This window comes from Sapajus apella, unplaced genomic scaffold (assembly GCF_009761245.1).
Source record: "Sapajus apella isolate SASKATOON/1434 unplaced genomic scaffold, GSC_monkey_1.0 scaffold11, whole genome shotgun sequence".
In the NCBI taxonomy this organism is placed as follows: Eukaryota; Metazoa; Chordata; class Mammalia; order Primates; family Cebidae; genus Sapajus; species Sapajus apella.
Genome location: NW_022436951.1, coordinates 27356697 through 27426073, shown reverse-complemented (window position 1 = coordinate 27426073; position 69377 = coordinate 27356697). Strand labels below are relative to the sequence as shown.

At 41.7% G+C, this 69377-nt stretch overlaps 1 protein-coding gene and 1 pseudogene across 3 annotated transcripts; one reads left to right on the top strand and one right to left on the bottom strand.

Annotated features, from left to right (window-relative positions):
- Positions 1-8894: 8894 nt before the first annotated feature.
- OTULINL (OTU deubiquitinase with linear linkage specificity like) lies at positions 8895-42691 on the top strand. 3 transcript variants are annotated; one of them, XM_032279082.1, is made up of 8 exons: positions 8895-9073; positions 27844-28003; positions 28091-28122; positions 28228-28319; positions 29076-29225; positions 35161-35289; positions 36598-36867; positions 37653-42691. In XM_032279082.1, the coding sequence occupies exons 1-8, from the start codon at positions 9010-9012 to the stop codon at positions 37824-37826; spliced, it is 1071 nt and encodes a 356-aa protein (XP_032134973.1). In that variant the 5' UTR covers positions 8895-9009; the 3' UTR covers positions 37827-42691. The 3 variants fall into 3 exon arrangements, with proteins under 3 accessions (XP_032134973.1, XP_032134975.1, XP_032134974.1); XM_032279084.1 differs by lacking the exon at positions 8895-9073 and adding an exon at positions 13162-13269; XM_032279083.1 differs by lacking the exon at positions 8895-9073 and adding an exon at positions 24475-25535.
- A 22908-nt stretch (positions 42692-65599) lies between these two features.
- LOC116552178 lies at positions 65600-66929 on the bottom strand (annotated as a pseudogene).
- Positions 66930-69377: the final 2448 nt, after the last annotated feature.

Genomic DNA, 69377 nt, shown 5'->3' with positions numbered 1-69377 from the left:
AGAAAAAAAAAAAAAAAGAAAAGTAACCACAAGAAGAATAATATCTGATGACATGTGAACATTATATCAAATTAGATGTAAGCTGAGCACAGTGTCTTATGCCTGTAATCCCAGCTACACAGAGGCTGAGGCATGAAGATTGCTTGAGCCCAGGAGTTCAAGGGTGCAGTGAGCTGTGATCGCACCACTGCACTCCAGCCTGGGCAACAAAGTGAGACTTCGTCTCAAAAATAAATAAATAAATTTCAGCATTCCTAAATGAAGATTTATTTGAGCACAGCCATGTTCATTCATTCACAAATTATCTACAACTACTTTGTGCCACAAAAACAGCAAAGTTGATTGGTTGTCATAGAGAGCATATGGCCTGCAAAGCCTCAAATATTTACAATCTGGCCCTTTACAGAAAGTTTGCCAACACCATTATAGAATTTAGGGGCTGAACAAAGACCCATTTTATAAGACACAATAGTGTATCAAATCTCAACTATTATTCAGTGAAAAGGGTCAAACCAGAGGAGGCAGGATTCTCTGTAACACAGCGAAGTTCCCACAGTTTCTTAGGGGACAGTGCATTAAAATAACATTTAAAAATTAGGCCAGTAGTAAATAATTTGAAAAAGTTTGGAGAAGGCTGAAAAGTATGCAGAAGAAAGTAAAAATAGCCTTTTACCCTATCATCCATAGATACTAATAATTAATATTTAGGGGCTTATTCTTCCAAGTTTTTATACAGAAATATTTTTGTATGAAATTTGTCTGCTCACACTATACTAATATTATGTCAGTTGCAACTGAGCAAGTGATACTGCTTCAGGTATGGCTAACTCCAGGAGCTCAAACGATGTACCAGGGCCTTTCCCCCATCTCTTGGTTCCGCTTCCTCCATGAACATTTCCTCATCAGACAGACTCTTTCCTCATAGTGACCAAAGTTTGCAGAAGTCCCTGTTGTTTACACAGCAGCAATCCTAATGGAAGAAAAGAGCATTTCTTCTTAAAAGGAAACAAATAAAACAGATTTCCAATGTATCTCAGTCTGTTCAGGCTGCTATAACAAAATACCTCAGATGGGGCAGTTTATAAATCATAAAAAAATATCTCTGACAGTTCTGGAGGCTGGGAAGTCCAAGATCAAGGGGCTAGTAGATTTGGTGTCCGTGAAGGCCCTCTCTCTGCTTCTTAGATAGTGCCTTGTTGCTGTGTCCTCCCATGGCAAAAAGGACAGAAGGGACTCTTCAACCTCTTAAAGGTTGAGGCCCACTCATGAGGGCAGAGTGCTTATGACTTAATCACTTCCCAAAGACCCCACTCTTTAACACTATTGCATTGAAGATGAAGTTTCAGCATATGAATTACAGCAGAGAGGACCCCAAAATTCAGACCACAGCACCATGTCATTCCATAATTTTGAGACTGTGAGTTTTCATTGCTGCCTGGTACTTATTCATTTAAATGCACCACAAGTTTTTAAACCAACCTGTTTGAGAAAATGTTCATTTCAGAATCATAATCGTTGAATTAGATGGAGTCTGAGAAATCATCCAGTACGTTCTATTCTATTCTTTTTTTTTTTTTTTTTTTTTTTTTTTTTGTGAGACAGAGTCTGCCTCTGCCACCCAGGCTGGAATGCAGTGGTGTAATCTCGGCTCACTACAACCTTCGCCTCAAGCAATTCTCCTGCCTCAGCCTCCTGAGTGGCTGAGATCACAGGGGCGTGCTACCATACCCAGCTAATTTTTGTAATTTTGGTAAAGATGGGGTTTCACCATGTTGGTCAGGCTAGTCTCGAACTCCTGGCCTCATGATCCTCCCGCATTGGCCTCCCAAAGTGTTGGGATTATAGGCATGAGCAACTGCGTGGGCCCATCTATTCTTTTTACAGATAAAGAAATGGAGGCTCCCATAGGATAAGTGATTTCTCATTGTCATTCAAGTAGTTGATGGTGGAGAGCCAGAACTAAAAGTTTCCAAGATTTACTCCCCTCAGCCAGCTGTCTTTCACAGATCAAACCTGAAGCAAAATTTTAGACCAGAAAAGCAGTCAACTGGAAGTTCAAGACCAGTCTGGGTAACATAGTGAGACTCTGTCACTACAAAAAATAAGCAAACCAATAGACACTCAGAGAAAAAAGAGCAATCTGGTTTTCTTTCCCACTCTTGGCTTTACTTTTAAAAATGGGTGGAGTGGGGGTGGCAAAGCCGGAAAGACTGCTGTTTGTTCTGCTTTGACAAAAGCATTAAATTATTGTTTGTTGGTTAATTGGAGCTGCAAGCCTAGTAAAGTATCCAGAAGTTTTTAGAGATTGTACCTCTCCATACATTTTTATTTAATTGCCAGATTATTTGGCAAAATTGTCTTTTCATTTGTATATTTTATTTGGCAAGGGTCCTGCTGTCCCTGCAATCTTAACAAGCTTACCAAGCATGAAAGAGGAAGTGTCATCCTTCAGAAGGCGAATTTGTTGACCAGGCTGTATGCGAACCGAGACCACTTGTAGAGGAAGCCAAGGAATGTATTTGCAGACTCATGATCATGGTGAGGTGGAGGAAAGTGAGCAGTGCGCCCTTGAAGAGACCTCATTTCTATACTCAGCAAGCTCTCACTAAATGGCTACCAAATGTTGCCCAGGACACCCAGGGGAGCCTGAGATATTTGTCCTTGGCCTCTAGGAGCTCACAGTCAAGGATGGAGAGAATACATTTTTATTTTTTATTTTAATTTTTTTTTTGAGACAGAGTCTTACTCTGTCACCCAGGTTGAAGTGCAGTGGCACAGTCTCCATTCACTGCGACATCCACTTCCGAGGTTCAAGCAATTCTCCCACTTCAGCCTCCTAAGTGGCTGGGATTACAGGTGCCTGCCACCATGCCCAGCTAATTTTTGTATTTTTAGTAAAGATGGGATTTTACCATGTTGGCCAGGCTGATCTCAAACTCCTGACCTCAAGTGATCCGCCAGCCTCAGCCTCCCAAAGTGCTGGAATTACAGGCATGAGCCACCACACCCAGCTAAGAATTTGGACAAATATCTCTCAGAGGACTAGGTGCAGGGTACTAGGTGCAGTGAGAATAGTGGGCAGAGGTGGGAGGGTGAAGAAGCCAGCTTGTGAACTCCAGCTTGTCTTGGGTGGTCCAGAATCGCTTCCCCAAGGTCTCTGCAAACTGTAGGCAGGACTGGTGTCAAGAATGCGAGAAGGAGCAAAGACATCTAATTTGCTAAAATTCTGTTTGAAAAATTAAGGAAATGCTAAGTTCTGGTCTGGACCTATACAAAATCATGAAGTTCTTTTCCACACACACAACCCCCACATCTTTCAGTTCCCTTTATGGCTCTAAGCTGACCTTCTCAATCTCTCTGGCAGCTCGTAAGCCCTCTTGGCACTCCTCCTATCAACATCTGCTCTTAGAAAGTGCCAAGGTCGGGTGGCACTGAGGTATGAATGAGAGGATAGCGTTGTAATTTGGTTGACTGATTATGGTACACATTCAAAACATGTTTTACAGTTATTTTACTATTGATAAAATTCAAAACATTTATTAATTGATTGATTTGTTTGAGACAGTGTCTCCCTCTGTGGCCCAGACTGGAGTACCAGATCATATGGTCACTGTACATTTAACTTTTTGAGGAGTCACTATACTGTTTTTCACAGTGGAAAGCATTCCCAATGTATAAGTGAGGTTCTAATTTGTCCACAATCTCTCTGACACTTGCCATTTTCTGTTTTTGTTTTTATAATAGCTGTCCTAATGGGTGTGAAGTGAAGTGGTATCTCATTGTGGTTTTAATCAGCATTTCTCTAATGATTAGCAGTGTTAAACATCTTTTATGTGCTCATTATCCATTCATATAATTTCTTTAGAAAAATGTCTATTCAGGTTCTTTTTAATTTTGTTTTAAGAGACAAGGTCTCACTCTATTGCTCAGACCAGAGTTCAGTGATATGATCATAGCTCACTGTAGCCTCAAACTCCTGGGCTCGAGTAATCCTCCTGCCTCAGCTTTCTGAGTAGCTAATAGTAAAGGCATCCGCCATCATGCCTAGTTAAAGTTTTTCAGTTTCCATAGAGATAGGGTCTTGCTATGTTGACCAGGCTGTTGGCTAGTTTTTAAATTTTGGTTTAGGGCTAGGGTCTGGCTGTACTACCCAAGCTGGTCTGAAACTCTTGGCCTCAAGTGATCCTATCTGAGCTTTCCAAGTAGCTAGGACTACAGATGCATGCCATCATGCCTGGCTAATTTTAATTATTATTATTTTTAGAGATAGAGTCTGACTGTATCACCCCAGCTGGCTTCGAACTCCTAGACTCAAGTGATCCTCGTGTCAGACTCCTGAGCAGCTGAGATTATAGGTTTGACCATCCATTGTCTTAAAACATTATGCCATCATTGTTGATATCCAGAAAAGTTAGAATTTGAGAAATCCTTATCTTTCCACTTCCTCTCTGCATTGTATCTGAGCTTATGTTGCTTCTTATTCACCTGAAGTCCCTGAATAACTACAAAAACTTTAATACCAAAATCAGTCAGTATCAGCTTTCTAACAGAGGACAGTATATAGAGGTCAATAGGTGCCAATGGCAGAACTTAACTGAGCACTTACAAAGGACCAGCTTCTTCATGTAGTCAATGATTCGACGCTACGAGCCCCATTTTAGATAAGTACTATTATTATTCCTAATATGTATGTAAGGAAATGGAGGAAAAAAGGTTTAAAGTATCTTGCGCCAGGTCATCCAGCTAATAAATGACATTCTAGGATTTGAACTCAGCTTCCAGGGCCATATGGAAACCATCCCCTAATAAAAATCACCTCCCAGGAACTCATTGATTTTTTTTTTTTTTTTCCTGAGACAGGGTCTCACTCTGTTGTCCAGGCTAGAGTGCAATGGCACAATCTTGGCTCACTGCAACCTCTGCCTCCCAGGTTCAAGTGATTCTCATGCTTCAGCCTCTGGAGTAGCTGGGATTATAGGCATGTGCCACCACACTTGGCTAATTTTTGTATTTTTAGTAAGAAATGGGGTTTTGCCATGTTGGCCAGGCTGGTCTTGAACTCCTGACCTCAGGTAATCCACCCACCTTGGCCTCCCAAAATGTTGGGATTGCAGGCGTGGGCTACCCTGCCCAGCTGGAACTCAGCAATTTTTTTAAAGGCCATGTATGATCTTTTCCTGGATGAGCAGAGGCTAGAAGTGTGGACCACACTGCCACATGCAGGTCCAGGGCATGGGTGAGATACCACATGCCCAGCATCCCAGTGTGAAGGTGAACAGAGGCTGCAAGTGGTGTGAGGCCAAGATCCAAACTGGCATTTCACAGGCAATGCTAAGAAATCAAGTGGACAAGGCTGGAATCACGGGAGGCGAGGTGTGAAGCCTAAACAGAGAGAGAGAAACAAGAGAACCCTCAAGAAGGGGCCAGCACAGCAGGCACAGACGTAGCACAAGGAGCCCTGAAGCTTCCAGTGGGCACTGGGAGGGGCTTCTGTCTATCCCTGCACTGGGACATTCAGGCTGCCACTAAAGTGTTCTTTAAAAAATGATTAAAATGGGCAGGGCGAGGTGTCTCACGCCTGTAATTCCAGTACTTTGGGAAGCTAGGTGGGCGGATCACTTGAGGTCAGGAACTAGAGACCAGCCTGGCCAACATGATGAAACCCCACCTCTACTAAAAATACAAAAATTAGCCAGGCGTGGTGGCAGACTGTGATCCCAGCTACTTGGGAGGCTGAGGCAGGAGAATTGCTTGAACCTGGGGCGGAGGCTGCTGTAAGCTGAGATCACGCCACTCCACTCCAGCCTGGGCAACAGAGCAGGACTCCGCCACAAAAAAAAAAAAAAAAAAAGAAAAAAAGAAAAGAAAAGAAGAGAAAATATATTTTGCAATGTGAACCTTGAAAGGTTCTGAATGTTCACATTCCATTTTCAGAGTTCAAATGGTCAAGAAAACCTCATAAAAACAAAAACTCCAATTAAACATTTGCTGGTCAGTTTTTCTTTTTTTCTTCTGATTTGGGTCATATCACAACACTCATGTAACTAGCTGGAGTAACCATTGTCCCTGGCCTAACTCATTCTGATTTTTCCAGAGTCACAATCAGGTGACTTTTGGGCACAATGCTAGGCACTGCCTGTTTTTGGTAGTTCTAAGGTAGATGTTTTGGCGAGTATGGTGATTTGTGTCCATATTTCAGCTGAGACCGTTGCTGCAGAGGTCTTTGTCCAGCGTGATTTTCAGCTGGGCTCACACCACACTCTCAATTTACTCATTCATAAATATTCAAGCTCTGAGCTAGGTTCTAGGGATTCTAGGTCAGAGTTCCTGCCCTCAAAGAGCTCATGATCTAGGTATTTTTTAAAAATCAAGGTCAGCGCGGTGGCTCACACCTGTAATCCCAGCACTTTGGGAGGCTGAGGCGGACAGATCACGAGGTCAGCAGATCGAGACTGTCCTGGCCAACATGGTGAAACCCCGTCTCAATTACAATATAAAAACTTAGCCGGGCATGGTGGGATTTCCAACTACTCGGGAGGCTAAGGCAGGGGTACTGCTTGAGCCTGAGAGGCAGAGGTTGCAGTGAGCTGAAATTGCACCACTGCACTCCAGTCTGGCAACAGAGCAAGACTCAATCTCAAAAAAAATCAATAACTTCGTAATTGTGCAAACATGTAATAAATCACTCATGGTTAGACCAGAAAGCCAATCAGAAATCTGCATGTGTACACGTCTTTGTATTTATATGATACTTATGTGCCAAGCATTATTGTAAGGGTTTTGCACATATTTAGTAATTTAATCCTCAGAAAAAAATCTCATGGGGGGCCCGGCGTGGTGGCTCACACCTGTAATCCCAGCACTTTGGGAGGCCGAGGCGGGTGGATCACGAGGTCAAGAGATCGAGACCATCCTGGTCAACATGGTGAAACCCCGTCTCTACTAAAAATACAAAAAATTAGCTGGGCATGGTGGTGTGTGCCTGTAATCCCAGCTACTCAGGAGGCTGAGGCAGGAGAATTGCCTGAACCCAGGAGGCAGAGGTTGCGGTGAGCCGAGATGGCGCCATTGCACTCCAGCCTGGGTAACAAGAGCGAAACTCCGTCTCAAAAAAAAAAAGTCTCATGGGGTAGATACTCTTAGGTGTTCCATTTTACAGATAAGGAAACAGAGGCACAAAAAGGTGAAGTAACTTGTGTAAGACCATATGGCTTCTGCGAAGGCATGCCAGGCAGTCTGGCTCCAAGGTTTGTTCTTTAAGTACCACACTAAGAGGTCTGTCATTCAGCTTTTGAAGTAACAACGAACATTACAGGCAACCAAAATCCTAAATGTGAATTAACTGACAGGATTTTAGGCCAAGTACAAACAGCTGTGTTCATAAAGATCTTGTGGGGGGTGGGAAGGGAAACTGGCTAATTTGTTTTGTGGTTAAAGGACTGAGTAAATTTTGTTTTATCATACCACAAGAAATTAGCCCTCATATTTTCAGTTTCTAGAATAGACAATTTGTACTTGTCACTGCTAATAACCTTGTTTAGGTTAATTAGGCACAGCAATTTCAAATCATTTATTTTGTATGAGTAATGTGGCTCTATACACGCAAGCGACAGTTTATGATTGTAGAAAACTTCCCCTCAATGTTGAAAATCTGATTTGGATAAAAGGGATTATTTTCTAAACATGCAGCAGACTTTGGGAACATTTTTATTATCTTCTGTGAATCATGCATTGCAGAATTGTTGAGCAGTTGAGGGGTCAGACTTAGGTTCAGACTATGCACTAGCACTTCCTGAACCTGTGTCCTGGTCAACTGGGGATAGTAACAGTGCCCACCTCATAAGCAAGTGAGGATTAAAAGAAGCAATGTATGTAAAAGGCATATCAAAACATGTGGCCGGATGCCAGCTGTAAGTAAATGCTTGGCATTAGGTTAACTGTTGTTGCTGGGATAAAGAATCTCACTGGAGTGGCCAAAGACCTGTGTTCTGAGACTAGGGAAAGGGAGGAAAGCGATCCAATTACTTGTCGATGTTGCCCTCAGGCTGCTGAAGCCACACAGCATTCCAGGCTATGTCTCACATGTTTCTTTAGTTAAAGAACTTCCCTTTCAAAAGATGCCGAAACATTTCCCATGTAGTCAGTTTGTCTGTGGAACCGTGTATATTGGAGAAAGGGGAAGTGTTCACCAGGATTTTCATTTTCTTCCTTTTTCTTCTGAAAAAAGGGCCCATCTGACCGGCGGAGTGGGGGGAGAACCTCGTTGTGAGCGCCTTTTCATTGTTGGGCTTATTCTGTTAACTATTCCCATATTTTTTCCTTTGGATAAAGCATTCTATAAGAGGACAGTTTTGTCAATAATGCACATATTCGCGCTCCCAAAGTAAACTGAATTCTAAGTAAGCGTAACCCCGTTTTGCTGACCCGGGGGAAAGAAAGATTGGAAAATCTCCCCGGTCCAGTGAACAGGCCCTGGGCCAACAACTGCATGTGGACTCCGGGTTCGCCCACTCCGGCCGTCACGGAGCGGGATCGCGCAGCAACCTTCCCGCGGGGGAAAACGCACCGGCCCCTCTCCCTCATCAGATAGCCCTCTGGAATTGTGCTTCCCACTTAACAGGCCTACGACGTAAAGTGCCATGGAGGTCGCCAGATCCGCCCAAGTGGAATTCTCAAGATGTTTCCCCCGGAGCAGCCCCGGGAGCGCGTCTGGATTCCAGGAGTAGCTTCCCGCCCGGCTGCGAAGCCCCGGACGCCTCAGTGCACCTCGGGCTTGCGACCCCGACGGCGTGCGGAAGCTCCACCCTTCTGGGCTCTGCCCCGCCCAGCCCCGGTCTCTGATTGGCTGTCCGGCGCGTCAGTCGGCGCCCATCCCCGCCCTGCGCCTCCCCCGCCCTCCCCAGCCCGCCGCGGGGAAGACAGCCCGGGCGCCGGCGGGCGGCCGCGGCGTCTGACAGACCACTACAGACCACGGGCGGAGGCCCAGCGCCCGTCCGCAGCGCGGCCGGCATGGCGGCGCCGAGGAGCCCCCAGCGGGCAAGGGAACGGGAACGGTCTCGCGCCCCCGCTGCAGGTGGGCCTGGGGCCGGGCGGGGCGGGGGCGCTGTCAGGGATCGTCAGGGCGGGCGGGGTCGCGGGCAGCCTGGGACGCGCCCTCCTCGGCTGCAGCCAGTGCCGCCTGTGGCGCGTGGGAGTACAGGAGCCCGGGAGCCAGAGCTCGCCCCTGAGCAGGACGGGAGTGGGGCGGGGCCGCATCTCCAGGGGGTCGAGCCGCCTTTGGGGACGGGGTCGCATTTCAGTAAGAGAGGCCTAGCTGCTTGGGTCTTCTGCCGGGGCGGGAAACGCAGGTTCCTGGAAGAAAGGCGGTCTTCGGGGTGGGGGTCCCCTCAGAGTCGCGCGGGGAGCCCAGGCAGCGGCGGGGGTCGCGCCCTGCGCCTGGGAGCGGGCCCTCGGCGCATGGAACCGCTGAGCCCCGTGTCCTCCCGGGGAGCTCGACTTGCTGTCGGAGGGAGTTGCGTTTCGCGCCTTGCTGGCAGAGGATGTGGCGTACACCTTTGCGGCAGTCGAGACTTGCTAGCAATATAGAATACTATAGCTGAAAAAAATTCACCCTGACGGGGCCGATCGCGGTGGCTCACGCCTGTAATCCCAGCACTTTGGGAGGCCGAGGCGGTCGATCACGAGGTCAGGAGTTCGAGACGAGCCTGGCCAGCATGGTGAAACCCTGTCTCTAACACCACAAAAAATTAGCCGGGCGTGGTGGTGTGCGCCTGTAATCCCAGCTACTCAAGAGGCTGAGGCAGGAGAATTGCTTGAACCCGGCAGGCGGAGGTTGCAGTGAGCTGAGATCACGCCACTGCACTCTAGCCTGGGCGACAGAGCAAGACTCTGTCTAAAAAAAAAAATAAATAAAAATAAAAATAAAAAATTCACCACAGCCTGGGAGTCCAGGGGCTGGGTCTCGGTGTCTCCACTCAATGGCTTGGTAGGTAGCGGTGTCCTTTCCCGCTTTGAAGTCCACAGAGTCAATGGGTGTCTTCCTAACCAGCCCCGAGAAAGATAAGCATAGCTGCTTCTTGGTTTTGAAGGAACACATTCCCCTGCCTATATTTGTCTGGAGCCCACTAGTGAATTTGGGGAGGAGGCCGGTTCCCAAACACAGAGTTTGGGCTGCAGGAACTTCAGTGATTATGGCAAATTGACAGGTGCGGGGATTGCTTATGAATTTCTGTTATTGGTCCCAGCAGGAGTTTTTAATTCACACAGCAAACCGTTGGGTGCAGTGGAAACAGCACCTTTCTGGGAGTCCATTCTGATATGTCCCCATCCACAAAATGAGGGCCTCCGGCTAGCTGATCCAGGCGGCCCCTCCCAGTGGAGAACTCTGATTGTCCTACCTCCCACTTTCAAAAGCTTGGAGAATGAACTCATTTTTTCAACCTTTCCACACCTTGGGTTATTATAAAATCAGCCACATACTTCCTATGGGTGTATTCATTTGAACTTTTTATTATGTTATTTTATTTTCTCTTCCCTGCCTTAGTTTGGCAGTGAAACGAAAATTGGAAATGGAGGCAGGAGCACAGCTGGAAAAGGCTGGTTTGGGAGGCAGAAAAGTGCCTACTTCGGGCTTAACATCATCACCCAGAATTTTTCCTTTCTCTGCACCAAGTTTAAGGTATGCCAGCACTGTGAGCCCAGGGGGAGAATTCTTTCCTCTGCTCCAATTGTGGGGCATCTGCAGTTGGTGTGGAGCAGAGGAAGAATGTGATTCAAGGAGCAGGTTATGGAAAACTTTCTTTCTGCAAAACATAACTTTTGAAGCCTTACAAGCATAGTTTCCCTTTTTTGCTGGCGGTGTTTGGCAAAACAAACATAAAACCAGTTTTAAAATCAATTGTCAAAGCTAGGATAGGGATGACTTTTTTAGCTTTTGAAATAAAACCAGACAACAGAAGAAAACTCACAGAACAGATTTTTTAAAATTTGTTTTTACTATATCTTCTTTAAAGAGGATATCGAGAATCATGGACCAACCATCTCTGCATAATATTATCAGAAAGACTGAATCAGAATGTCAGATGCATCAAAGAAGCATTGGACGATCACTTAGTGTAGTGCCCTAAAGCCCAGAGAAGACACTGTCACCTATTAGAAAGGCAGGGAGAGGTGGTCATAGAGTGGAATAAGCTCACACTCCCCAGCACACCTTAGGCAGACCACTGTGTTTGCAGGGGGAATGTGTGCACCCCACACTTGTCCTTGCTCTTCCTACATCTGGCCAGACTCGAGCCATTAGCTGTCCTGATTGGCTCAGCTTTGCTGTGGTTCTCTTCACCACTGTCCATCTGTTCATTGATAACATTCACATTTCAACCATGATTTCAGGAACCACAGGACTTCTTGGAGGTTCTTAGGGACTGGTGTTGGGGGGATAGGAATGCCAAGTGTGGATCAGCGAACCAACTCCAGCTGTACTTGGAGTTGCTCTGCTTTTTTGTTTTGGTATACTTTTATGTTTGTTTTGTTGTTTTTGCTGTTCTAGGTGAGGTTTTGTTTGGAGGAAAGAGTCTAATACTAAATCAAAAATTTAAAAATAATGGTAATGGCTAGTATTTGTTAGTGCTTCTTGTGTCTTAGTTCATTTATTACATGTAAAATGCTTAGAACTGGTTGGTTGTGGTTCAAGTAAGCACTCAAATGCCAGCTGCTGCTGCTGTTATTAATATTACCTTCTACTGTGAAGTAGTTGTTGTTTTTTATCCTCATTTTAAGAAACCAAGTCACACACAAACTTGTACAAGGTTACCCACCTCCCATGTAGATGTGTCTGCCAAATGAAAGTTGTATTCCTTGATATCCTGGATTTTGTTAATCCAAAGCTAATCAAGTAGGCGCAACTGTACGTATGAAGCAGATGTTTCTGAGCCACCATAAGCAGCCTTTGGCTTATTCCCGTGGACAGTTGCAGGTAATCACTAGGCAGGCAGGTGAATTTACCTGGTGAGAACTTCTGTGTTCAGAAGGAGAGTAGGCAAATGGAATTGTTAATGACCCAATGATTGGGCGGGTGGCAAAAGGAGCAATGAGAAGTGTGGGTGTAAGCATTCCTTCAACATGTACTGCCAAAAGTGTGCTGAGAATTGTGAGCTTATTTTAGAACAAGTGCCTTCAAGGTCTTTACTCTCAAGGAGGAAAAGGACGAGTATAGGGGGCCCTGGTGGTGGACAGCGTGTGCCAAGGAGAAGATGCCTGAGCAGCTGTGGTCCTTCCCATGCTAGTTAACTGTCAAGAGAAATATTTCCCTTCTTTAAAAAACAGTTTGAAGGCTGTAGGGGAAAAAGAAACACTGCAGTTAAAGGCACCCACAGCAGAACGCTTAAAACCAAATGGTCCATACTTGTTTGTTTTTTCTGGCCACTTGTTTGTCCTATTATTATACTTCTACTCTTACATTTTATGAGATTAAATATCAAATGGAATGTAACTTTTGGTACCAAGTATTTTATCTCAGTAGAAAGTCTTGATTGGGTATAATTATTAACTTGAAAATGACCTTTTCTCTGGCTCAGGTCTCAAGGTAGAGTTAGCTTCATCTGGGAGGCCTTGGCTGGCTCCCTGGCCTGGAGTGGGTGCTCTCCTATGTGCCTATGGCACCCAGTGCTTGTCCCTGTCACAATAACAGTTGGCATTTGGATTTTCTTGAGGGTGCTAGACATGACCATAGATAGTCTTATATATAATCTTTACAATCACCACTCTGTGATGCTCACAATAGCTACAGAACTTGCTCATGGCTATCACTAAGTAAGTGGTGGCCAGGGTAAGCCCTGGCATGGGACTCCACTCATAACAGATTCTTTTTTTTTTTTTTGAAACAGAGTTTCACTCTTGTTACCCAGGCTGGAGTGCAATGGCGCGATCTTGGCTCACTGCAACATCCGCCTCCTGGGTTCAAGCAATTCTCCTGCCTCAGCCTCCCGAGTAGCTGGGGCTAGAGGCGCGCACCACCATGCCCAGCTAATTTTTGTATTTTTAGTAGAGACGAGGTTTCACCATATTGACCAGGATGGTCTCGATCTCTTGACCCGCCACCCGCCTCGGCCTCCCAAAGTGCTGGGATTATAAGTGTGAGCCACCGTGCCCAGCCAACAGATTCTTAACAATCTGCCTGCTTCTGTCACCTGAAACAGAGTTTCTGGCTTCTACCTGAGAGCTCTCCATAGTTTCCAAGGTTACCTCATCACATTGAAGCTGTTCTGAATTAAGGTTGGGTTAACATTTGTATACTATTGTTACTGTTTGAGACAACTCTTGCAGGTCTGGGTACAGGAGAAAGAGAGATTATGAAGAAGTTTTTGTTACTAGGCTAAAACTTCCTAGCTTAGTGGTTCCCCATACATGACTATTAAAGTCTATTTAATTTTTAGAGGAATTATTGGATTAGCATATTCAGTTAGTAAATCTTTCCATTCTGCCCTGTCCATTTGAGTCCTCTCGTACATGTTCAGTTACTTGGTAAGACAATCTGTTTTCAGAATGAGGTTGCATGCACATTTATCTGATTTGTAATTAATTTAATGGAAGAACATTTAAATGGTACTTCTAATTAAATCAATGGAAAAAAGTTTTTGTATATGTTCTCATTTTCCAATAACCTTTTATAGTAGCATTAGTCCATTTTTCTACTTTCCCATTTAATTGGAGCCAGAATAGACAGGTGGCGTGGTATTTAAGAGGATGATAAAATGTTTATGTTCATTTCTAGGAGACAAAAGCCTATTGCCTGTTAGTATTGTTGCTGGGATTCCTAGACAATAAACAAAAATCCCAGAAACTGTAGCACATAAGATGCTATGCTTGGTGAATCTCTAAATTAAGAATTTAATAGTAAATATTTTATTGTTTATTTAACCATGTTACTATGTTGTTGAGTCTGTGAAATTATTGGATAAATAGACACCAAGTTATTTAAAATACATCAGCTCTTTCTCCTCTTGCCATATTATTGGTTATTAATGAATATTAGGGTTAGTCTTCTAACAGGGAGTGATAATGTAGTTGGAAGTCATTCTCAAGAAAGTCTTCCCTCAAATTAGAAGAGAAATCTCATTAAACATCAGATGTTCACTGTTTAAAAAAAAAAAAAGCATACTTCACTGTCCTGTACCCACCATGGTAGAGATGAGCTCCCATTTCTTTCTAGCCTTGGGACAGCCTCAGTGGGTATAGACCAGTTCCCAAATGGCTCAGGAATGGAGGTGGGCAGTAGAGCTGATGGTGGAAGCTCATCGTAGGGTGTACTTTGGACAATCTGTGTCTGTCCTCTAAGCCAGGGCATAGACTTTTCTCTGTAGCATTTACTCTCTGTAGCATTTACTATTAGTTTAAGAGAAGTAAACTAAATTCCTTCTTGCCTGGTAATGAGAGAATCTGTTCCTAGGTCTTAGAATAACACCTGGTACATTGGGGTTGTATTTTTTGATCTGTGATGAGGAAGGGCTCAACTTGCTTGGGAACTCTCTAAAGTTAAAAAAAAAAGACCGTGTGCTCAGTGTCTTCTGGATCCACCACTTGGTCAGGCCAAAATGCTGTGGAGCAAGCAGAATGGCTGATAGGAAGGGGAAGTGGCAGAGATGGCAAACCAGTGCCAGCATGGGCTGAATGTAACCAGTCACCATCTAGATAGGAAGGGCTAGATGGTACTCATGTCAATGGATGAGATCAGCAATTTGTTATTTTACTTGGCATTTACAAAATGAACTTGGAGTTCGGTTTGAAGCTAAGGATTAGGTTGGCTGCTCAGCTTGAAATGGAAACATAACCAATGAAATTATTAATATACACGTTGGGTTCCACAGTTTTATACCTGAAGCAGTATAAGTGTTGGGCATATTGATTCATTCCTAGGAAATCTAAAGAAAAATCATTTGAACCGAGAGAGCTTATTAGATCAGTTTTATCCATGATATATCCCTTTATTTTTATTTGTTTTAATCTTTAATATTTGTTATACTCAATTTTGGTTAGCTAGCTGACTGTCATAATAGAGGACTTGTAGCTAGCTGACTGTCATGATAGAGCTTGCTGATCTGCCTTGTACTGTCTTGCTCTTCACACTTTACTGCATCTTCTCCCATATGTAATTGATTCATTCGTTTGAATTTTGGAGGCTATTACATGTGTAGGTACAGCTCTCTCTTTCCTTCCCAGTCTCCTTGATGTTCCTTTTTCTTCCCCCTCTTAAACTGATTACCACCATGCAGGCTCTTGAGGAAAAGGCTCTTTACTAGAACTATGATTTCAGGTCAACTGGTTTAACAGATCTGTAGAACCCAGCGTGAACTTCCAAGTGTAGGGGTATTTGCTGGCATTTGTCAAGATCTTATGTCTCTTCCATACATACTTAGGGCATCTTTCCTGTGGTGCAAGCTTTGACTAATGTTTCGAGTTTAGTTGAATGTCAGTTGTTTCACAACTATTTAAGATCCTGTGCCTTGTACCCCAACGTGACTGTTCCTCCAACATAATTCTGAAACATATTAAAATGGGGAGGCCTTTGTAGAATGAAGGGAAATGGCAGTTAATGGCCTGACTTCCTTATGTTTGCTCATAGGGGAGGAAGCTGAGGTCCAGATGGCTCAGCTATCTAGGACCAGACCCTGAGTTCCTGACTCCCTCAGTTCCCTCCTCATTTCACTACCTTGAAACCATCCTACTAGATGACCACTTCACATTCTCACTTCCTGCTTTATATTTACATGATGTAATTAAGGGAAGAGAAAGCACACTGGTGGTTCATTATTTCTACATACATATTAAAAGTCAGAAGGGACCAGCAGGATAGAGGCTCTTAGTTAGGATTAAGTGTGATGGAGTAACAGAACAGTCCCAAATAGGTGAATACATTTATTTATCTCACACCAAAGAGAGGTAGCTTTCCAGGGTCGGGATGAGCTCCACGGTGTCAGGGCCCTGGGCTCCTTCCACCTTGCTTCTCCGCTATGCCTGGCTTCCCTGCCCACTGTCACTTTTGGATACAAGATGGCTACTGGAGCATCAGCCATCACACTTACATTCCAGCTAATGGGAAAAAGGGCAAGGAACACACCCCTCTTAACAAGCCCTTTTGCAAGTTGCGCATTCCACTTCTTCTTGGCCAGAATTCATTCATCCTGCTGTACCTAGTACCCAGGGAGGATGGAATGAGCCTTTATCTGAGTAGCCATGTGCCCACCCCCAAGTCAGGGGATGATCTTGATAGGAGGAGGGGAGAATGGACCCTGGGGGAAGCTGGCAGTCTCTCTCATGGAGACACATGGACGGGATCCTGATTACATGGATTTATTTCATTCATTCAACAAATATATATTAACTGTCTAATGCGTACCTAGGCACTGAGAAAGCAGAGTGAAAACAGATTCAGTTCCACTCCTTATGGCATTTACTGTCTACACAGGGAGACAGACACTAATCAAACACAAACACAATTGTGTAAACCAAGACAAGTGCTGTGAAAAGGACAGCGTGTGCTATGAGAGGAAAACGGGGATTTACTCAAGCCTTGGGATTGGAAAAAGGACTGATGTTTGAGCTGAGAGCTGGAGAATGAGTGGAATTAACTAGGGCACAGTTGGAAGGAAGAACACAGGCAAAGCAAGGCAGGAAGACAGGAGCGAGCTCTAGGAGGAAGTGAAGGTACTCCTCATATTGGAACCAAGAGGAAGAGGTAAGAGAAGAGGGAGGGGTCAGGGTCAGACCATGAGGGAGACTGGGCGTGGGTGACCAACCATCCCATCCCTTGCCTGGACTAAGAGATGTGGGGCTTTCAGTGCTAAAACTGAGAAAGTCCCAGGCAAACCAGGAGGAGTTGGCTACCTTCCCTGGAGGCCATGGTAATGATCAGGTTCTTTTCTTCATTAATTTCAGAAAAGTTGGCCGAGCATAGTGGCTCATGCCTGTAATCCCAGCACTTTGGGAGGCTGAAGTGGGTGGATCACTTGAGGTCAGGAGTTGGAGACCAACCTGGCCAACATGATGAAACCCCCATCGCGATTGAAAATATAAAAATTAGCCAGATGTGGTGGCAGGTGCCTATAATCCCAACTATTGGGAGTCTGAGGCAGGAGACTCACTTGAACTCGGGAGGCAGAGGTTGCAGATAGTGCCACTGTACTCCAGCCTGGGCAACAGAGTGAGACTGGAAAAAAAAAAAAAAAAGACTTAGAAAAGTTCCTTTTTAGATAGGTGTAGCTTCCAGCCATAGAAAAACAACAACTATGACTAGTAAAAGTAATAGCTTACTTTGGCCAAAGGGAAAGGGGCACAGAACAGAAGCAACACTTACGTTTAGTTGGATTACTTGACCAGTAAGATTTTTCTTTATCTGGCCTGATTTCTCCCAATGATAACCTTGGAAATTAATTGGCATCTAATGATGTATTTGAGATGATAGAAGCAGCTAAGGGTAGGAGATGCCCTTACTCCCTAGCAGGATTTCTCAACACTGGCAATGTTGGAATTAGTACGGAACTTAGAAAAGATAACTGGGCCCTAGCCCAATAAATCAGACAATCCACAGGAGCCAGGGCCAGGGTCCTGGGGGTCTTGATGGAATGCAGATTCTGCTTCCATGGGGTTTGAGAATCTGTGGTTGTAAGAAGTCCCAGATGGTATTGATGTTGCTGTCCTGTGGACTTTGAGTAGCAGTGTTCTATAAAGTTTGATGAGGTTGTTTTTGAAGCCACTGGTCTCTCTTTAGGAGAGCCGATCCATAGGCCCATGTAAAGGTAGATGAGTCCATGATAGGAGACAGAGATAAAAGACTGAGGGTGGGGCGGTGGCTAAGGAGGCTTCTGGAGTGTGGTCCCATCAACAAGATCACGCTGAACCCAGGGGGGCAAATCTTGACTTCTCAGTTGGTCCCAGGGGATGGGTGGGAGGTTATGGGGTGAGTTGTGGCTTTATAAGCCTGTGACTGTCACTAGTATTCTTGGTTACAGAAGAACCAGCTCCTGAGGTCTCTGGCTAGGATGCTACCATAGGTGATGATCATTTTTACCTTTCTAACAGCTTGTTAGGGGCCTTTCTAGCTGACATCAGTGGCTAGCAGGATGTGGGTCTTTCCTACAAATAAGAAAAGCCATGGAAACAGTTTCACATAGGAGATGATACATCCATTGAATGTTTAAAAAACAAACCCACAATGGCTCCAAAGTAGAAAACAGAATTGGGAAGGGAGACCAATTAGAAGGGTTAGTAACTATTAACGACAGTACTCAAAGGATTCTGAGTAATGGAAAACTCACCACTAGGGCAAAAATGAAGAATGGCTTACCTCAGAGTATATCTTTAGTCAACATGTTTGTAAACGATTTGTATTAGGATGTGAAAGTCTAATATTAAAGGTCTGAGAATTGAACCAGATCACGTGCCCGGGTCAAAGCAGTGAGCCAAATCAGTAACGTGAAATCTAGCAGGGATAAATGTCAGGCCTTTCCTGGGTCTAAAGATCACAGAACTGGCCCACATGATCTGGATACCCCTTTGTTTCCCTTTCCCTGTTCAGAGCTGAAAGGTAGATACAGATGTCAGAGATTAAAAAAAAATTTTTTTTCTGGTTAGCTCAATGACTGATAAAATCCATGTGTCTTAGTTGTGTGGCCAGTTGGGCTTGCTAGCAGTGCCCAAGAACTCCCTCCTAAAGTTGTAGCCCTCCCTCCAAGGAGAGAGCAAGCCCAAGGATTCCTTCTCTGCGGGCAGGTCTGTGGGGCAAAAGGGGCTGAGTTAAGCATGCTATTTTTTAAAAGTCTGCTACTCAGATCAGTCTCTTAACTTTAGGAAGAAGTAAAGGAGGTAGTAGGGGAGCCAAGACCCCACCTCCGGGAAGGCCTCTCCACTGGGAAACTTGAGGAGAGTGAGTGAAACCCCTGGCCCCTCTCTTCCCTTCAAAAGATGGGGAGACACACCCCAGCACAGGTCCTCCAAAGGGCTTTAAACTGACAACAGGTTGAATGTGAATCAGTGGCTTTTGGGTGTTTGTAGCTGTGCAGTACAATCACAGGGTGCATTGACTGTGAATATATTATCTACAACAGGATTCAGCAAGCCACAGCCCATGGGTCATATCTGGGAAAAAAATAAAAAGAATACTATTTCCTGACATGTGAAAATTAGATGAAATACAGATTTCAATGTTCATATATAAAGTTTTATTGGATCAGAGCCCTGTGTGTATTGTCTGTGACTGCTTTCCCTGTGCAAGAGCAGAGCTGAGTAGTTGAGACAGAGACCACATGGCCGATGAGACCTAAAATATGTACTCTCTGACCTTATACAGGAGACTTACACCAAATGTAGAATGAAGAAGGTGGTCACCTTGGTGAATTCTGTCCTGGGGCTCACACTCAGGACATCGTGTTTGACCTGGGGTCTCACGTTAAGTGTGAAATGAGTTTAAAGAGTGACCAGGACCACGAAGAGACTCCCCAAACATGTCATGTAGGGATTGGCTGAGAAAACAGGAGCTGTCTAACCTAAAAGAGAGAGAGAGATGCAGAGTGGAAATGATGGAAATGATAGAACTTCAAAGAGAATTACTCAGAGGAAGGCAGTAATGTACAGTGGTTAGTTCAGAGGGCACTGCTCTACATCAGAACGTGGGGTTCAAGTTCAGACTTCCAGTTTTCTCTGGGCTTCAGTTTCTTCACCTCAAAAAATGAAGTATTCATGTGACAGCTCATCAGATGACCAGATCCACAGTGAATTAAGATTCAGAATTTGCCTTAGAGGTGTATGCAGGCTAGTCGGAAACAGACCTGAATGCACTGAACTGGCCTGCAGTGTGGACATATTGCTGAGGGAGTGCTCCGGGAAGCCTAAAAGAACAAGTAAAATTCTGGCACCTTTAGCCCAAAGCATTCTGCAGTTCCTTGAAAGATGTAACAGGTCATCATATGCAAGAGGAATCAGACTTGCTCTTCGTAACCCCAGGCAATAGATTCCAGGGTGGTTACATATCTGAACACCCTAGTCTCTTGCTTAAAACTCCCACAGCCTTCCCTTGCTCTTCAGTTAAACATCAGCCTCTTGAATGGGACCTTCAGGCCTCTCCAGCCTCCCCTCACTTTCCTTGTATTGCAAGCTCCTGTCCAACCTTGGATCTCAGCTCAGCCTCACATCCTAGGGAAGCATTCCCCACCCTGTCTAGGTCAGATTCCCTTGTTATAGTGCTGGTGGAAATGCACTCCTTTCCTCTGGAGTGTTGCCTCAGTGATGCTCTGTTCCCACTAGGAAACTGTGAGTCCCTGCCAGGAGAATCCAGTCTGTTGCATTCATAATTATAGCATCAGCTGTTGGCACTGTGCCGGGCCTGTAGGAAGAGTTTAATCTGTGTTCATAGACTAATGATCAAAGTTGATCAATAAAGAGAGAAACTTTCCAAAAAAGGAAAAAAGGAAATGGACTCCACAAGATGGAGCAAGTTCCCAGCTGAGAGGTATGTAAGCACTGGTTGGATGACATATGGTGGGAGATGGTAGCCAAATGGATTATATTTGGATAGTGCTTTTTTGTTTAATTTGTTCCAACCCTGTGCTATCACCACTTGTTGGCCATCGGGTTACCTTATTGGGGTCATGAAGGCTAAGTGATTAGTCCTGCAGCTAGAAAATGACACAATGAAGACAAGAGTCCATGGCTCATTTTTGCCAAATGAGTTGTCTCTCCCAGGCTGGGGAGGCCGGTGTAGCTGGAGGCAGTGCTGGAGTTCTGTGACTCCACGAGGAAGGAATTACAACTTCCTCTTCAGTAGTAGCCTATCCCATCTATAGCTTTTATGGTTTTATAGTTGGATGGATTTTTTAAATGCCACGAGTAGAAAATGAAACTTACCTTTAAAATGATGGGTTGCATTCAACACCTCTAGAAGATGTGCCCAGTCAAAAAGAAAAATGATTCTGAGCTGTGATGTTATTTAACACACACACACACATACATACATACATACATACAAACACACAATCCTCTCAGTGTTTGGCCAGGAACAGCTTTCTGTCATATTTATTGATACTTTCAGTTTAGTGGGAGCTTTGGGGGCAGCGTGTCCCATCCTGGGGGGATGGTGCTGACAGCATAAGTGGGTTGCATGACAGCCTACCGTTGAATGTCTTAGTGGTCATGACTTTCAAGATAAAATCCTCCCACTTGGTGGTTCTCTTTCTCAGTGATATTGATCTTGTAGTTGTTGGTTATGGTATTCTACCAAGTGGAAGGCTGTCATTTCTTATCGAGCAGAATTAATACCTGAAATACAAAAATTCAGAAGGTCCTTTGAGTTTACCATTTCAAGGATTTATTAAGAGGGCTTTTTTTCTGAATATTTTCCCCATAACTGGTATAAAAACAACCAACTAATCTATGATTTTGCAAGAACCAAGACAATTTAAACTTACTCTTTCACACTGCTATGCTAACTTCTAGAAATCTCTTGAATCTCCATGTGCTCCAAAGTACTTAGAAACCTTGATGACCTAACAGGATTTGTTCTGTGCATTTTTCCTTCTGTTTTTGTAGTGCTTGTTTGTTTAGACTAACGTACAATATTTTGCTTTATTCTTGAGCTGAGTTTCTCAGAATTATGCAATCAGTTCCCATACTAAAGGCTCCCAGCCTTTCCCTACAGTCACACTGAGGCCTAAGGAGAAACTAAAAGCCGCTGAGAGAAGTGCTCTACTGGGGAATGCAGGTGCTCACCTGACCAGCTGACAAGAGGATACTGTATCCCCAGGCCAGGGGCTCCCTGTGGGCAGGGAGTGTGTCTTGCACTTCACTGCCTCCCTGCCTAGCACCCAGCCCAGGTGGGAGGAAGTATGAGGAAGAGCTGAGGGGTCTGGGGAAGGGAGGAATAGGAGGCCTTCCCAGCCTGTCTTTGTCTGCCTGTTCCATTGGCTTCAGTTTATTTCTCTGTGAAGTGCTTCCTGCCCTTGATTACAAATGACCCAAAAGCCACACCTTTTCAAAGGTAGCAGGGTTCCAAGGCACATCTCAGAAAAGTGTGAAGTTTCCCCAGCACCTCAGAAGTGTCTGTGTCCTCTGCTTGCTCACCCACCCCCATCTTCCTACCTCTCTTGCCACAGAGAGTGTCCTTTTTCACCCCTCCCTTGAGCTCCTTCCTATCCATCAACCTCTCTTCACCACTGTCTTCATCTTCTGCTAACTGATCATAATAGGACATTGAAGCAGATAGAAATACTGATGTGTTTATTGAACGTAGTACTTCTACCTTAAGTTCTTTTAGCCAGGTGATTGCACTGTATGTATATTTCTTCACTTCCTCTGCTTCCTCAGACATCTAAATTAAATTGCCTTTATGTCCTCCTAGCCCTTGAAAGACCACCTCTGCTTCAGGAGAAAGTCAGTGGGCTAGATGCAGGTGGCAGAGTCTGTGTGTAGAGAGAAAGCATGGTGGTACTGATATTGTATGTACTATGAATAAGATCAGGAGAGAAAGTAGGTGAGGTTGAGGACTATGCAGCCCACCTATGAGGAAGTAGAGATCGTAAAGACTCTGGAAGTTTGAGGCAAACCAGATGCTGCTGCGTTTCCATTAGATAGAGAGGCTGTGACGTTCAGGACAGTAGGAGCCTCAGTTTCCTGGGGTAGAACTGCGCTCTGCATGATCACTTGGTTTCCGGCTCTTTAGTGTCTTTTAGTTTTGTTTTCAGGGTTTTGGGGTATGTGTGTGTGTGTGTGTGTGTATTTGGTTTCCTGTTTGAATGTTTGAATTACTTCAGCTTTGGTATATTGTAGAGAATGGAAAAAAAAAAAAAAAAAAACCTAAGTAGAATTTTATCACCAAAAATGGTGCCTTTTTTTTTTTTTTTTTTTTTTTTTGTAGTTCTGGCCAACAGTTTCATCTGCCATAGATAGTTTGAGTGATCGCAGATCAGATTTTAGTTTCAGATATACTCACTGTTGACTTTAGGAGGTTCTAGTGTAATTTCTCTAGGACATGTTCACTGCTGAAGCATTACTTCTGCTTGTGTGGGTCGGGGTCCCAGCATGCATTAATGCTGATGACTAGAGGGATATTTGAGATCTACGTAATACAGTTTGCAATATAACAGACATGAATTGTGCTATATATATGGTCTCGTTTCAGCCATCACCCAAGTGGTTCAGTCCAAAAGTATTGAAAAGAAATGTCATGTTTTTGTGTCTCTTCACACTAAAGAGAGTCAAATCCATAATTTCTGGCAACACTGCTATTTTCCACTTCCCCTTGCAACATGGACTTCCTGGAGATTCTTTTTGCCAAAACTTGCCCCCCTCCCAACACACTCCTTTTGTTCTTTTTTTTTTTTTTTTTTTTTTTTTAATGTGGAATGATTGGAGGTGGAACCTTTTCTCCCTTCCTGTTTCTCTGAGTCCCAGTCACCAAGCATCAGGACTCCCTTCCACAGGTATCCCTCTCCAGGAATGAGATGGGGAAGCTGGGCCAGGGACTCCAGAATTCTCCTTGGCAGGGTGGTGGAAGGGGGACCCCTGTGAATCTTCTGATGTCCACAATTTTATCTCATCTCAGTTGTGTTTGGGGAAATGAGATTTGATGCTGGAGGTCATCAGAACTGTCATGACACTGTTTTGTAAGATATCTCATTACATTGTTTTCTTCTGTATCATTTTTTAGTTGTAATCGTTATTGGCCCAGGAAGGAGAATTTTTAAAATTTTTCATTTTAAAGAGTCTTAATTTACTTGCTATAGCAATATTAATTTGAAGATTTCCTGGGTTCCCTAATTCAAGGCAGGACAGCCAAATGGTAAAGGAGGCAACTTCTGGCATCCTGTCTTTGTTCATTTTCTGTTATTATAACAGAATACCACCGACTGGGTGATTTATAAGGAAAACAAGTTTATTTCTTACAGTTCTGGGGTTGGGGAGTCCAAGAGCACGGCAGGCACCAGATCTGGTGAGGGCCTTCTTGCTGCGTTGTAATATGGTGGAGGGTGTCATATAGTAAGAGGGCATTAGCATGCAGGTCAACTACCAGTCCCATCATGGGGGCCCCATGCTGATGGACTTATCTAATCCTAATTAATTCCCAGAGGCCCCACCTCCAATCATCATGTGAATTTTATGATTAAGTTTGCAACACGTGAAGCTAACCTGTGGGACACACTGGAGACACATTCATACCAAAGCACGTCACATTACTCCTGGTTTTAATTCTGGCTCTTCTACTTACTGACTGAGTCCCATTGGGCAATTATTTAATTTTTTCCCCCCTCGAAGTTTTCTCTGCAAAATAAAGGTTACTAGAGTAATAATAATAAAAACAACAGTTAGTGTTTATTGAGTACTTACGGTGTGTGTCAGGTATTGTGCTAAGTGCTTTCCCAACCTTTGCTTTCAGTCTCATAGCAGTCCTGAGAGGTGGATCCTGCTGTGCTTCCTTGTGTTGTGGTGCAGCGGGATGACAGTAAGAGTGACCATGCACTGAGCACTCACTGTTCACCAGGCTCTGCTATGTGCTATCTTCATTTCTAGATTCAGAAATGGAGGCTTGGAAAGGGGAAGTCATTTGCCCCATATCACATGCTACAATGTGCAGTGCCAGCATGGGAACCATGCTTTTAGACTCTAGAGGCTTCTTACTGCCTGCTCATGACATGGTCGCAGGACTAAATGAAATAATTCCTGTAAAATACTTAAAATAGGGGCTGGCACATAATAAAAGCTTAAATTGTAGCTATTGTAGCTACTGGTGAAGTTGTACTCTTTCCTAACAAAACCCTGTACTTCCTCTCCTTTGATGCAGAAGTCCCCTTCCTACTGTTATCAGTCAATGGCTCACATAGATCCTATACATGGCTATATGGCCATGGCATGCTTCCATGTGACTTCACAAGTCCTGCAGAGTCCCTTTCCACCCACCTCCAGATGGTCTCTGGTACCTCCACCAGCACCCCCATGAATAGGCTCCCTGGCCCTTCTTGGCTGGGGTTACTTGACAAAACAACATGGACACATTGGGTAGTGGGAGACCAGGAGTGCAAGTGTGTGTTCTAGGTTTTTTCCTGACAGGTTGATCATATCACAATCTCTTGGATTGTAGGTGGGGTTGAGGTTTGAGGATAAGGGCATGTGATAGGAAGAGTATGTGTGAGTGGGGAGAGCCATTATCTGTAGTGGGTCCCCATGGAATCTGAGGAGCTACAGGAGAGACCCTGTGCTCAGGTGAGATGGTCCACCTTCAGGGTCTCACCTCAAAATTTTGCAGAAGCTAGTTGGTAACTGCCAACTGCTAGGTTCCTGGGTGGTAACTGTAGAAGGTTAGATGGAGTCTGTGACAGTTGAGAGCATGTGTCCGTGGAGGGGTCAGCAGCCATCCCCACTTCAGTGACTGCAAACCCTTCTTGTCCACCTGTACCACCCTGTGGGAAATTGGCAGATGCTTTCAAAAGGCCTTCAGAGAAGAAGAGATATGAACAGACATACGGACAGGAGAGCTTTCCTCATAAATGGAGTCTAAAGTGAGAAATCTTACCAGCATCGGGGTTTAGGGAAATAGGTGCTCTCGTATGTGTGATGGGACTCTGTGGCAGTGTCTGTCAAAACTGAAAATGTGCACACTCTGTGACCTAGAATTTTCTTTTCTTGAAATTACTCTTTTTAAAAAGCCATAAGGACTGCTAGAAAAGAATATTTGCCACAGCATTGTTTGTAAGAAAAGAATATTTGCCACAGCATTGTTTGTAAAAGTGAGAAATGGGAAATGATCCAAGTGTTTATCAAAAAGGCAGTGTTAGACTGAGGTGGGAGGATCGCTTGAATCTAAGAGTTTGAGGTTGCAGTGAGCTATGATCATGCCACTGTGCTCCATGCTCCAGCCTAGGCAATAGCACAAGACTCTCTCTCAAAAAAAGGCAATGCTTACATATAGGACAGTTTATACTAAAACATTATGCATCATTAAAAAGATTAATGGAGATTTATGTGTACTGATATGAAAAGATGTCCAATTTTTATAAGAAAAAACTAAAATCATGTTGTCCATTTTTCTAAAAAATGTTTGTGCCTACAGTAAAAGAATGTATGTATTACATGGGCAAAATTGTAGTTTTTCCATGAACTTAAAGAGTCACTAAAAATATTTGCATGTGTCAGAATTTTTAAAGTTGGAAAATCAAACTGAATTAACAAAAATCCAAATTATAGATGTAAAGGCAGCATAGCATTACCCTTTTAAGCTTTCATAAAAAACTTTACTAAATGTCTAGGTGGGAATAAATATATAATGATTTGAATAGCTAATCAACGGTTCTAAATAGATAAGCACTTATTTTTGAAAATATCCTTTTAAGTAATTATAAATGTATTTTTCAAATTGCTAGGTTTTTTTTCTCTATTTGCTGGCAAATTATTTCTTTATTGAGAGTATAAATCAAATATCCAGATGATAAAAAATGCTAAAATTTTAGATTCTACATTGATGAGTCTTTTACTATAGTTAATCACTGGAATTTTACTAAATTATATGCTGTGGAGGAAATTATTTTGCAATGAACCTCAGAGGTTTGGTCATTATTCAAAGTCCTCTTTCTCCTTTGTATTTCAGCATTTTATGTGCTCAAACATAATATAATTAGGAATCTACTGGACATAGCAAAATATTATAAGTGCACTGTTTGAACTCTCTAGGCCTGTTAGTTTTATTTCTTGTCAAATCAGGAATCATAGCATATGTCATATGCAGCCTCACTAAATCAACCTCATGACTCCTTTTAAGTGATCTACTTTCTGGCAATGATATCTGTGTGACTGCTGTCTGAGTTACTTACTCTGTGCTGCTAAAGTGATGTCATATGTTATGGCCTATAATGATTCAAAAATATATAAATGGGCAGAAATGGATGTTGGAGGCTGATATGGTTTGACTCTGTCCCCATCCAAATCTCATCTTGGATTATAGTTCCCATAATCTCCATGTGTCATGGGAGGGGCCCAGTAGGAGGTAATTGAATCATGGGGGTAGTTACCCTCATCTTGTTCTCATGATGGTGAGTTCTCAAGAGATCTGATGGTTTTATAAGGGGCTTTTCCTCCTTTTTGCTTGGCACTTCTCCTCCCTGCTGCCATGTTAAGAAGGATGTGTTTCCTTCCCTTTCTGCCATGTTTGTAAGTTTCCTGAGATCTCCTCAGCCATGCTGAACTGTGAGTCAATTAAACCTCTTTCTTTTATAAATCACCCAGAATCAGGTATGTCTTTATTGGCAGCATGAGAACGGACTAATATAGAAGTGTCACCTGTTTTGACTGCCTGCAGCGTACATGGGTCTGAATTGAATCCCTGTAATTGTACATGGGATTCAATTCAGATATTCAGCAAGAACCAAGTGTGTGGCAGGCATTATACTAGTGCTTAAAAATTTTGTTCGACCTTTCTCTAGCAGAGTCAGTGTTTTCATACTCTTGTACAATCAAGAAAACTCAGAAAAGGAGTTAGGTTGCCATAGTCACACATCTAGATAAAATAGTAGAGGCAGGTTTTGAATGCAAGTCTGAGAGATTCTGAAGCCCATACTCTTTATTTTTATTATTCTTAATTTTGCAAAAGAAAGATGTTCATATATATGATGCTGATTATGGGAGAACCAGGCATTTCTTTAATTTTTGGATTGAATTTTTGAATACTTTAAAAATATGTAAATCAGTGATAGATATTTTGCAGGTAAAATTACACAATCTCTCTCTGCATGTTTTTTTCTTTTAAAGCAAACTTGTATAATTGTGAATAATTGTGATGGGCTTTTTTTTTTTTTTTTTTTTTAATTTCCATAGGAAGTGACCAAGTTCACTCCTGGACGCTAGCTACAAGCCAAGCCTTAGACACTATCTGGAGAATGGCAAAAGGCTTTGTTATGTTGGCAGTTTCATTTCTGGTGGCTTCCGTCTGCTACTTCAGGAGGCTACATTTATATTCAGGGCACAAGCTGAAATGGTAGGTCACTGTATCATCTTTGAATTTCAAATATATCCTTGCTATTCAAAGCAGAATTCTGATATTATTGTTCCCTTTATCTTTCAGGTGGATTGGATATCTGCAGAGAAAATTCAAAAGTAAATATTTTCATTCATATATTTCTTTATTTTTAAGGTACAGAGAGGGTTCAAGAAAGGAGAAGAAAGGGAAATTGACTACTTTTTATTTTTTATTTGGTCCAGGGAACCTCAGTGTGGAGGCAGAAGTTGATTTACTCAGTTACTGTGCAAGAGAATGGAAAGGAGAGACACCCCGTACCAAGCTGATGAGGAAGGTGTGTCTGTGTTTAGAGGGTATGGGAGAAATAGAATTTGTCTGTCAAAATAAGGAAACAAACATTCACTTCTGCTTTCCTAAATCCAGAGATCTGTCAGTACCAAAGTGTGAATCAAGTAACAACTGGGGCTCTAACTCAAAAGCCAAACAGCTGCTAGACCTTGGCTTTGGGCCTTGAACCTGGAGCTCGTGTCCTCAAGGACTCAGGTTGAGGAGGTCTGTAATTCGAGGAAACTCAGGCATTGTGCTCTTTCAGCTCTCTCCTGGCCAGGTCTATTAAACATCTGCATGTGCAGTGGAGACTGTCTTTGAAAAGATCAGGCACCCTGCTGTAAAATATTTTGAGAATTTTTAGAATCTTCATTGGACCAATCTTGCTAATTAGCCCCAGCAGTGCTGCCCAATCTTGTCATTAGCAAAAGCAAAAATCGTGGAGAGAGTACATGTAAAGTACTTAGGATCATCGTAAAAGTACACAGAGTTTTTCCCTGTGATTAGGTCACATCCCTTATGTGCCCAAGGTGACCTTCCCTGGCTCTGGGCTTCCAGGATTTATCATCTAAAATAGCAAGTTGCATACCTGTACAAATGAGAGCCACTTTAAAATTACATGCAGTCATATTCATAATTTGTCATTGTTTCTGTCATCCACTTTAGTTGGGAGGAACACCTTACTGAAAATACAGTGAATTCACTTTCTTTATTCCCTTGTCCAGTGGAATTAACAAATAACTTTCTCTTTTTGTGCTAATAGGCTTATGAGGAGCTATTTTGGCGGCATCATATTAAATGTGTTCGACAAGTAAAGAGAGACAACTATGATGCTCTCAGATCAGTGTTATTTCAGATATTCAGCCAGGGCATCTCTTTTCCATCATGGATGAAAGAAAAGGACATTGTTAAGGTATGTCTTTCCACTGGAAATGTGGGAAATGTCGTGTTGACAATAGCTGCAACTCAATGGCTCCTAGTCTTTGGGAGCTTTGTGCTCAGGGGACCATGAAATTGAAGGAATTTTTTTTTTTTTAATGAGACAGGGTCTCACTGTCACCCAGGCTTGAGTGCAGTGGGGTGATCATGGCTCACTGCAGCCTTGACCCCCTGGGCTCAAGCGATTCTCCCATCTCAGCCTCCTGAGTAGCTGGGACCACAGGTGCATGCCACCATGCCTAGTTAATTTTTGCTTTTTTTTTTTTTTTTTTTTTTTTTTAGAGACAGGGTTTTGCCTTGTTGCCCAGGCTGGTCTTGAACTTCTGGGCTCAGGCAATCTATCCACCTTCTCCTCCTCCCAGAATGCTGGGATTATAGATGTGAGCCATCATGTCTGGCCAGGGGAGTCTTAAGAGGTTATGTAATCCAGTCCTCTGTCTCTTGTGTCAGTTGTAAATAAACCATCTCAGAAGACAGTCATTCTCTGTGTTTGTTTTTAATGCCACCATCTTTTCTTGAGGGGCACCTGTTCTTTTATAAGTAAGGTGATCAAGCAAAATTTGCTTTTTTACTCTACAGTTAATGTGAGTTTTAGTAAATGCATAGTTCCCCAAAGATTCTCTTGTAGGCCGGGCGCGGTGGCTCAAGCCTGTAATCCCAGCACTTTGGGAGGCCGAGGCGGGTGGATCACGAGGTCAAGAGATCAAGACCATCCTGGTCAGCATGGTGAAACCCCGTCTCTACTAAAAAACTACAAAAAATTAGCTGGGCATGGTGGCACGTGCCTGTAATCCCAGCTACTCAGGAGGCTGAGGCAGGAGAATTGCCTGAACCCGGGAGGCGGAGGTTGCGGTGAGCCGAGATTGCGCCATTGCACTCCAGCCTGGGTAACAAGAGCGAAACTCTGTCCCAAAAAAAAAAAAAAAAAAAAAAAAAAAAAGATTCTCTTGTATACTTTGGTAGTCCATCCTCCTCCTACCCCAGCCTCTGGAAACCACTGATCTATTTTCTGTCCCTATATTTTGCCATTTCCAGAATTTCATATAAATGGAATCATTCAGTATGTAGCCTTTTGAATCTGGTTTCTTTCACTTAGCATAATGCATTTCCAATTCATCCATGAATTTGTCCGTGAATTTGTAGTTCATGCTCTTTTATTGTTGAATGATATTCCTTTACATGAATGTACTACAGTTGGTTTATCCATTCACCAGTTGAAGGACATCTAGATTGTTTTTAATTTGGGGCAACTGTAAATAAAGCTGTTATAAATATTCTTATACAGGATTTTATATGAACAATAGTTTTCATATTGAGGGGGTAATTGGAGTGAGATTGCCTGCATGTATGCTAGGTGCATGTTTAACTTCATAAGAAACTGCCAACTTGCTTTCCAAAGTGGCCCAGCCATTTTACATTCCCACCAACAACATATAAGCAGTGTTTCAGTCGCTCCACATTCTCACCAGCACTTGATATTGTCAGGTTTTTTGGTTTTTAGCCATTCTAATAAGTGTGAATTGGTATCATTGTGCTTTTAGTGTGCATTCCCCAATGAGTAATGATGTTGAACATTTTTCATGTGCTTGCTTGTCATCTCTGTGATCTTCTTGGAGAAATGTCTATTCAAATATTTTGCCCATTTAAATTTTTTTTTAATTGTTGAGTCTTGAGTGTTCTTTATATATTCTTACTACAGTGCTTTATCAGATGTATGATTTACAGCTATTTTCTCCAGTCTGTGGCTTATTTTCTGATTTTCTTAACAATGTCAAGCAGTATGTTCTTGATAAGTAAACTGAGTTTTTATTTTGTTTTATTTTATTTATTTATTTTTTGAGACAGAGTCTTGCTCTTGTCGCCCAGATTGAAGTGCACAATCTTGGCTCACTGCAACTTCCACCTTCCAGGTTTAAGCAATTCTGCCTCAGCGTCTTGAGTAGCTGGGATTACAGGCACATGCCACCATGCCCGGCTAATTTTTGTATTTTTAGTAGAGATGGGGTTTCACCATGTTGGCCAGGCTGGTCTCAAACTCCTGACCTTGTTATCTACCCACCTTGCCTCCCAAAGTGCCGAGTTTGCAAGCATAAGCCACCATGCCTGGCGAGTTTTTATTTTAAATGCAGTATGTCTAATCTAGGAAGTACATTTAAGGATAGAAGAGCAAAGATATATATATATATATATATATATATATATATATAGAGAGAGAGAGAGAGAGAGAGAGAGAGAGAGAGAGAGAGAGAGAGTGTGTGTATGTGTGTTAAATTTTAACATCTTTTATTTAAGCTTATTTGTTAGTTCCATTTCATCTAGCAAATGCTTGTCAAGTATATACAGCATGCTAGCCTGGTTGCTAATTGCTGAGGACAAAGATATAAAAATACAACAGAGGCCAGGTGCTATGGCTTACGCCTATAATCCCAGCACTTTGGGAGGCCAAGGTAGGAGTATCTCTGGAGGCCAGTAGTTCAAGACCAGCCTGGGCAACAGAGTGAGACTCTATCTTGCTAAAAAATGAAAAAATCTAGCCAGACATGGTGGTACATGCCTGTAGTCATAGTGACTTGGGAGACTATGATGGGAGGATTGCTTGATCCTAGGAGTTTGAGATTACATTCAGCTGTGATTACACCACTGCACTCCAGCCTGGGTGATAGAGCGTGTATTAGTCTGTTTTCATGCTGCTGATAAAGACAATAAAGATGAGATTTGGGTGGGGACACATCCAAACCATAGTATTCCACCCCTGGCCCCTCCCAAATCTCAGATCTTCACATTTCAAAACCAATCATGCCTTCCCAACAGTCCCCCAAAGTCTTAACTCATTTCAGCATTAACTCAAAAGTTCACAGTCTAAAGTCTCATCTGAGGCAAGGAAAGTCCCTTCCACCTATCAGCCTGTAATCAAAAGCAGTTTAATTACTTCCTGGATACAGTGGGGGTACAGGCACTGGGTAAATACAGTCATTCCAAATGGGAGAAATTGGCCAAAACAAAGGGACTACAGGCCATGCATGTCCAAAATCCAGTGGGGCAGTTAAATCTTAAAGCTCCAAAATGATCTCCTTTGATTCCATGTCTCACATCCCAGTCACACTGATGCAAAAGGTAGGTTCCCATGGTCTTGGGCAGCTCCGCCCCTGTGGCTTTGAAGGGTGCAGCGTCCCTCCTGGCTGCTTTTACAGGCTGGTGTCAGAGTGCCTGTGGCTTATCCAGTTGCACGGTGAAAGCTGTTGGTGGATCTAACATTCTGGGGTCTGGAGGACAGTAGCCCTCTTCTCACAGCTTCACTAGGCAGTGACCCAGTAGGGACTCTGTATAGGGTCTCCCATGCCACATTTCCCTTCCTCACTGCCCTAGCGGAGGGTCTCCATGAGTGCCCCGTCCCTGCAGCAAACTTTTGCTTAGACCTCAAGACACTTCTATCTTAAAGCTCTAGGTGGAGGTTCCCAACACTCAGTTCTTGACTTCTGTGTACCCACAGGCCCAACATCACGTGGAAGCTGCCTAGGCTCGGGGCTTGCGCCCTCTGAAGGCATGGCCCGAACTGTACCTTGCTTGGCCCCTTTTCATCATGGCTGGAGTGGCTGGGATGCAGGGCACCAAGTCCCCAAATTGCACACAGCAGAGGGACCCTGGGCCTGGCCCATGAAACTTTTTTCTGCTAGGTCTCCCGGCCTATAGTGGGAGTGGAGGTGGTGGGGCGCTGCTGTAAAGGTTTCTGACATGCCCTGGAGACATTTTCCTCATTGCCTTGGTGATTAACATTTGGCTCCTCTTTACTTATGCAGATATCTGCAGCCAGCTTGAATTTGTCCTCAGAAAATGAGATTTCCTTTCCTATTGTATTATTGGGCTGCGAAATTTCCAAACTTTTATGCTCTGTTTCCCTTTCAAAACTGAATGCCATTAACAGCACCCAAGTCACGTCTTGAATGCTTTGCTGCTTAGAAATTTCTTCCACCAGATACTCTAAATCTCTCTCAAGTTCAAAGTTCCATAAATCTCTAGGGCAGGGGCAAAATGCCACCAGTCTCTTTGCTAAAACATAACAAGAGTCACCATTGCTCCAGTTTCCAAGTTCCTCATCTCCACCTGAAACTACCTCAGCCTGCATTTCATTATCTATCTCATTATCAGCATTTTGGTCAAAGCCATTCAACAAATCTCTAGGGAGTTGCAAACTTTTCCACATTTTCCTGTCTTCTGAGCACTCCAAATTGTTCCAACCTCTGCTTGTTACCCAGTTCCAAAGTTGTTTCCACGGTTTCGCGTATCTTTTCAGCAGCACCCCAGTCCTGGTACCAGTTTACTATATTAGTCTGTTTTCATGCTGCTGATAGAGACACACCTAAGAGTGGGCAATTTACAAAAGAAAGAGGTTTAATTGGACTTACAGTTCCACGTGGCGGGGGAAGCCTCACAATCGTGGTGGAAGTCAGAGAGCAAGTCACATTTTATGTGGATGGTGGCAGGCAAAAAGAGAGAGCTTGTGCATGGGAACTCCTCTTTTTAAAACCGTGAGATCTTGTGAGACTTACTGTCACAAGACCAGCACAGAAAAAAGACTTGCCACATGATTCAGTTACCTCCCACCAGATCCCTCCCACAATACATGGGGATTCATGAGATATGGGTGGGGACACAGCCAACCCATATTAAGTGAGACCTTGTCTTTAAAAAACAAAACAAAACAAACCACCAACGTTGGCGATTCCCAGGATCAACAAACTGAGTAGGGTGGGAAAATGTACTGGATACCTATGATGGGTTAGATTCTTACATACAGCATAATCTAATCCTAACAAGAGCCCTATAAAATGCACAGTATTATTCATATGTTACAATGGGGGATGAGGCTAAGTAGTTAAATAATCCATGCTGGTTATGTAATCTCTCAGCTGGCGAGTGACAGCTAAGTTTGAACCACAGAGTGCATCGTTCTAAAATCCACCTGTTCCCTGATACGCTATATTGCCCTGACATCATTTGGTTAAAACTTATTTCTAGGCCGGATGCGGTGGCTCACACCTGTAATCCCAGCACTTTGGGAGGGATCATGAGGTCAGAAGATCAAGGCCATCCTGGCCAACATGGTGAAACACCATCTCTATTAAAACTACAAAAATTAGCTGGGCATGGTGGTGTGTGCCTGTAGTCCCAGCTACTCAGGAGGCTGAGGCAGGAGAATTGCTTTAATCTGGAAGTCGGAGGTTGCAGTGAGCTGAGATCGCACCATTGCACTCCAGCCTGGTGACAGAGCGAGACTCCATCTCAAAAAAATAATAATAATAATTTCTAAAGGGCTACATATTAGTAAGTTTGGTAAATATTTTATCAAAAAGATTGTTTCTATGGACACAATTCTATGTTTTCATCACTTATGAAATTGTAGGAAAATGATGTAAAAATAACCTAAGGCACAAATCTAAAAGAAGGCAATATACTTTTTATTTAACCATTTCTGTGGTCTTTCTAAATAAAGATTGCTAAATGAGATAAGGTTGTGCCAGGTGCGGTGGCCCACGCCTGTAATTCCAGCACATTGGGAGGCCGAGGCAGGAAGATTGCTGAGGTCAGGAGTTCGAGACTAGCCTGACCAACAAGGTGCAACCCCATCTCTACTAAAAATACAAAAAATTAGCCAGGCATGGTGGCTCACTCCTGTAGTCCTACCTACTCAGGAGGCTGAGGCACAAGTATTGCTTGAACCTGGCAGGTGGAGGCTGCAGTGAGCCAAGATTGCACCACTGCACTCCAGCCTAGGCAACAGAGTAAGACTCCGTGGCAAAAAAAAAAAAAAAAAAAACAGAGAGATAAGGTTGTGTGTTGTGCTATACCCCAAATTGTGTGTAATAAACATTCATATGCTAATCATAGTTGGTGTCTACTTCCTTTACAAGCTTCCTGAAAAACTGCTGTTTTCACAAGGTTGTAATTGGATTCAGCAATACAGTTTTGGTCCTGAGAAGTATACAGGTTCGAATGTGTTTGGAAAATTACGGAAATGTGTGGAATTATTGAAAACACAGGTAAGTGTTTGGGGGGGGGAATAAAAAAACTAGGTATAAAAGGACATATCCCAGATATAGCCAGTTTTCTCTAATGTTGGGCACATCACCTTATATTAGGAAAGTAAGAAATGCAAGCAAAAATGCTTCTAGTAACTGATGATTTCCCTCCTTATTCTTCCTTCTCCTTCAAGAAGTGAATAAGAGCAACATTGTTCTACATGACAATTAGGCCCTATAAGGTCTGGGGGCTTTTATGGGCTGGCCTGCAAACTTTACCAGTCATGTACCTTTGTTTCCCCAGAAGAATGTGGTGCAAGTTCCAGGCAAGGTGCTCAGAAATGCTCTTCTGGAATGCACCCCATTCATAACGTGGTAATAGTGCAAATGTAATTTGGTTAAGAGTTCTTCCTGTCTTTTAATAATGATACAGATCTTGGCTGATTGGAATGAATCCTGAGCCTACCACTAGCTGGGTTACCTTGGGAAATAACTTTTCTGGTACATAGTTTTCTTATGTATAAAAGAGAAACATCAATAGTGTATACCCTGTACAATTATTGTGAGGATTCAATGACTTAATACAGAGTGCTTTAAACTGTGCAGGATACACAGTAAATGTTAAAGCACACTAGCACTATTCTTCTCTGGGATATCCTTTGTATAATCCATCCATCCTAAGCAGTTTTGGAAAACTGACTTGCTTTGTGTTTTGGGTTGTACTTTTTGAAAACAATAATACGTGGTACTTTTTGAAAACAATAGTTTATGTAAACTAATTTCTTACTGTAAATGTTTTATGGTCAGCTTAGGCTTCTATAACAAAATACCATAAATTCGGTGGCTTAAATCATAAACATTGATTTTTCACAGTTCTGGAGATTGGAAGTCAGAGATCAGGGTGCCAGCACGGTGGAGTTTTTGGAGCCCTCTTCCTGTTTTATAGACAGCTGTCTTCTTGGTGTGTCTTCACACAGTGGAAGAACTAGCTAGCTCTTTGTCCTCTTCTTATAAGAGTACCAAGTTCATTAATGAGGGCTCCACCATCAGGACCTAAGCACCTCCCAAAAGACACACCCTCTAATACCGCCACCTTGGGATTAGGGTTTCAACATAAGAAGTTAGGGAAGACATGTTCCATCTATTGCAGCATACTTTATGGTTAAAAAAAAAAAATCAGACAGTGCCAAAAGATATAAAGCGAAGAGTTAAAGTTCTACTTTTTTCTATTAATCTTTGGTTTATTTTATAAGTACTTTAAAAGTTATGGAATGGTGTATGTCTTCACCTTTATCCTTCTGAATTTCACTTTTACATCTATGTTTTTAGTGGACTGAATTTAATGGAATTAGAGATTATCACAAGAGAGGAAGTATGTGCAACACGCTTTTTTCAGATGCCATTCTGGAATATAAACTTTATGAAGCTTTAAAGTTCATCATGCTCTATCAAGTCACTGAGGTTTATGAGCAAATGAAGACGAAAAAGGTCATTCCCAGTCTTTTTAGACTCCTGTTTTCCAGGGAAACATCCTCTGATCCTTTGAGCTTCATGATGAATCACCTGAATTCTGTAGGCGACACGTGTGGACTAGAGCAGGTAACTGGGGAGGAAGAACTGCTTGTGTTTGATTAAGGATGCTGCGGCACTATTTGAACACAGGTGTCTGGGGTTGACATTCAGCGATGATATAAGCAGCCACACAGAGGTGGTTGATTGATATTTTGCCCCTCAAATGAGGAAGACTAATAAACCTCATTGCTGTGTGCAGGCTGCTTTGTGTCTCCCCAGACCTCTGCCCAGAGAGCACCAGTTCTGGGGGCCTTTCTGACCTCTCACGCTGCTTCCCAGATGCTAACAGGTTCTCTCTACATAGACATTCACCAGGAAAAAGTCCAGTTGGAAAATGAGATAATTTTAGGAAAGCATTTGGTTACCTGTTGCAGATAAATATAAATTAATTGAAACTTTCTAAAGCCAGGAAATGCTTTTATCCCTATAGAAAAGGGTTTCTTTTTTGTTTTGCTTTCCTAGAGGCAATTATCTGACATTTTAAAACAAATGGATATAAAATGATATAAAACTGGTTAGAAACAATGTAGTTTGTATCCTGAGTGTTCCTCTATTTTTTTACTATGATTTTTTTTCAGGTAGCTTTTTCCTGTGATTTTTACTTGCTAGTCTACAGAGTTGTTCTTATGCTTGTCCCCTTCCTTCCACACAATAAACATTTGTTCTGAACTCTGCCCACTCAGTAGTGTGTGGGTGGGTCTGTCAACAAGCGGATTATTTCATAAACTGCAGGGGAATACTTCCCCCCACCGTGGTGGGAGGCAGGAATTTGAAAGTGTGTAACTGTGACCTGTCTTTCTTCTCATCCACAGATTGATATGTTTATACTTGGATACTCCCTCGAAGTAAAGATAAAAGTGTTCAGACTGTTCAAGTTTAACTCCAGAGACTTTGAAGTCTGCTACCCAGAGGAGCCTCTCAGGGACTGGCCAGAGATCTCCCTGCTGACTGAGAACGACCGCCACTACCACATTCCAGTCTTTTAAGTTGGCTGGGGGCCGAACAGCAGTAGTGACAGTGGTCACAGTCGCAAACAAAGTATATCTCTGAAATCAAAGCTAGCATTTCAGCATGGAAGGAATTAGGACCTTTTCCCAAGACTACAGGTACACTGGATGTAGCAATACATGGTCGGTTTTCCTTTATTTTTCAGTGATTTCCTCCGAAGCAGCTGCACTGATGTATTTGGGTGTTGGTGGCTTGACTTTGTTCTTTAGAGGCGTGGTCACTTCACATGATGGAGGGCCTTTAAGAGCACAAAGAAGTTTAATATGGACAACAATGGAAAAAGCAAAAAGAAAACAAGTGGGGAAAAATGGCTACCCTGGAAAGAAAGAATCTCTTTAAGTTCTTCATTAAAAATCTTATCTTGGACTGATTTGGGGGATTTTTATAAACATGGCCTTATTTTATAAGCATTACCTTCCCAGGAATCTTTATTGTATATTAATTTTTGATAACCATTTGATTAAAATTGTGTGTGTGTATATGTATATATATACCCATATGTATGTTTATACACATGCGTATCTATGTATAGTTTTTTATATATATATATATATATATATATACACGTAGACATACAGAGAAATAACCACTACTTTATAATACTGTATAGTTTGTTTTATATCTCTTTACATTTTTTTGTTACTGTTTTCTCTGGCCAGCTTAATAGTTTTATTTAGACAGAAAAAAGATAAATTCTATAGATTAAAGCAAATGACAGTTATTGAACTATCACAGAAATATTAAACTGTGGTATATTTAATGTGTGGAATCTCATTATGGTAGGCAGAATAATGCCCCATGCTCCCCAAAGATGTCTGTGTCTGAATCCTTAGAGCCTTTGAAGGGCTAAATGGGTTAAATGGGAAAGGAGAATTAAGGTTGCAGGTGGAACTGAGGTGCTAATCAATCCACTGATGTCGAAATAGGGAGATTTTTCTGGATTCTCCAGGTGGGCCTAGTGTAGTCAGAATGGTCCTTAAAAGTGGAAGAGGGAAGAGTGTCAGAGTCAGAGGGAAATGTGAAACGCATCACTGCTGGCTTTGAAGATGGAGGAAGAGGCCATGAGCTAGGGAGTGTAGGCAGCTTCTAGAATTGAGACTGGCAAGGAAACAGAAACTTCCCCAGAACCTCCAGAAGGACCACAGTGCTACCAACACCTGATTTTAGCCCAGTGAAGCCCATGTTGGACCTCTAATCTGCAGAACTATAAGGTAATAGATTTGTGTTTAAGCCACTAAGTTTGTGGTAATGTGTTATAGCAACAGAAAACTAGTATTCCCAGGCTAGTTTTTGGTCATCTTTATTTTGGAAATACTTTTCCAGTTTAATTTGATAATCTTTATTTTGGAGGTACTTTGCTAGTCTGAGTTTTAGTACATAAACATAATTTTAAAACTCTTGCTAATTATATATTACTTCAAAGTCACAAAACCCTTTCTAAGAATGACTTACTTCATGAGATACTTAGAACTAGCATTTTTCCCAGGTGTTCATATTATTTCTGCAATAAATTAAAAAGGTGTGTGTTAAATGCTGTCACGTCTGAAATTAACATTCATACTCTTTTGCAATGGGGATGATCAGTCGTGTGTGCTACATGAACCCTGTCTGATAGTAGCTTGTTCCCACTGTCATTTTGTTTTCTGGTTGAAGATTAATGGGCTCAGCTACACAAAGAGTTCTTAATTGACCTCTATGGTCCCTGCCTGTTTGGAAACATCTATGGTTTTGCATAACCCCTGACACTGAATTGACAGTATTAGAAGATAGTCCCCGGATGTAGTACTGTAACCAAGAAAGCATGAACACTACCCTTTCTGGCGACAGCCTACCATGCCTGCTGCGGCTGATGCCTATAGAATTGCTGCTCCAAAGTTTTGGCTCCACTTGAGCTGTGCAGGAGCCTACCTGGCATTTGTGCATTACCACTCACCTTGGATCTCCTTACCAATGTAATTATTTCCACATCAGTCCAGGACTGAAAGGAAAAATGTTTTCACCGGGATTGGCAGCCTGTAGCTTCATGATCTCAGTCAACCCTTCATGTTGTGTTGTGGGGCAGGGTGGTGAGGGGGAAGGAATTCTTTAGAGAACCAAGTGGTGAAAAAGATTTCAATCCAATGAAAGTAAAAAGTAAGAGGACATTTAGATAGTTGCTATATTTTGGGAAGGTATCATAACAGGTTTATAGGGAGGAGGTATGAGATGTTGCTTTGTTTTTATTCAGTTGTGTAATGAATATAACAAGTAGCCAGAAGGAGCTTCATATTAATTAGCACCATTTTTAAATGTCAACAGTAAATTTGAGGTGAGCTTCCTGTGTGATGCCAACATCTAAATGTCTTTCTAACCTTGTATGTTTTAAATGGTGAGAGAACTATAGCAAAGATAAAAACATAATGCCCTTGTCCTTTTATGATTTTAGGATAAGTTTCTCTCTTAAATTTTGGCCTTACATGTCCATACTGAGGGGTTGTATGAATATTAGTACAAAGCTGACTTTTACTGTGATAAAATATGCATAACATAAAATTTATATTTTAACAATTTTTAAGTGACAGTGGCATTAAACATATTCACATTGTTGTGCAGCCCTCACCACCATCCACCCTCAGAACTTTAAAATCTCGAAGACTGACTTTTTTCAAAGCAGGCAACTTTAATTCCCCATGTGATACCTGGATTCCTTTTTCTTTTCACGCTTTTTATTAGAAGGGTGTTAACCTTTCTAATCTGAGTATTTCCTCTGGGCTTAAAAGATCCTCAGTGGAGAAGTACAACCTAAGAGGGAGTTAGGCGACCAAATCGATCAGGAAAATTGTGTTTATCTCCAAAGTAAAGTGGTAATTATGGGTGGCTTCTGGGCTCAACTTGGAACATTATCACTGGAAAGTCCCCAAGAAACTATTAATTCAGAGCCACCCTGATGACTTAAATTTCTTGAATGTCTTCATGGTCTTGAACCAAAGTCATTTCCACCCAACGGGGAGTCAGGTGAAAGTCCCCAGGGCCCTCTCTAGGGGACAGGAGACCTCCGGAATAAGCTGGTGGAGGAATGGGCTCAACCTCCAGGAGGGAAGAGCAGCCCAGATCAGGGGACATTAACATTAATTTTCCCAGGACTTTTCTGCAAATGGGTGTTGGATGGAAATATTTGTTGTTCTCAATCAGATGAGTTTCTCTTATTTTAGTGAGACTAAAGAAAGACAATTTTAATTCTGTCTAAGCTGGTCTTGGGATGGGAAAAAATAACTTTTTTGAATGCTTCGGAGATACTGGAATTCCACATCAAAGTATGTAACTGTTTTTAACTGATGACTACGCAATATGTGAAAATATATACAAGCATGAATATAGGGATGACTGATTCCAGAATTAGCAATAATTTTCCTTTAAATAGCAAATTCCTAAAGCTGTATGATTCTGTTTGCAAGGATGTTTTCCATACTGCTTAACAAGAACAGTTACTGTGTAAAATAAAGAATATATATATACATATATCTAAATGTATTTTCACGGATCTGAAACTTTAACTGTGTATAGGATTGCTTGTCATAGTTGAACATTATTTAATTAACTTATTGATTATATGGAGGTATATTTTTCTCTATAGCCATTCACTTTTTAAAAGTTTTAATTATTTTAACTGACAAATTAGCCATTCACGTTCGTTCAAATCCTATTTTTATCACAATGTCCATTTTATAGCTAGACAAAATTTAGTGAGTCCAAAATGTACAATCACTTCTATGTTATTTGTTCAGAATAGTGAATCTTTGCTTAATTCACTTTCGTTTTAATCCCATCATATTCTTTTGGGCCAAGAAAATGAAAGCTCGTATGGATTATATTTATGCTTAATATCAACATGGTTTGTAAGTGGACAGAAAAACCACTCCCTCACATATTTAGCCACCCATGGACTGGAGTGCTCTGTAGAACAGCCTGAAGTATACACTGTGTCTCCGTACTTGAAGCTTATGGAATGTGCTGGAGGAGACCTGAGCTCTGTGTGGAGACAGTGTGGCCCAAGAGCCAGCATGGAGGAGGGCTGTGTGAGCAGACTGCTGTAGAATGCTAAAGTTATAATCCTAGCTGGTGTCTCGTTCTGTTTAAAAAATCAAATTTCTTTATTTAATTGATGTATTGTTCCTTATAGTATCATCGGGTCTTAGATTGTCATTTTGCTGCCACCACTGAGTCTCACTCACTTATTTGTAATGATTCTTGGGAAGTTTAGTCAAGGGAGTATCTATAAATAAAGAAGTACATGTTTTAAGTATTTTTGTCATAGTCTAGATGGGTTGTAAAACCTATTTCTACACGAGTATAAATTTAAAACAGAAACGTGTAGATGTCAGCGATCATCTTGATTTTGTTTTGCTCATTCACAAGTTTGAAAAGGTACATGAGGCACGAATCAGTGACACTGGAATGCTTTAAGGATGGTTTGTGACTTTACCTGGATTGGGCCTTATCATTCATCAACAAACTTATTGGGACAAACACAAGTGGCTGAGATTCTGCTGGCCCCATTTCTTGTCATCTCTGCCATCTCCAAAGACAGAATCTGGGAAACAGCTTGGAAACTGCTTTAAGTCCACGTCAGGTCATGGCTTCATCCACTGCCCAGCATGTACCTGGACTTCCTTTGGGTGCTGGCTTTTCTGCTGGACCAAGAGCTTCATGGAGAAAGCACCAGGGCAAGGCTGACAACGAAGGAGAGGACCGGAAAAGCTGCTTGTGTGTGGTGGAAGTTTCAGTGTAATGCGATTCCAAGTAGGCACATCTGTAATTCAATTAAATAAAAAGGGGCAGAGATGAGGGGATGCCTGGTGAAAATGGCATTTGTTGTAACATCTTGGTATCATCGTGGGTAAGTAGGAAAGACATACATTTACATCTCTCTTATGAAAAGCTACCTTTAGCCATAGATAAACATTAAAAGGAAGACTCAGCCCCATACTATATTTGATCTATAGTTAACTCATCTATCAGCAAATGGTTAAGTAAGTTAAATTAACTTTAACATTTGGTGTGTGTTTCACAGCGTAGCAATGAAGTGCTCCAAGCTGCTTGTGAGACCAGTTACATTAGTAGTTGAATTTTGGACCATTCCTCCTGTTTGTCTTTACAAGCAAATTGAAATGATGTGCTGTTTTTTGTACTAGACAGAAGGACACATCACAGATCCTCTTTTTAAAGCAGGCAATAAAGTGACTTTTTCCTTTTGAAATATCATTGTAAAACAGTGCTTTTTAAACTATCCATGGTAAAGGATGAGTTTTAAAAATCCCAATCCTTTGCAGATTGGTAGCTTTATAAACACAATAAAAATGTAGCACCAAGATGAGATTGTTATAAAAGTTTCTAAACACTTTTCAATTTCTGTACTTAATCTTGCAGTGTAATAAAATTTTCCACACTTTAGTAGCACTAAAATATGAGTTTCAGGCAAGATTCAACAGATTCTGGTATTTGGTGGCTGAGATTTTGCCTAGAGTAGGAGGGCAGTGCCTTTGGGTTTTTGCTATTACTGGTCTAACTGGGGCCACCGTGTGGGCTTGTGCACACACATCTTGCTCAGTTGTCCTGGACTGAGGAGGTGAATGAAGCTGAGATCTCTCCAAGCCATGAAGGGGATGAGGTATCAACTGCCCCAAATGAAGGATTGCCTGTTTCTACCAATAAAGCTCAGTCCATTGGCCAAGCCCTGCACCAGTGGGATGGGGTTGTTTCCTGATTTACATGAAGGATTGTTTTGGCAGGAGGTCCATGGATCAGCCAGATAGTCCTACTACCAAGGTGCACATTGCAGGAAGAGGATACTGTTTGGAGAAGACATTCATGTGTTTCTCCAGTCCCTCAGAAAAAAAATTGGCAGGAACCTCTTTGAGTTCACAGTTCTTTGTGCTTAAGAAAAATGGTCACATTTTGTTTCTTTACTGGATTTCAAGTTCCTTGTGGGAATAGATGTGGGTCTCATCATTATGTCTAGAACAGTGCTCATATAAATGTCAGAGGAATTCCAAATTGCAAGTTGATAATGAGAGCCAAGCTTAGCTATTATTTCTGAAAGAGGCAAAGAATCTAACCATGATTATGTTCCCCGGAAATTTCTTTTTATTGATCCAGGACTTGAAGAGAGCAAGTTTTTAGATGTAGTTGGGGCACAGAAGTATGCACTGACATATCCATCAAGTCAGTGTGTCCTACAGAATGGACACAAGTCAAACCAAGTTTTGCTAGCAGTGTATCCCTAGTGAGGTTGAAATTAACAGGGCCATCAAGTTCACCCAGAAACACCCAGGCTGATATGCCTGTGAATGAATAATGGGGTCACAGACTCCTAAGAATGGAGAAACTTAAGATATCCTGGAGCCTGGGCGTGGTGGCTCATGCTTGTAATCCTAGCATTTTGGGAGGCCAAGGTGGGCAGATCACTTGAGGTCAGGAGTTTGGGACCAGCCTGGCCAACATGGTGAAACCTCATCTCTACTAAAAGTACAGAACATTAGCCGGGCATGGTAGCAGGAGCCTGTAATCCCAACTACTCAGGAAGCTGAGGCAGGAAAATCACTTGAGCTGGCTGATGGAGGTTGCAGTGAGCTGAGATCGTGCCACTGTACTCCAGCCCAGGAGACAGAGAGATTCCATCTCAATAAAAAGAAAAGATGTCCTGGGAATGCAGACGCCTTGTTCCACTGCCTGTGTAAGGGGCCTCACCTTGACCTGCGGGCTGCCCTTCCTGAGCTCGGTGGAGCCACCATGCAGGTTCCAGGTTGGAGATGCAATGTATGGTCGAGCTGGTGTGGCAAATAGGAAGCAAGAGCAGAGGCATGGCTGGAGCACTCAAGTCCATTCAGATAAACATTGGAAACACAGGGATGCAGCCAACATGCACAGCTGAAATCGGAAAAAAAATGAAGGCCCTAGAGGCTTCCCACCAACACGGAGGAAAGTCCCTTTTGATGCCAAGTGGGATTGGAGAGAGTTAAACAGCAGGTGACATTGAATGGTCTCTTCTCCACCTAACACTACGAACCTGGACACATCCATTATCCCTTGATTTCCTAACAGTTTCGACACTCTCTAAAAGACAAACAGCTTGCTTGGCATTTGCAGGCCTCAAGGATGGTGTGGCTGAAGAGGAGCCCCAGGTTAACTATCTGCACTAAGAAGAGCTTTGAGCAAATTAATAAATTCTAATTATGTGTTTATTTTTATTAAGAATGACAAATGTTTATCAGCTAAAGTTTGTTTTATTAATCAGGCCAGACACAGTGGCTCACGCCCTTTATGCAAATCAGCTACTTGGGAAGCTAAGGCAGGAGAATCACTTGAACCTGGGAGGCAGAAGTTGCAGTGACCCAAGATCGTGCCACTGCACTCCAGCCTAGGTGACAGAAGCAAAACTCTGTCTCAAAAAACATTTTTTAAATACTTCTATAATATATATGTTATATATATTGTATATTATAAAATTATATATAATTAGGAAATATTGCCTAAGCCTAAGACTGTCTTGTTAGAAAAGAAAAAAATTTAGCTGGCATGGTGACACATGACCGTAATCCCAGCTACTTGGGAGGCTGAGGCAAGAGAATTGCTTGAACCCAGGAGGCAGAGGTTGCAGTGAGCTGAGATTGTGCCACTGCACTCCAGCCTGAGCGAGAGACTCCATCTCATTAAAAACAAGCAAAACAGGCCGGGCGCGGTGGCTCAAGCCTGTAATCCCAGCACTTTGGGAGGCCGAGGCGGGTGGATCACAAGGTCAAGAGATCGAGACCATCCTGGTCAACATGGTGAAACCCCGTCTCTACTAAAAATACAAAAAATGAGCTGGGCATGGTGGCGCGTGCCTGTAATCCCAGCTACTCAGGAGGCTGAGGCAGGAGAATTGCCTGAACCCAGGAGACGGAGGTTGCGGTGAGCCGAGATCGCGCCATTGCACTCCAGCCTGGGTAACAAGAGCGAAACTCCATCTCAAAAAAAAAAAAAAAAAAACAAGCAAAACAAAAAAACACACAAAAAAAACAAGAAATTACTTCTAATGTTCTTTGGGGTTCTGCTCAAGCACCTTAGGTTGTGAGGGTAGAAAACCTCTTGAGTGAGTTGGATTGGGAGAATCCCACCCACTGCCAGGGCAGGAAGTACAGCCAGTCCTCACTGGAATTTGCCTGAGACCTTTAAAGTCAAGAATTAAGGTTACCAGCTGCATTTCTGCTGGTCCATGAGGTCTCATATCTCAAGATTGCTATGCCTTAAGCTGTACATTTATCTCTCCCGCCTCCTCACTTTGTCTGTTTCCTTGTCTTTCTCTATCTCTATCACCACTCCTCATCCCTGGAATGTGAAATTGCTCCTACTACTGAACAGAACTGCACCTCAGTTCACTCGTTCGGATTCCTGAGAAGCAAAATCTGATTGGCTGAGATTCTATGGCACTGTGGCCCTTAGACCACATGCCCATCTCTAGACAATCATCTGTAGCCACAGTATGGGGAAAGGGGTCCCCCAGGGCAGAACCACAGTTTCTGTAGAATGCCTGAGCAGGACCATACCTGAAACCATGTCTTACGCGTGTTAGGCTTCTCACCTTTCCCCTTTTGTGATGGCAGATGAAGCCAGTTCAGATCAGTGCATAACTAAAACTGGCAGTTATCCAACTAGAATCCTCACTCATAAAAATGTTAATCAGTTCATTTGAGAGGAACAAAGACAGCTGGTGGGTGACACAAATCTTAGGGTAGCAGTCATGCAAAGTTGTTCTTATGAAGTAGTAGAAGACAGAAGAAAAATTTACAGATGCCCAGAAAAATTCCCTTCATGGGCAGATTTGTTGTTTTTGGTTTGTTTAAATAGCTGAAAACATACTTGTGCTATTTTTAAAATTCAGAAAAAAGCTCTGTGAGTGTTACTCCAGTATTTTGATGGAAATGAATTACAGTTCCTTTTGTCCTCTAAACCTGAAGCTAGGTACGTTTTCAGTCCCACTTTCAGCCTGCAGCTGGTTAGCTCTGTTTGCAAAGCATTCTGGCTCCAGTACTTGAACTTAATGTTGCAGACGCTGGATCTGTCATTGTCAGCTTCCTTTGGGTTCCATGACGACTTCCTTAATTTGTTGTTCTCTTTGTGCCATAAGTAGTAAATACTTACTGGCAATGAGAAATTTGCTCCTCCACTCTTAAGCAAAAGCATGAAGGTCAAATGTCATGGTCTGAGCTACATGCACAGAATTCCCAGCAGCTTTGTCATGGATAGTTTTATGTTTACTGTAATGAGATATTTTTCCCCCATGCCTATTTTGACTTCTATAGGATATTGTATTTGTTAAGGTACATCCTGGGGCCAGGGAACAGAGCAGGGTGCCCAGACCCTTAAAAAGGTAAACCTGGTGGCTGTTCCTATTAGTCACAGTTGCATTTGTGGTTCTCTAGACATTGAAGTAAATAAAAAAAGAAATATTCATGAAGTAGAAGCTAAAGTCTTGGGAAAAAAAAGAAAAAGAAATATTTGGAGGGCTTCATAGTGAATATCCAAAAGGATAGCTTGGTATTGTAAATGGATAATGCCACTAAATATATTTCTGGATCAATGTGTGTTGGAGACATTAAATTTATCTACATTCCAAAGGTTAACAATGCAACTAAACCAAGCCAAGGGGAGAATTCTATTTTTTGTTTGTTTTGCTTTGTTTTAAAAATAAATACAGAAAAGAGAAATATGGCCGGGCATAGTGGCTCACGCCTATAATCCCAGCACTTTGGGAGGCCAAGGCAGGTGGATCACGAGGTCAGTGGATCACGAGGTCAGTAGATCGAGACCAGCCTGGCCAACATGGTGAAACCCCGTCTCTACTAAAAATACAAAAATTAGCTGGGTGTGGCAGTGCGCACCTGTAGTCCAAGCTACTCAGGAGGCTGAGGCAGGAGAATTGCTTGAACCTGGGAGGCAGAGTTTGCAGGGAGCCAAGATCATGCCATTTGCACTCTAGCCTGGGCAACAAGAGCAAAATTCCACCCTCCCTCCCCAAAAGAAAAGAAAAGAGAAGAGAAAATATTTCTTACAAGTTAATGATCAGCAACACTTAATGGAATGGGTAATCGTGTTGAACAATGCTATAGAAAGACAGTATCAAAAGCAGTTGGACATGCAGTTTCATTTTAATAACCTCAGTCTCTACATTAAATAACTCTGTGGGAAGGAGCAAGTACCTTATAGGACAGATATTGTTGGTGCTATACCCATAGTTACTCTAGCTCAGGAAAAGGGAAGTAAATGAATATGGTCAAGAAATTTCAAATGGTTCCAAAGCCATTTCCTTATTTTATTCCTCAACTATCTGTAGATAATGGGACTTCTAAAGTCAGTTATTGTGTTAAACAAGGGGCAGTGATGAAAAATTGTAATCAAAGACATTTTCAGATGGATGAAACAAAGTAGGCATTTTCAAATATGAACTGGAAAGGGACCTCTCTACATAATGTACTTACAGAGGTTTATAAAGTCCAGGAATGTAAGCAAAGACACATAATGATAAGAGACAACCTCTTAAATATTCTAATGAAGTGTTCATCTTTTCCCAAAGTTCCTCTGTGTAGACTGATGGTCCTACGGAGATACATAGTTAGATTAATGTGATCTTTGGTATCATTGTATCCCAACAGGGACCAGGAAGACCATCATCATTCTACGTGACAGACTAAAAGGCTGTTAAATCCTCGTATATAGAGGGAATCAAGTATCATACTAAATTACAAACTTTGTGATTAATGATTGACCCCCTGATAGCTACTTTACTTTACAGGAGCATCCTAACCATTTCTCAGCATTCATCTAGCCATACTTTTGGTCATTCTGTGTAATTGCAGCCAATCTCATATTCCACAGGCCTTTACAAAAACTCTTTGGTTTTGAGCTTTATCATAGCAGAGATAGAATTTTATGAGTATCTTGTCAAGGTTAAGCCAGGGAACTTCCATATTATACTTTCAAGAGAATTGGCTTCCAAAGTGACTTTTCAAAAGATGCAGAAGGGTCCTGTCTTAGTAGTAAGGCTGAAGTATCCCAGCATACAGGCTAGGCTACTTCAAACCTACCCTCAAAACGTTTAAAAAGAAGCCATGAAAGGATCAAACAAACCTGATTTTCCAGTAACTTAACTGCCTTCTAACAAAGCCATTCTTTAAGGGAACATGGCAAAGTTCAGATACTGAACTCAATATTCACCATAAAAAATTATGAGACATGCCAAGAGGCAGGAAAATGTGACCCATAACCAAGAGGGAAAAAAAGACATTCAATAGAAAAAGACCCAACAATGGCAGATGATGGAATTAGTAGTCAAGGACTTTGAATTGGCTATTACATATATGCTCGATGTGTTTGAATATCTTTATAATCAGGAGAGACAGTGAAGATATTTAAAAACCAAATGGAAATTTTAGAGATGAAAAATACAGTATTCGAAATGAAAAATACATTAGGTGAGATTAACTGCATCTTTTTTTTTTTTTTTTCCAAGACGAGGTTTCACCATATTGGTCAGGCTGGTCTCAAACTCCCAACCTCAGGTTGATCTGCCTGCCTCAGCCTCCCAAAGTGCTGGGATTATAGGCGTGAGCCACCGTGCCCGGCAATTAACTGCATCTTATACGTGGAAAAGATTAATGAACTTCAAGTTGTAGCGATAGAAATGATTCAAACTGAAACAGAAAAGCAGTTGAACAAAATGGGGCCTCAGTGACTTGGGAGTAATTATTCATGTAATTGCAGTCCCAGTAAAGTGTTTGTTTGGCTGGGGGGCTGGGGTAGGAAGGAGGCCAGACACTGTGGCTCATGCCTGTAATCCCAAAACTTTGGGCAGCTGAGGTGGGAGTATACCTTGAGCTCAGGAGTTTGAGACTAGCCTGGGTAACATACTGAGACCACAGCTCTACTGAAAAAAAAATTAGCTGGGCGTTATGGCGCATGCCTGCAGTCCCAGCTACTTGGAAGGCTGAGGCAGAAGGATGGCTTGAGCCTTGGAGTTTGAGACTGCAGTGGGCCATGATTGCATCACTGCATTCCAGTCCGCATGACAGGGTGAGATCCAGTCTCAAAAACAAAAACAAAAATATTGAAGAAATAATGGCTGAAAAAATTTCAGATTTGATAAAAACTATGATGAACCTACAGATCCAAGAACCTTAATAAAACCCAAGTAGGATAAACACTCAAAAAGATCACACTGCACCACATCATACCCAAATTGGTAAGAAACAGTGATAAAATCTTAGTCAGCCAGAAGAAAAAAGAAGGCATGAGATACAGAAGATCAAAAATAAAAATATGACACACAAAACTACACAAAAAAACCCTTTTTTTTTTCTTGGTGAATGTAGAATTCCACATCTAGCAAAACATCCTTTAAAATTTTTGCCCTAAGCTTGGCATGGTGGTGGCTGAGGCAGGAGGATGACTTAAGCCCGGAAGTTTAAGGTTATAGTGTTCTATGACTGTGCCTGTGAATAGCCGTTGCACTTCAGTCTGGGCAACCTAGTGAGACCTCATCTATTGTTGGTGCTGTACCCTTGCTCTTGTTGCCTCATCTATTAAAACAAAATTTCACCTTAAGATAAAATAAAGGCTTTTAGGCCGGGCACGGTGGCTCATGCTTATAATCCTAGCACTTTGGGAGCCCGAGGTGGGTGGATCACCTGAGGTCAGGAGTTCGAGACCAGCCTGGCCAACATGGTGAAACCCCATCTGTACTGAAAATACAAAAATTAGCTGGGCATGGTGATGCATGGTTGTAATCCCAGCTTCTCAGGAGGCTGAGGCAGAAGAATAGCTTGAACCCAGGAGGCAGAGGTTGCAGTGCGCTCAGATCGCACCATTGCACTCAGTTTGGGTAACAGAGTGAGACTCTGTCTCAAAATAGTAATAATAATAATAAATAAATAAAGCAAAGGCTTTTAAAGACAAAAGCTGAGAGACTTTGTTACCACCAGATCTGCACTATACGTAAGGTTGAGGAAATTCTTTAGGCAGAAGAAAAAAACAGACGGAAACTCAGATCTGTGCAAAGGGTTGGAAGGCATAAGAAATGCTAAATATAAATGTATTTCATTTTTTATAATTGTACTTTAACTTCTGCATACATGGGCAGATCTTGCAGGATTGTTGCATAGGTACACACATGCTATGGTGGTTTGCTGTCTCCATCCCTCCGTCACCTACATCAGGCGTTTCTTCCAATGTTGTGCCTCCCCAACCTCCCCACACCCCGCTGTCCTTCCCCTAGCCCTCCACCCACCAACAGACCCAGCGTGTGATGTTCTTCTCCCTCTGCTCATGTGTTCTCATTGTTCAGCACCCACCTATGAACGAGAACATGTGTTTTGTTTTCTGTTCTTGTGTCAGTTTTCTGAGAATGATGGTTTCCAGAGTCATCCATGTCCCTACAAAGGACATGAACTCATCCTTTTTTATGGCTGAATAGTATTCCATGGTGTATATGTGCCACATTTTCTTTGTCCAGTCTGTCATTGATGGCCATCTGGGCTGGTTCAAGGTCTTTGCTGTTGTAAACAGTGCTACAGTGAAGATACGTATGCAAGTGTGTTTATAAGAGAATGATTTATAATCCTTTGGGTATATACCCAGTAATGGGATTGCTGGATCAAATGGAGTTTCTAGTTCTAGATCCTTGAGGAATTGCTACACCACAGTGATTGAACTAATTTACACTCCCACCAACAGTGTAAAAGTGTTTCATTCTTATTTAAATATTTATTTTAAAAGTAATTGACTGGGTGTGGTGGCACATGCCTGTAATCCCAACACTTTGGGAGGCTGAGGCAGGTAGATCACCTGAGGTCAGGAGTTCAAGACCAGCCTGGCCAACATGGTGAAACCCTGTCTCTAACAAAAATACAAGAATTAGCTGGCTGTGGTGGCACATGCCTGTAATACCACTTACTCGGGAGACTGAGGCATGAAAATCGCTTCAACCCTGGAGGCAGAGGTTGCAGTGAGCCAAGATCATGTCATTGTACTCCAGCCTGGGCAAGAAGAGCAAAACTACATCTCAAAAAAAAAAAAAAAAAAAAGAAAAAGGAAAAACAAGTGATTATATAAAGTAAAATTAATAAATGCATGGTGGGGTTCATTACTTATGCTGAAGTAAAACGTGTGATAACAATAGCACAAAAGACGAAGAGAGAAAATGGAAGTTTACTGTTATTATAACATTCAAATATTACTATTTAAAGCAGGCTTGGTAACTTAGGGAGATGTGTTATAAGTATTGACACAACTGTGATATTGTGCTGGCCTAGAGCCAGAACCGGAGCAAAACTATTTTATAAAATGCAAAACTGTTTTTAGATAAGTTGAAATGGCTGCCCCATTCTCCTTACAATAACTACTGTCCTTGGCCTCTGTAAATAGAACTGCCAGTTTGTTCTTCAAAACTATGTAAAGCTGCTTACCTTTTCTTATCAGTAACTGCCAGAATTGCTAGCCTTTGCTTACCGGCAATTGCCAGACTAAGCAGCCCAAGCTAGTTCCATCTTGGCTCCTGCGACTTGTAATAAGTAACTAAGGTCTGCGATTTCCACCTTAACCAGATAATGTGTAAACAAATGTTTATCTTGACTTCTGTAAACCACTTAAGTAACAAACGGAATGACAAAAGTCCCCATCCCTTGGAATGTCCGGGGACCCCCACCCTCATCTCTGCCCAGGAGGTAATTTACAGAATCCACTAGCCCTCGGAATGTCTGAAGCCTTTTCATCCCCATCCCTGCCCCTCACCCCCACTCCCAAGGTGGTTTTTCGGGTATAAAAAATCGTGGCACCCTCCTGTTGCCACCACAGGTTGGAGAGACGTGAGTCCTCTGTGGTCACCGGCATAATAAATGACCCTACAATCTGGCATACTTTTGTCTTGTGATAACTTTCTACACTCGGTCAAATACAACACAACCACTGAAAACTAAAATGTAGACATATAGTTAACCAATAGCAGGAAATAAGGGGAAAAAATGAACAAAGAACAGATGAGGTGAATAGAGAACAAATAGCAAGATGGTAGATTTAATCTCAACCATATTATTAAGTGTAAATTACATAAATCCTCCAATTAAAAAGAATAAATTTGATCCAGCTGACTGGAGAGAATTTTACAATGTATTGTAAAGTAAAAAAAGCAACATGCAGAGTTATGTATACAGTATGATTCCATTTTGATTCAATGTTTAGAAAGTAACTAAAACCTCACCATACCTACATACCTCTATATATGATGTGCATACATATAAATACATATGTACATATATACATACACAATAGCTTGAGAATTAAGAAAGTGTAGAATGATAAACATTGGACCGTTAGCATTATCTATGGGTGGTGGGACAGGGAGGAGAAGGAGAAAATAAAGGAGATTGGCAAAATGCAAACATGCGTGACAAAATTTTAACCAAAAGTGTTAACTATGATATCTCTGTGAATATACGGTTAATACTAAAAATGAATTCAGAACATAGACCAGGATGAGAAGTTGACATGAACATGTGAAAACATTGCTGTTGAACTGACTTAGGATCCGGTTGTGACTAATTTTATTCTTTGATTCTAGGACTTCAATATAGTTTCAATAACATTACATTTTATTAAAACTAAAAATATGAGGTTTGAAGATATAGAAAATTATGACCCAAGTTCCTTTTATGTAGTGTTTTATAGTGTTCTTTGAATCTCTAGTTTTGTGGAGAGAAGGCAAAGGCTCTTTGTGTAATAATTCTCGTAAGACAGTGTTTCTGGCCTGTTAAAAATGGTTTAGCGGCTGGGCGCGGTGGCTCACGCCTGTAATCCCAGCACTTTGGGAGGCCGAGGTGGGTGGATCACAAGGTCAAGAGATTGAGACCATCCTGGCCAACATGGTGAAGCCCCATCTCTACTAAAAATACCAAAAAAAAAAAAAAAAAATAGCTGGGCGTGGTGGTGCGCACCTGTAGTCCCAGCTACTCGGGAGGCTGAGGCAGGAGAATTGCTTGAATTCAGGAGGCGGAGGTTGCAGTGAGCCGAGATCACACCACTGCACTCCAGCCTGACGCCTGGTGACAGAGCAAGAGTCTGTCTCAAAAAAAAAATAATAATAATGGCTTAGCATTTTAGCTGGTATTGGCATACAACACTGGCTCCCATTGGAAGTTGTCATTAAACATGGGAAGAGACTCCACTGGAAGTAAGAAATGAATTGGTCAGGGCTCTTTGGTTGCAAACAGCAGGAACTGACTTTGACCGGCTGAAAAAAAAGAGGAAATCTTTGGGAAGACCAGCCTTTGATTTCAGGCAGCTCCAGCAGAGAAGCAGCAGCAACTCTGGGAATGGCCTATTGCTGGAGAATTCTGGGTAGGTTGCTGCCACTGGCATGAATGAATTCCAGTCTTCCAAATTTACAGTTGCTCAGATGTCAAAGTTCTGGAAGACAGTACTTGACCCATCATGTGTTCATTCTCTAGATAGACCAGGACCTACTGGGAGGTGTCAGGACTCCTGGGGTTTCAGTAGCAGGAGGGCTGCTACCTGTAAGTACAGTCCCATCAAGATTGCAGAGGGGGAAAGTTATTTTCCAAAAAGAAATCTGGGTGTGGTCAAGATACACCTTTCTTGGTATTGGAAAGCAGAAAAGGAACTGCAGAGAAAAATGTGCACGGAGGTGACTGTCTACCTGCATCACATGATCCAACTGCATTCCGGAGTCTGGAGCCCGAACTGAGGAAGGAGAGGCTTGCAAATGCTTTCATGCTACAAATCTGTGGGAGTTGAATTTATGGTCCTGAGTCTAATGTGATAGACATATTATGGTTTGCTTTTATCTTGAAGGATTTTGATACAGTAGTTTGTATTGGTGGCTTATATATAGTTTTAGGTATTAGGTATATTTTTAAATAAATGCAAATCTCATTTTCCATCTCTCAAGTGTTACTATAGTAAAAATTGTTTTCTGATGTGGGCCTAAAACTAACCAGAAAAAAATATTAATACATTAGTAAAATTGGGAAAGATGATGTTCTACATACAATAAATGTTGCTGAGTGACGTGAGATGAAATGGTATGTTTGAGCCTCAGAGGATATAGCAAATGGGTAAATTGGGGAAATCATTAAAGGAAAGATGTGCAGATGGCTGAGATTCTGTGCACTGCAAAAGGAGAAAGTGATGTTTCAGATAAGCTTAGAGTTTAAGAAAATAATAAATTCATCACTGAAATAAAAGGTAAGGATTAAAGAATTGTATGGAGTGGAAATGGAAAGCCTTTGCTTTTTGAAATATTTGGACTCAAGGTCCATCTTCCAGCCTTTCAAAATATTAAGGGCTCCTGTTTGTGCCTTCACAGAATGATGTGCTTTCTTTCTTCAGGAAGACAAGTGTTACTACTGTTTACAGCTTTTGTGATATTCAAGCCCAGGACTCCCGCGGAAGTGCGCTCCGACCTCTTACACAATGTTCTTTCTTAAGCCACAGCAAAGGAAATATGGACATTGAGAGGTCAAGTTTGTGCCTTCCACCCTGTGCCCTTTAAATATCAATAATTATTGTTTTTCTTCCTGAAGAAGCAGCATCTGGCTGTGTGGAATTTGGCAGAAGTAGGCATCCTGTGCTAGTTCTTTGGATATTTAAATATGAGCAAGATTGGTAAATGACAACTAAAGCTCAGCCATTTGAGAAGGAATGAGAGTCAAAAGAAAAAAAAAACTGAACCAGACACATTGAGTTAGATCTTTGTAGACTGTCTTGTCGATCTGCCTTCCCCAGTCATGTAGAGGAGAATGCGAGGATCAAAGAGATTACAAGATTTGACACAATTTCACTCTTCAAACATTTCTGGGACTTTTCTATACAATTTCTTGTTTTAAAGTGTTAAGTATTACAGAATTATTTTACAACAGTGTTATGTGGGGTTAGAATTAACATCCTCCCTACGGGCAAATCCTGTTATGACAAGACTGATCATATAGAAATATATGTAGGGTCATGTATCTGCAATTTTGTGTGGAAGTTCAATATTGGACTGAATTTAGGGATACATAGCTTGCAGTTCTTTAATCATCCTTAGAAATGGGCCCATTTCCAGGCCAGATCCATAGCTATGCCTTGGTAATTTGCACCAATCTGAAGCATGCTCAGGAAGACCACTCTACAGCAGGTATATGAAAAGGTGCCCAGCATCACTAATCACCAGGGAGATGCAAATCGAATCACTATGAAATATCACCTCATACTTGTTAGGATGGCTATTATCAAAAGGGCAAAAGATAAATGTTAGACAAAGTACAGAGAGATGGGACCCCTTGTACAATGGTGGTGGGAATGTAGATTGGTGAAGCAACTGTGGAAAATAGTATGGAGTTTCCTAAATTAAAAATAGAACTATCATATAACCCGACAATTTCTCTTCTGGGTATATACCCAAAGAAGATGAAATCACCACCTAATAAAAGTATCTGCACTGTGGTGTTCATTGTTCCATTAGTCACAATAGCCAAGATATGGAAACAACCAAGGTGTTCATTGACAGGTGAGCAGATAAATCTCACACACATACACAGACACACACACACACACACACACACACACACACACACACACACAGAGAGAGAGAGAGAGAGAGAGAGAGACAGCTTATTCAGCCTTTAAAAGGAAATCTTAGAGAGAGAGAGAGAGAGAGAGAGAGAGAGAGAGAGACATATTATTCAGCCTTTTAAAAGGAAATCCTGGCATGTGCCACAACGTGAATGAAGCGGGAGGACATTATGCTAAGTGAAATAAGCCAGACACAGAAAAATACTGCATGATCTCATACGTAAAATCTAAAAAAGTCAAATACACTGTAAATAAAATGGTAGTTATCAAGGATGTGGTGGAGTACAAATGGGGAGATGTAGGTCACAGGCTACTAAGTAGCTGATCTTTAGGATGTACAACAGGACTGTAGTTAATAAGACTGTATTCAGGATTTTTGCTTCAAGTGTAGATTTCAGGAACTCTTGCCAGAAAAAATGAGGAGTGGGGTGGGGTTAACTATATGAGATGATTCATATGTTAATTTGCTTGACTATAGTAACTATTTTACTATATGTATCTCGGAACATGTTGTACACCTTAAATATATGCAATAAAATTTATTTTTTTAAAAGGTAATTCTTACCATGAAAACTTAACTGAATGAATCCTAAGCCTGAGTATATCCAGGACACTCATCTGGGCTTCTAATGTAATGGGATATTCTGTGCTTCCAGAATAAAATAAATTTTGTAATAATGCAATGGGATACGCGGGGCACGGTGGCTCACGCCTGTAATCTCAGCACTTTGGGAGGCTGAGGCAGGCGGATCACCTGAGGTCAGGAGTTCAAGACCAGCCTGGCCAACATGGTGAAACCCTGTCTTTAAATATTTTATATATATATATATAAAATATTTATATATATATAAATAATAATGCAATGGGATAATGTGTTCAAATGAATACAAGTGATATGGATTATTTCACAAATAGTGTCCTAGTTTATCGCTCATGTATAATTATCCACAAGTTTTGGATAAGGAAATGAAGGTAATGGGGTAAGTGATTTGTCTAAGAGAGTATCTGGCATATAACAATGTATTTTGTTAAACGGATTAATAGGGTAGTGTAGAAGATGGATGTTATATCACAAAATGTACACATAAAAGCAGTCATGGATGCCATTACATATGGCAGTGCTGAAAAGAAGAAATGTGTAATAGAAATGTTTCTTTTAGAAAACCTGCAGAATCCCAGTAGCTGCCTTTTGTATGCTACCTTTTCTAAAGGATGGCATCTGCAAAGGAGCTGTCTGTGGTGCTGAAAAGGATGTAACTACTAGGTCAGATGATGGTCTTTGCCAATTTTTGTTCATATTTTCTCCTGAGCTTTTATTACCAACAACAACAATATTAGTAAAAATTAATGTAATGTTATCAATTTTTCCTTTTTAAGCACTTGAAGAGAGATTTTAAAAATGGCTTTATTGAGTTATTTACATATCATTAAATTCACTTTTTTAAATGTATTATTCAGGAGATTGTAATATATTCACAAAGTTGTGGAACCTCCACAATTTAAATTTGGAACATTTTTGTTACCACCAAATGAAACTCTGTATCCACACTAGCAGTCACTCCCCATTTCCCAAACCCTCAGCCTCTGGCAGCCACAGATTTACTTTGTCTTTACAGATGTGCCTATTCTGAATATTTCATATAGATGGAAACCATGTACTATATGGTACATATAGTATGCTATATGTACTATAGGAGATGCAAATCAAATCATGACTGGCTTCTTTCAGGTAACATACCGTTTCCAAGGATTATCCATGTAGTAATACGCATTAGTACTTCATTTATTTTTATTAACAAATAATAGTCCATTGTTTGGACTTTTTTTGTTTTGAGACGGGGTCTCGCTCCACCACCCAGGCTGGAGTGCAGTGGTGCAATCATGGCTTACTGCAGCCTCTCAACCTTCTGGGCTGTGACTACAGGCATGTACCACCACACCCTAATTTTTTGTAGCAATAGGGTTTTGTCATATGGGTCAGGCTGGAATTGAACTCCTGGTCTCAAGTGATCCACCTGCCTCAGCCTCCCAAAGTGGTAGGATTACAGGTGTGAGCCACCATGCCCAGCTGATATACTACATTTTGTTGATCTATTCATCAATTGATAGTTATTTGAATCATTTCTATTTTTTGGCTATTACAAATAATGCCGCTGTGAGCATCCATGTATAAGTTTTTTGTATGGGGATGTTTTCAGGTCTCTTGGGTATATACCTAGGGGTGGAACTGCTGTGCTATACCATTTCTTTCTTTAACATTTTTAGGAACTGGCAGATACTTTTCCAAAGCAGTGGCACTATTTTACATTCTCACATGTACAAGGGTTCTAATTTCTCCACATTCTCCCCAATACTTGTTATTGTCTGTCTTCTTGACTGTAGTCATTCTAGTGGGTGTGAAGCAGTATCTCATTATGGCTTTGATTTGAACTTACATATTCCTGATAACTAATAATGTTGAGTATTTTTTCATATATTTATTGGCCACTTGTTATTTTCTTTGGAGAAATGTCTATTTGAATTATTTGCCACTTGTTTTGACATGGTATATTTGTCCATTTTCATGCTGCTGATAAAGACATACCCAAGCCTGAATAATTTATAAAGAAAAAGAGGTTTAATGGACTCAGTTCCACGTGGCTGGGGGTGGGGTGGGACTCACAATTATGGCAGAAGGCAAAAGGCACAGCTTAGATGGCGGCAGGCAAAAGGAAAAATGAGAGCCAAGCAAAAGGGGCAACCCTTATAAAACCATCAGATCTTGTCAGATTTATTCACTACCATCAGAATAGTATGGGGGAAACCACCCCCATGATTCAATTATCTCCCACCAGGTCCCTCCCACAACACATGGGAATTATAAGACTTGGGTGGGGACACAGCCAAACTATATCAGATGGAGTCTGGCACTGTCACCCAGGCTTCAGGGGCATGATCTCAGCTCACTGCAACCTCCGCCTCCTGGGTACAAGCGATTCTCCTGCCTCAGGCTCCTGAGTAGCTGGGATTACAGGCATGCACCACCACCCAGCTAATTTCTGTATTGTAAGTAGAGATGGGTGGGATTTTACCATGTTGGCCAGGCTGGTCTTGAAAGCCTGACCTCAGATGATCAGCCTGCCTCAGCCTCCCAAAGTGCTGGGATTACAGTTGTGAGCCACCATGCCCAGCCTCCTTGCCCATTTTTTAAAAGTTGTATTATTTTTCTTTTTACTGTTGAGGTAAAAGAGTTCTTTACATATTTTGATACACGTCCCTTATTAGAATATGACTTGCATATATTTTCTCCCATTCTGTGGGTCGTCTTTTCACTTTCTTCATTGTGTAAAGGACTACCTTCAAAAGCAATCTTTCTCTGATTCTTCCCAATCGTCTCCTCAGCAACTCTCCAGGGGTTTGCTAATGTTAACGTAGACAGAATTCCAACATCTATGCTCTGAGTAGCTCATTATGAAACAGGGAGGTCATTTCGCTACATAATCATTGGGAAATACCATATGAAAGAAAACTCTTAGTTTCTCTCTGGTAAAATACTTGTTGATGAAACTGGATGATACAGCATAAGTGACATTTGTACCTGCAGAAGAGACATGCCCTCAGTGCTGCACCTTTCTCATTATCTTGAGCCTGCTTTCTTCTCAATAAAACAAACTCTGCTTGGAAATAATAGCCAGAAAAAAGTAAATGGAAGCACAGGACTATTTTTGACCCTAACAAGTATTAAGCTCCTGTTTTCAAAATCTGTTATTTGGTAAGAAAATGTATTCCTTTTACACAGAAAGAAATTAAATTATTTTTAAATGGAAAATATTACCTTCTGCAAGAGTTTTTCCCCCTTAGTGAAAAGCAGAATTAAAAAATATCATTAGTGAGTTAATCAAGATCAGATTTATTCTCTTAGAACATTCCCATATAATATTTACTCACCACCTACATTAAGTTGAAAAACATCTTCTAATTCTTGTAGTGCTGAGTTGAAAAATATATCTCCCCATACTGGCTGTTCTCTACTATGGGCTTAAGGAAATAGTCTTCCTGCTAATAACAAAAATTGATATCAATATAATTGAAGATTTATACTTCTTTTTTTTTTTTGATGGAACAGCCCTCTGTTGCCCAGTTTGCAGTGGTGTGATCACAGCTTACTGCAGTCTTGACCTCCCAGGCTTAGGTGATCCTCCTACCTCAGCCTTCCAAGTAGCTAGGACTACAGGTACACAGCACCACACCTGGCTAATTTTTGTACTTTTAGTAGAGATGGGATTTCTTTTCTTTTCTTTCTTTTTTTTTTTTTTTTGAGACGGAGTCTTGCTGTCACCAGGCTGGAGTGCAGTGGCGCAATCTCGGCTCACTGCAACCTCCGCCTCCTGGGCTCAAGTGATTCTTCCACCTCAGCCTCCTGAGTAGCTGGGACCACAGTTGGGTGTCACCATGCCTGGCTAATTTTTTTGTATTTTTAGTAGAGACGGGGTTTCACTGTGTTGGCCAGGATGGTCTTGATCTCTTGACCTCATGATCCGCCTGCCTTGGCCTCACAAAGTGCTGGGATTATAGGCATGAGCCACAGTGCCCAGCAGAGATGGGATTTCACCTTGTTGACCAGGCTAATCTTGAACTCCTGACCTCAGATGATCTGCCCTCCTCAGCCTCCCAAAGTGCTGGGATTACAGGCACCGTGGCCAGCCTTAAACATTTAATATTAAGATTTTAATTTGTTCAAAAGGGTAAATAATATTAATATTTTCCAAATGGTTATTAGAAATGATTTTCAAATGGTTACTATATTATACAGAAATGATAGTGATATAATAGTTCATGGACCATTTCATTTACAAAGATCTGAAATTCCCATTCAATATTTAAACCTGTCAATTATTTTGCCCAATTTATTACAGTCAAAACAGCATCATCTGACATACTTTTTATATTTTATCCAAATAATTCCTGGGTAGATTTATTTTTTAAAATAAATACATAGGCTGGGCGCAGTGGTTCACCCCTGTAATCCCAGCAATTTGGGAGGCCAAGGGGGGCGGATCACAAGGTCAGGAGTTCAAGACCAGACTGGTCAACATGGTGAAACCCCATCTCTACTAAAAAACACAAAAATTAGCTGGGCATGGTGGCTCATGCCTGTAATCCCAGATACTTGGGAGGCTGAGGTAGGAGAACTGCTTGAACTGGGACCCAGGAGGCGGAGGTTGCAGTGAGCTGAGACCACGCCACTGCACTCCAACCTGGTGATAGAGCGAGACTCCATTAAAAAAAAAAGAACAAAATTAAACTTCAATAAAGTTTTATTAATTTCTAATGCAGCAAGCAAACATTTACTTGTTACTGCATGCCAGGAACTGGGCTAGGTGTGGGGATGTAAAAATGAATGATGCAGTCTGTACTCAAGAGGAGGTGACATCATAATGGGAGACCGAATGAAAAACAAATACTAATAAAGCAATTTTATACTTATCTACATTTGAAACCAAAGGAGATGGAAAAAATAAATTCTTATATGCAACTAGGGAATGGCAAAAGTTAGAGTTTAAAAGGTAGCCTGGCACTTTGGGAGGCCGACGTGGGTAGATTACCTGAGGTCAGGAGTTTGAGACCAGCCTGGCCAATATGGTAAAACATAGTCTCTACTACAAACACAAAAATTAGCCGGGCATGGTGGCCCACACCTGTAATCCCAGCTACTCGGGAGGCTGAGGCAGGAGAATTGCTTGAGCCTGGGAGGTGGAGGTTGCAGTGAGCTGAGATTATGCCACTGCACTCCAGCGTGGCCTGTCTGAGTGAGAGTCTGTCTCAAAAAAAAAAAGGTATCCTGGACCAAATTGTGAAGAGCATTACTAATAGTGAATGGGGAACAGTCATTTGAATTTTAGAAGAATAACTTCAGTTGTAAGTATGGAAGATAGAATAAGATGATATGAGAGGGTTGAGAGGCCAGTTGGATAAAGGAGGCAAAGAAGAAAGAAGAATTAAATACAAATCTGGAATGTCTGAGGCCATCTCTGATAATCTGTGTAGAACAGATTATCTGCGGGGCAGGAGGGGCGGGAACTTAGAGGACAGGTCAATAGATGCAGCAAACCACCACGGCATACATACACCTATGTTAACAAACCTATGTGTTCTGCACATGTATCCCGAAACTTAAAGTAAAGACAACAAAACAACAAACAGAATATCTGTCAGTCACTACCCCTTTATTCTGCTTCATTTTTTTCCACTGAAACACACACACACACACACACACACACACACACAGAATTTATTATCTGTCTCACTAGAATATTAGATCCATGAGGAAAAGGACTTTGCTTTGTTTATTGTTGTATCCCCAGGGCCTACTATACAAAAAAATATTTTTGAAGGGATGCCTGAAATGACTGGCTTAAGAGAGTAAGTGGATTGCAATATAATCAACTAAAATTAAAAATACAGAAAGGAAAGCACACTTGCAAGAATAAGTGATACATTCTTTTTGTGGCATGATGATTTTAAGGTGCCATTATGAATATGTTGTCTGGACTTGTAGAGATGATGGGGTTGCAGATTGATATTTGAAAGTCATGGGTGCTTAGGTATCAGCAAAAGAATGAATTTTTAGTCAAGGAGACATGATAAACTCTTTATCAGATCTTACAGAGCTGCATGAGAGATAGTTTGGTGTGACTTCTGGTTATTAGAACTGTATTCTTCTTTATCTGCCTCTATTTCCTGGGATTTGTAGGTAATGCTTTACGGCTGGTAAAGCCTTAGGGAATGCTGTTCCTGCAGCCATGCCTAATATACTTTGTCTTGTTCAGCTGAAAGACTCCAGTTTGCTTTAAAGGTGACAACTTATATATACATTCTCAACTGTTTACATAGTTTTGATATAGTTTGCTGAGGATTTCTGTTCTTCCACAAGCCACTTGAAATAACTACTCTTTAAACACACACACATACACACCCATGGAAAATCATGCGATAAACCTTGAACATCACAATGAATACAACAGGAATAAGTAATCTGAAATCTCAAGGGAGATTCAATGGAAACAAAGATGTTCCATAGTTCAATATTTAAGGCTGTTAGCAGGAAGCAATGATTTTCCTTGTTTTTGAGTGTTAACTAGTAGAGCTCATATTTTTTGTTCTTCCAAATAACAAGTGCAAAGTGGTCTTGTAATAAGCATAACCCATGCCAGCTTCCATCTCAAGGCATTTTGCAGTGTTACTTTAGTGAAACATTACCAAGAAACATTACAATTTGACTGCCATTATGAATGTATCTTGAGTTCTCATTCTTTTCACAGTGATTTGATAGGTTTTACTTATTTCATTGGAAAAACAAACTGTAGTATAATTGACTCCACTGATTTTTAATCAAATTGGAGTCTGAATAATACAGTGTATTAAATAGCATTGAGAGTTAGGAACAATGAATATCAAGCATAATATTTGTTGCATCATATTTTTTATAGGCTAAGACTAGTTGCCATAGGCTAAGACTCATCTGTCAAGGTTCAAGTTGGATAAATTATATTATTCAGTTACTACATATGTTCATTATATTTCATTTAAAATGTGATTATTTATATGACTAATAAAATGTACTTTCTCAATGATCTTCATACATTATATTCATTTCAAGAAATGTTACCACTTCAGGAGAGCCACTTCTGTACTTAGAGCAGAAGTAGTTCTGAACATTACACAAATGTCAGTTATGGTGTTAGACACTTTCAGACTGCTTCCCTCAACTGCACTGCTGCCTTTCTTTTTTGTTTAAATTTTTAGTAGAGTCGGGGTCTTGCCATGTTGCCCAGGCTGGTCTGAAACTCCTGGGCTCAAGCAATCCTCCTCCTTGGCTTCCCAAAGTGCTGGGATTATAGCCATGAACCACTGTGCCCAGCCTCTCTTTCCTTCTGAAGGTTTCACCCACCTCCCACCTCGTGCCTCCTATGCCATCTTTGTCAGGCTGGCTGAAATCTAAGTAGAAGGCACAGGCTTGAAAAGGGATAATCTGACTTCTTTTCCAATTCACATGTCCTGTGTACTGTATCATGCCCTAACTCTGGGCTTGGATGAAACACTGCATACACCATACAGAATCGAGTTTTGGCATCCTAAGTGGGTACTGAAGGGCTTGATGACACTACCCAAAAATGTGGATGTGTTAGCTTTCTGTGGGGAGAACCTTGATTAACAGGAACTAGGAAATGGAGGCAGGGAGCAAGATTCTCCCTCCCATGTAAACTCTGAGATGCAGTTCTTCCTTGCAGCCCTTCCGAAGAATTCTCATGCCCTAGGCGGCAAATGTGGCTGAATGACATACCATATATGTGTGTTTGTTTTTGGAAGCTTTGTGTGAAGTGGTAGCCAACACAACAGCACGTTGTGTCACTTTGCTTCAGCTCTTTTCCTTGCCTCAGTTCTCTTTTTTCTCTCATTCATTGTTCTGGGTTTTCACCTCTCAAAGTATAATGCTCTTTTTTCTAGAGGACCCGTTAAGACTATGACCATTAAAAAAATGAAGAAGATAATCTTTTAAAAAATTTTAAAATATATTTAAAGGATAAAAGTGCAGATTTTGCATAGTGGTAAAGTCTGGGTTTCTTTTTTCTTTTAAATCTCTTTTTTTTCACTTTTTTAAAATTGCATTTTAGGTTTCGGGGTACATGTGAAGAACATGCAAGATTGTTGCATAGGTACACACATGGCAGTGTGATTTGCTGCCTTCCTCCCCTTCACCTATATCTGGCATTTCTCCCCATGCTATCCCTCCCCAACTCCCCACCCCCCACTGTCCCTCCCCTATTTCCCCCCAACAGACCCCAGTGTGTACCGCTCCCCTCCCTGTGTCCCTGTGTTCTCATTGTTCAACACCCACCTATGAGTGAGAACATGCAGTGTTTGATTTTCTGTTCTTGTGTCAGTTTGCTGAGAATGATGGTTTCCAGGTTCATCCATGTCTCTACAAAGGACACGAACTCATTGTTTTTGATGGCTGCATAGTATTCCATGGTGTATATGTGCCACATTTTCCCTGTCCAGTCTATCAAGTCTGGGTTTTTAATGTACCCATTACCTGAATAGTGAACATTGTGCTCAATAAGTGCTTTCCTTTTCAGTCCTATTTTTTTAAACTCTATCTTCAATGAATTTTCTTTCAGCTTTTACGAGTTTTTTTCTCTCATCAGCACTCTTGTAAAAAAAGCCAGAATTCACTTGTTTTTTCATGTTCTAATGACACGTTATACTTGAAAATGTATACATCCTCCACCCTTTTCTTCATATCAGTATGCCATGCTCTGTGGTCCAAAACAAGCCCTCTGATTAAGCTTTTATCTGTTTCAGATTTATGTTTCATCTCCATGATCTCAACCATGAAGAGATCAGTAAGTTCATCTTGTTTTTTAATGGCCAAAATGGAATTCACTACAGCCTCTGTTAAGACCTTTGCAAGTTCAGCATGAACTTAAGTACAAAGAGATGTTCTGGCCACATCTATACAGGTGTTTCCCTGTCCATCTTTTTGTTTACTTTGACTTCTTCCAAAAACTCTAGGGTTTCTTTTGCAGCTTCAAATCGTTCAGTGATTATTCTGGGATAAAGGTCTTCAGAAATGTGTAGATCTGCCTGTTTCAGTAGCCCTCCAATGATTAGGACATTCAAATTTGTACTGTCTCTGGTTATATCATTCTGGGCTGTTGCTATCTGTGCTGTTAAGGAAGCTGTTGCATGTTTAATATGCATTTCGTGAAGCAGCACAATGCAGTCTTTAGTAAGCTTGATGACTCCAGCACCAGAAACAAGCACCTTCATGGTGCGCTTTGTCAGGGTAGCTGAGAGAAAGGAGAATAGACCCAAAGTCAGGCAAGAAAATTTATTAACCTGCGGGCTTGCTTAGAGGAGGCAGCAGCCCTAAACTTACAAAACGAGCAGTTTATATGGGGTGAGGGGGTCATACGGGGGTTTTAGGTAACAGGCACAGAGGTAGTTTGTTAACTTGCAACAGACCTGCAATACATTATCCTGTGACTTTTGTGGTGGCAGTCTTTAAAAAAAAGACCAAAACCAGGATTTTTTACAGATATGTATCAAACAGGAATTTATGAATGTGGATAACCAACATATGTTTTCCCTGTCTTCCCTTGAGCTGCCTGTGCTGCCCCATAGTGTAATTAGGTTTTGGTTAATTGTAGCACTGGCAGCCTTGGTGTGGCACCTAGGTAGGGGTTCAGGAATGCAGCTGCAGAGCAATCAGAGGGGGGTGGGGTCAGCCTGCTCAGAGGGGGTTTTCTGAGGCAGCACAGCTCCGTCCCTAACACCCTTGGGCCCCAGGTTGGTCCTCAGGATGTCCTGTAGACCCTGTTGTCACGCTGATGTTGACCGCCAGCAGCCTGCATTCAGGCCACCTCAGCCTTGAGGTTCAGGGTCTTCATCACCATCATAGCTGCTCCAGTGGAGGAAAACGAAGTGAAGCGGCATGGAGAGCACAGAGCCAGTGCAGCCGTTTGCCCATTGTTTTTAATAGGGTTATTTTTTTTTCTTGTTGAGCTGTTTGAGTTCCTTGTAGATTCTAGATATTAGCCCTTTGTCAGGTGCAGTTTGTAAACATTTTTGCCTATTCCATAGATTGTCTATTTTCTCTGTTGCATTTTTTCTCTGTTGCTGTGGAACTTTTTATTTTAATTAAGTCCCATGTATTTTTGTTGCATTTGCTTTTGAGGTCTTGGCCATAAATTCTTTGCCTATGCAATGTTCAGAGGAGTTTTTTCCTATGCTTTCTTATAGGATTTTTAGTTTCTGCTCTTGTGTTTAGGTCTTTAATCCAACTTGAGTTATTAATTTTTGCATATGGTGAGAGGTCTGGCTCTAGTTTCATTCTTCTGTATGTGGCTATCCAGTTTCCTCAGCACCAGTTATTGAATAGAGTGTCCTTTCCCCAGCGCATATTTTTGTTGACTTTGTCAAAGATCAGTTGGTTGTAAGTATGTGGCTTTTCTTCTGGGCTATTTATTCTGCTCCACTGATCTATATGTTTATTTTTTTATGCTATATCATGCTGTTTTGATTACTATCGCCTTATTATATAATTTGCAGTCAGGTAATGTGATGCCTCCAGCTTGCTGTTGTTTGTTTGTTTGTTTTTTTGAGATGGAGACTCGCTCTTTGCCCAGGCTGGAGTGCAGTGGCGCGATCTCAACTCATTGCAACCTCTACCTCCTGGGTTCAAGTGATTCTCGTACCTCAGCCTTCTGAGTAGCTGGGATTACAGGCACCCACTATCATACCTGGCTAATTTTTTTGGGTATTTTTAGTAGAGACAGGATTTCACCATGTTGGTGAGGCTGATCTCAAACTCCTGACCTCAGGTGATCCACCCACCTTGGCCTCCTGAAGTGCTGGGTTTACAGGCATGAGCCATCACACCCGGCCACACCCGGCTAATTTTTGTATTTTTAGTAGAGATGGAATTTCACCATGTTGGCTGGCCAGGCTGGTCTTGAAGTCCTGGGGTCAAGTGATCCACCCACCGTGGCCTCCCAAAGTGCTGGGATTACAGCTGTGAGCCACCATGCCTGGACCAACTTTGTTCTTTTTGCTTAGGATTGCCTTGGCTATTCAGGTTCTTTTTTGATTCCGTATGAATTTTAGGATCATTTTTTCTAATTCTGTGAAAAATGTATGTTGGTAATTTGATAGGGATTGCATTGAATCTATAGATTGCATTGGGTAGCACAGTCAGTCATTTTAATGATATTGATTCTCCTAATCCACGAGCATGGGATATTTTTCCATTTGTTTGCGTCATCTACAATTTGATTTATCAGTATTTTGAGTTCTCCTTATAGGAATTATTTCATCTTACTTAAGTATTCCTAGGTATTTTATTTTGTTGTAGCTATTGTAAATAGAATTGCCTCCTTAATTTGGTCCTCAGCTAAATCAGTATTGATGTAGACAAACACTACTGATTTCTGTACATTAATTCAATAAAGTAATAAAGCTTTACTGAATTCATTTATCAAATCTAAGAGTTTTTTGGTGAAGTCTTTAGGGTTTTCTAGATACAAAATCATAGCATCAGGCCAGGTGTGGTGGTTTACGCCTGTAATCCCAGCACTTTGTGAGGCCGAGACTGGTGGATCACCTGAAGTCAGGAGTTTAAAGACCAGCCTGGGCAACCTGGTGAAATCCTGTCTCTCCTAAAAATACAAAAATTAGCCAGGCATTGTGGCTGGTGCCTGTAATCTCAGCTTCTTGAGAGGCTGAGGCAGGAGAATTGCTTGAGCCTGGGAGGTGGAGGTTGCAGTGAGTCAAGATTGCGTCCCTGCACTCCAGCCAGAGTGACAGGTGAAAAAGCCCAAAACCAAATGGTGAATCCATTTGGTTAGGGGCTTTTTTTGGGTGCGGAGGGAGATTTTTTTTTTTTATATTACTGATTCAATCTTGTTACTCATTATTTGTATGTTTGGGAGTTTTTTTCCTTTTTTTATTTAAAAAATTTGTGTGGGTACAAACAAATTTGTGTCTATATTTACGGGGTACATGAGATATTTTGATGCAGGAATGCAATGTGAAATAAGTACATCATGGGGAATAGGGTATTCATCCCCTCAAGCATTTATCCTTTGAGTTACAAACAATTCAATTACACTCTTTAAGTTATTTTAATGTTCAGGGATTTTATTTCTTCCTGGTTCAGTCTTGGGAGGTTGCTTGTTTCTGGGAATTAATCCAGTGAAGAATTTTTTTTTTTTTGAGACGGAGTTTCGCTCTTGTTGCTCAAACTAGAGTGCAATGGCGCGATCTCAGCTCACTGCAACCTCTGCCTCCTGTGTTCAAGTGATTCTCTTGCCTCAGCCTCCCAAGTAGCTGGGATTACAGGTGCATGC

What these genes read in the sequence shown, in the direction of transcription:
- OTULINL (XM_032279082.1), top strand. Translation starts at nt 9,010, where the DNA reads ATGGCGGCGCCGAGGAGCCCCCAGCGGGCAAGGGAACGGGAACGGTCT. An exon ending in GTCTCGCGCCCCCGCTGCAG is followed by an intron (nt 9,074 to 27,843) that starts GTGGGCCTGGGG and finishes TAATTTCCATAG; the next exon opens with GAAGTGACCAAGTTCACTCC. An exon ending in TCTGCAGAGAAAATTCAAAA is followed by an intron (nt 28,123 to 28,227) that starts GTAAATATTTTC and finishes TATTTGGTCCAG; the next exon opens with GGAACCTCAGTGTGGAGGCA.